Source organism: Eptesicus fuscus, chromosome 7 (assembly GCF_027574615.1).
Source record: "Eptesicus fuscus isolate TK198812 chromosome 7, DD_ASM_mEF_20220401, whole genome shotgun sequence".
NCBI classification, from domain to species: domain Eukaryota; kingdom Metazoa; phylum Chordata; class Mammalia; order Chiroptera; family Vespertilionidae; genus Eptesicus; species Eptesicus fuscus.
The window spans coordinates 2,986,887-3,058,975 of NC_072479.1; the positions used below are offsets into that span (position 1 = coordinate 2,986,887).

Below are 72,089 nucleotides of genomic sequence, written 5' to 3' on the forward strand. Positions count from 1 at the left end.
CCTTAGGAAGTAGAAACCATTGATATAAAAATAAGGTTTACTAGAAGATAGAAACTAGAAATAAAAGATACAGTATCTACACTAATAAAAGAGAAATATGCAAATTGACCGTACCTTCATGATGCCCACCAGCCCATCAGTAGTGAGTATGCAAATCAACCCAACAAAGATGGCTGGTTAATTTGCATGCTCAGGTGCCGAGCGGTCAAGGGCAGGACGCTTGCGTCATCGCCCCAGCAGCTCTGGGCCTCTGGGCAGCATGGGAAGGAGGAAAGGTGGCTCCAGGCCGAAACAAACACAGAAAGGCAGCTCCGGCCTGAGCGAAGGCAGTGCCGGCAGCCAGGGGAAGGAAGGCCCATTCTTGCACAAATCTTTGTGCATCGGGCCTCTAGTATAAGGATAAATATTCATTTTCTGAAAGGAATTTAAAATATGTGATAGCAATTACATTGCTGATTTTAAGTCACAGTATTCACAGCCTCAAAGGTATAGGTGAGACCCAAGGTTGGAGGACTTGACAGCATTAAGGAAACGTGCCCAGGATGTACCTTTTTCACAGGAAAAGTTTACATTGTTCTCAGAGCTTCCTTCAAGCCTTTAATTGTCAAAAAACTTTGGGATTTGTTATGGAAAATTATCTAAAAAAATGCAGAATCCATTTTCCCTTCAAAGTAATTATCCCTTAACTTTCTCCAGGTAGGGCCATAGACAGGGTGATGGCAAGGAGGGGATAGAACCAATGTTGTTGGGAAAGAAGGATGCTAACCAGGAACTGGATAAGAAAGAGGAAAACTAATTATAGGATGTCTTTGGTCTCCAGCTTAGGTGCCTTTGTGGACAAATAACGATCCCATTAATCAAGATGGAAAATATTAAGGAGAGCAGCAAACATAAAGGAAAAGTTTATAAGTGGAGTTGAGACATCACTGAGTTGTGCAGGAAGCAATTAGAAAGAAATCTGGAGGTCAAACATCCACAGTTGTCGTGTTTTTAATTACTTAAATGGAAACCCTTTAAATTTAAAACAGTCTCTTTCAAATGGGAGAAAATCTGCTATCTCAAGTTTAATTATTTGTGTTTCTGTGTATTTATGGGTATATGTATGTGTGTATGGATAGATAGGCAGACAGATAGATGATAGGTAGATGATAGATAGATGACTGATAGATTTGTAGACTGATAGAAGACAGATGATAGATGATAGATAGATAGATAGATAGATAGATAGATAGATAGATAGATAGGATAGATAATGGATAGATAGATAAGTAGATTGATAATGTGTAGGTAGGTAAGTAGATAATGATCCATAGGCAGATTGATCGATGATAGATGATAGGTAGATAATAAGTAGGTAAATAGATTATAGGTATATAGACAGAGACAAATGGATAGATAGATAGGTGATAAATACATTGATAGGTAGATAATAGACAGACTGATAGAAGATGGGTAGATAGGTGATAGATGATAGATGATGATGATAGATGGATGATAGATAGATAGATAGATAGATAGATAGATAGATAGATAGATAGATAATAGATAGGCAGACTGATAGATGATAGATGATAGATAATTGATAGATAGATAAATAAATAATAGATGATAGATAAGAGATAGATGATAATAGATGATAGATAGATAGATGACAGACAGATAGATAGATAGATAGATAGATAGGTAGATAGATAAATAGATAGATAGATAGATGATAGATAGATAGGTAGACAGTTAGATTATAGAACAGTGTAGTAGCTATTATCTTTATAATCAGCATTTCTGTCATCCATCTTAACACAAATTCTTTCTGGAATTCTATTTATAGTATAACATTAACATTTCTCCCAAATTTTCAATTAGGGAAGAAACTGACAACTGGTGGGAAATTAATGATTATGAAATTTTACTTCTGCCTGGTCCTGTGCTAGGCACTTATTCATGAGCTATCTCATTAGTCTCTATGGATGACCCTGAAAAATAGGCATATAAACCCCATTTTCCCAAGCAAAGAAACCAAAGATCAGAGGGTCTCACAACTGGTGAGTTAGAGAGCCAGGGTGAAAGCCCAGATCTTTATTCCTGATTGCAGGAGGGTTCCTTAGCTAATCCACAACTTCGTCAGAGGATAACACATTACATCATTAAACAATTTTAAACCACAACTTTTACTACAGGGAATTTATTAAAACTTCTCTAAGCTTATATCATCTTACTCTTCTCAGTTTTAAACAAAATTATCTATACTTTCTTCCATGGACAGCATCAAAGAAGAGGACAACTGAAGAGACTGTGGGCATGTCCCATCATCAGCTCACCTGAGTTGGGTGGAAAGAAGATAATTTCCTAAAGAGAAGATGGGTGATGGAAGCTTTAAAGAAGCTTCCTCCATGGACTGGCCACACCTGATCTCTATAGTGATCACAGTAATAAAAAACTACCCCACACCAAAAAATTGGTTCCTCAGTGTGACCCCTGAAGGGACCTAAGAAGAGGTACATGTGTAAAAGATGGATGCCAAGGAACCAAAAATAGCTTGTTCCCTGAGACTGGGAGGATGGAATCCCTTCCTTTGACAGGAGAGTTGGGGTCTTTGCTCACCAGTGATGACAGTGTCCCACAGCCACCCAGGAGAGGGAAAAAATGCTTTAGGCACATGTGCCATATAAACAAAGACAGATGCAATAAAGCTGGTGACCATCTGAGAAAGGTAGGTTCCAGGGAGGCTAATATGGTTTATTCAATGGCAAATTAAACCTCTCAGGTCAAGGGAAGATGGAGTGGCTTCACTGTGATACCCCATAGCAGAGAAGTTCTCCATATCCAGAACACACTCCCAGTGACCTCACTCATCCCCCGTACTCTCTAACCCACCAATCACCAGTCCCCACCATAGAAGCCCTAGGGGCACCTGGTTCATGCCCCTTCTGCACCTCTACATTCAGTCAGGCACTTCTGAGTTTTCTTAATATGTATTTCTCAATTCCCCAACCCATTCTCACACCCACTGCTCTGGTCACACTCTCACCTTTCCTAGAATACCACAGCATTTCCCCACTGGTCTTCCTGGCTAGGGTCTCTACCATCTCAGAATTCTGCTTTTGATGCTGTGGACAGAGCAGTCCATCTAAAGGACAAATTCAGACAGATCTCTCTCTCTCTTTCTGCTTTAGCCCTCTTCACATGTCTATTCTAAAAAGTCAGTGCTTTTCGCCACTGCATAACAGTGGAGCTTATCATGCTGCTCATGGCAACCAGGCAACACATGGGGTTCCAGCACTCTGAAGACTCACTCAATGATACTGTCAAGTAAGACTGACAGCATCACAGTTCAGCCAGAGCCAGAGGAGAATGCCATCAAACACCATGTACCGGTCACCTCCCTCAGCCCAGTAACACTGTCATCACTCAGAAACAAGTTTGCTGAACAAACAGGGACCCCATGAAGCATTTATTACATGCAAATTTGCCTTTATTAGTTTGTGGCCTTTTTTTCTAAAAACATAAGTCATTAATCCCCAAGGTGTAATTGTGGGTCTATCTCCATCGATGTCACTGGAGGGATTGTAAACATGCAGATTCCTAACTCCCAGGAACCTCATTGACCTAATATCACTAGGCACAAGCCTAGAAATCTCTGCTTTTATAAGTTTTTCTACTTTTTTTAACACACACCAAAAGTTTGGCATTTGCTATCTACATATAATTGAGACTTAGTGGAAGTGGACAGCATTCAAAAGCTTTGAATTTCAGTAGCCTGCTGCTCATCAAAGGTGTGTCTGCCCCATAAGCAGGGTTTGCTGTCCCTACACTCTTCTCCCAACAATGTAACCAAAAATGCAGGTTCAGCTGCCTGCTGCAACCTGATTGTGTATAGTAATAATTATCCTCTTTAAAACTCTGGACCCTTGTAATTTTACAAGGGTAAGTGGATGGAGATATCATCTGTAGTTTTTTCCTGCTGTCAAAGGGCATAGTCTTATCTATCCCTGGGTCCAGAGATTCTTGCTATCTACTAAAGAAAGAATGGGATCAAGAATAGAGGGAAGCCTTTACACGAGGAAGGAGGTGGCATACGTGGTGTCTAGAAGATGGCACTGCTAAACAAGCGAAGTTGATAAACTGCTTCATATTTTAAGAGGTGGTGTTGCAGATGGGCTTTCAAACTGAGACCTATTATGTAGCCAAGCAATCAAGTATTAAGTGAGGGCTTTGTCTAGTAGTACAGGGAGGATTGTAGTGGAATCAGAAACTGGAGAGACTAGCAAATCCCAAGGATCTAATCCAGAGCAGGGCTTTGGTGCCACACCCAACAGTGGGATAAGTTTGCCAGGAAATCACTGTCTGGAAAATGCAGACAAAAGTGTTTTCAGTCCAAGCATGGGCATAAAGTATAGTAATTGTCAAAAATAATCCTATATAATAAAAGCATAGGTGGCATCATGCCCTCACACAATGCCCTCACGTGATGTCATCACAAGATGGCTGCCACAAGATGGCCACCACAAGATGCCTGCCAAAAGATGGCCACTGCAAGATGGCCGCTACAAGATGGCCAGCAGGAGAGGGCAGTTGGGGGCGACCAGACCAGCAGGGGAGGGCAGTTGGGGGTGATCGGGCTGGGAGGGGAGGGCACTTAGGGGCAACCAGGTTTGCAGGGGAGGGCAGTTTTGGGCGATCGGGCTGGCAGGGGAGGGCAGTTGGGGGCGATCAGGCTGGCAGGCAGGCAAGCAGTTAGGAGCCAGCAGTCCTGGATTGTAAAAGGGATGTCTGATTGCCGTTTTAGGCCTGATCCCACCCACAGGGATTGGGCCTAAACTGGCAGTCAGACATCCCCCAAGGGGTCCCAGATTGGAGAGGGTGCAGGCCAGGCTAAGGGACATCCCCCCCCCCCAATACACAAATTTCATGCACCGGGCCTCTAGTCCTATCTAATGAAGAGTGAATATGCTAATTGACCCTCACGCCATCGCAAAGATGGCAGCACCCACAGCCAATAAGGAGGGAATATGCTAATTGACTGCCCTGCCCTCAAAGATGGTGGCACCCACAGCCACAAGATAGCAGAGCCCAGACCCCTCAGCCCCCTAGCCACCCAGGGCCAGGCCGAGGCACAGGAAAGCCTTGAATGGCAGCTGCCCTGCCACCCAGGTCTGCCTGAGTCTCAGGTAACCAGAGCCAGCCGAGGCTTGTGCTGCCAGCAGTGGCAGCAGCAAAGGAGTGATGGGGCACCACCTTCCCCTGACCGCCGGGTCGCCTCCTGCCCCTGAGGGCTCCCAGAATGTGAGAGGGGGCAGGCCGGGCTGAGGGACCCCCCCTTCCAGTGCATGAATTTTCATACACCAGGCCTCTAGTAATAAAATAAAAAGCAACATTGTCACTTAGCTTTGGGAGACACTGACCCTTTCCAAAATAGGAATTTTAAATCTTTTTCAGGAGTGCAAGTCCAGCTTTCCCTTGCAGTATTAATAGCAGCAGTGAGATTTGAGGCCTCCTCTGATGGTGCCTGCTTTATTTGTGTGTGATGGATTCAGGCTTGATTCCTGTGAACTTTAAAGAAGAGTGTGTTGTCAGCCGGATATCCTAGGGAACCTGTCCATTGATCAGCTAACTGCTCTTCATGACCTTGAGTAAAACCATTTTCTATCCCTGGGCACTATGGTTAACAAAGTATAAGGGATGGGCACCATAGGATGAATGTCCTGGATAACATCATTTATAGCCCTAAGGTCCTGTACAAATAGATATTCATCAGAGTGAAGCTCTTTGACTAGCAAAATAGGGGTGTTATTGGGAGAGTGGCAAGACTGAATTAATCCTGATTTTAAGAATTTCTGTAATACTGGTTGAATTCCCTCTATAACTTCTTTTTTAAGGGGGCGGGGGGGGGGAGGTATTGTTTCTTCCATGGGATCTGCTCCCTTGTTTTAAGTTAATTTTTATGAGTTGGATGTTAACCAGCCTACCTGGTATTCTGTCAGCCCAAACAGCTCTGTCGACTGCTCATGGTTCTCAGGTGGGAAGAATTCACCTCCAGATCCTTCCAGGCAAATCAAGAGCACCTGGAGTAGGAGAGCATGCTGCAGCGGGACTCCTAAACATAATTGCTACTTCTCAGGGGAAATGTTATTTGTGCATTCCATTTAAAAAGCAAATCTTGGCCCAACAATGGAATGGGGCAGTCTGGCCTGTAGAGAAAACTATTCATAAGTTTCTGACCCTCCCAAGCTGGCATTCTAGAGGTTGAAGGAATGTCTGTTTTTGTAATTGTCTGGTCACTCCAGTAACCGTCACCACAGCTGAAATTTCCTTGGATAGTGTTGTAGTTAGCACTGAGTATGTAGCTCTGTATCTATGAGGAAGTCAATTAGCTTATTCCCCACTGTCAATTGTACCTGGGGCTCCTGTGGGGAAATAGTAATAGGTCAGGAGATGTCTAAGGGAGCCCCTAGGCCTCCTCATTCATCATCAAATTCATCATACCCTTCTAATGTTTCTCAAGGAAGGTTTCTTGAAACCTTCAAAAATTTTTATTTTTGAGTTCTAGGCAGTCCTTTCTCCAATGGCCTTCCTCTTCGCAATGGGCATATTGATATTAAAGACCTAGTGGGTCTTTCCCTTTTCCTTTCAGGTTTCGCCTCTCCTTCTGGTTTCTCTGAACTGTGTCTAGGAAAATGGCGGCCTGCTTTAATTTTCTTGTTTCCCAGGCATGGTAAACTTTAAAGGCTATGTCCACCACCTGGGAGGGATTCTTTCTCAATACCTGGTCTAAATGTTGGAACTTGCTTGTAGCCCAGTAAAAGTCATTTTAGCATCCAGACGTCTGGTGCTGTGGGTCAGCATCAGTGTGTTTTTGCTAGGCCTGATAGACCTTTCTACAAATTCAGAAGGAGATGTGTCATTTTAAGGTGGCCCAGGAGCGGCCCAGGGGCGGCCCAGAAGAGCCGGCAGTGGCCCGAGGAGCTAAGGACCGAGTGGAGAGCCATGCTGCGCGGGGCCGGAGGGCGGGGAAGGGGGGCGCGCACAGCTGCAGCCACTGCAACCGCCGCCCAGTGGGGCTGGAGGGGTGGGAGCTGCCGCCGCCGCCTCCTGGGTGGGTGCCCTTCACCGTGGACGCCAGCAGCCCTGGACGAGGGTTTCATCACCGTAAATGGTTTTGAACCAATGAAGCTGGATTCCCTTAAAGAGACGGACAGCCCATCGTGTGAACTGTAAAGTTCGTGGACAGATTTATTTCGGGTTCATAGTGGCCTCCCGCCAGTCCCCCTAAGTTCTTAGAGGACCGCTTTGCCTTTTGAATCAGAGTTGCAAAGTTCGATCAAGAAAGACCCTCGTGGATAAGCACGAAGTCAGCGCCAGCGATTGGACAGACTTTGTGAAGCGTGGGTCGCCAGCCTCCTGCCCATTTCCCGTATCAGAGGTTTCGGTCGCACCTGCATCGTGAACAGTAGCAGCAGCACATTCTGAAATTTGCCACAGCACACCCTCAGGTACCGGCCCCAGAGCATGAACGGACCCTGCACCCTGGGGGCGCCGTGGAGATGCCCCTCCTGCAGGACCTGGCCACCGTGGCCTTCTGTGACGATCAGTCCACGCATGAGACCCACTAGAAGGTGCTGCAGGAAGCCGCGGGCGCCATGACCCTCACCCTCACCCTCACCCGGGAGCACCGGAGAAGTTCGGGCCCTGCGTGTGATCGTGCGGACAGGGAGCGGCTACGACCACGGCGCCACCACGGCGGCCAGCCAGCTGGGGCTCGCCCTGTGCAAACCCAGTCAGCTGCCGTGGGGCAGACGGCCCCGCCCTCTGCCATCCTCAATGCACCGGAGGAGCACTGGCTGTACCAGGCGCTGCCGGAAGGCACGCGGGTGCAGAGCTGGAGCGGACCCGGCATCCGCGGGGACACCTGGGCCTCATGGGCTTTGGTCGCACGGGGCAGGCGGTCGCCGTGGAGCCAAGGCCTTTGGCTTCCGCGTCATCTGCTATGACCCCTACTTGCAGGACGGGATCGAGCGGTCCCTGGGCGCGCAGAAGGTCCACACCCTGCAGGACCTGGACCTGCTGTATCAGAGCGACTGCGTGTCCCTGCACTGCCACCTCCAGGAGCACAGCCACCACCTCCTCAGGGACTCCACCATCGAGCAGACGAAGCAAGGGGCCTTCCGGGCGAACGCGGCCGCGGCGGGCTGGTGGGCGGGAAGGCCTTGGCCCAGGCCCTCAAGGAAGGCAGGATACGAGGAGTAGCCTTCCGTGTGGACGAGTAGGAGCCTTTCAGCTTTGCTCAGGGGCCCTTGGAAGGTGCGCCGAATCTCATCTGCACGCCCCACACGGCCTGGTACCGTGAACAGGCCTCACTGGAGATGCGGAAGGCTGCCGCCACCGACCTCCACCGCGCCATCACAGGTCGCATCCCAGAAAGCTTAAGGAACTGTGTGAACAAGGAATTCTTTTTTTACAACGGCTCCTTGGTCAGTAATAGACCAGCAAGCAATTCATCCAGAGCTCAATGGTGCCACTGACAGATACCCGCCGGGCATCGTGGGCGTGGCCCCGGGGGGCTTCCTGCTGCCATGGAAGGGATCATCCCCGGAGGCATCCCCATGAGGCACAACCTGCCCACAGTGGCACACCCTTCCCAAGCACTGTCTCCCAACCAGCCCACAAAACAGGGGGACAATCGAGAGCACCCCAATGAGCAATAGCAGAGGATGACAAAGGTCAGAGAAACCTGGGACCAAGAGACAGTGGACAACAGTTGAACTAAGAGGAAAGGAATCTGACCATCTTTGTAACTGATTCTGGGCATACACACCATTGACATCAGTGTTAAAACTACAAGAGCTTTGGCAGTCTGTCAAATTACAGCAGGAAGGTTAGGGAGAGGTGGGGAAGATAAGAGATCAATCAAAGGACTTGTATGCATGCATATAAACATAACCAATGAACGCAAAACCCTGGGGGGTGAGGACATATATGGGAGTGGGGTGGGGGTGGGGGAATGGTAAGATATGTACACATATAATAGCTTAATAAAAAAAAAATTGGAAAAAAAAACTACAAGAGCTTTGGGACCAAGAGCTAGAAGCCGAGACATGGGAAAACAGAAGATGCCTTCTACTCTCGGAGGGAGGCCCGGAAAGACTAGGACGTGATTAATTAACTACCAACTTCTGTTATTGTGTGTTAAGTTCTTCATCTGTGCATCAAATCACAAAGAATAGATCTTTTTCAAACAGCCCTTGGGGCACAGCAGGTCCTGAACACCTGGCTATATAGAATGTTGCATCAAGAGTTCCAAACATCAAAATAAAAAATATTAAGAGGCAATCCCAGTCCTATGACTCTCATCCCTTCGGTCCTCGGGGCTGGTCACCTCTTTGCTAATAGGAAGATTGCATTACTATGAAACCAGGAGAAACTGTTTGCCTGGGTCAGACAGCTCGCTGCAAGCACTGATGGAAGACAGTCACTTCTGGACAAAAGTCTCCCGCCGGAACTGCATACTGAGCAGGCGAGTGGTTGTGAGTTAAGTCATACCCTATAATGATGCCAAAAATAAAATAAAAAAGTATTAAGTTTCACAAGCTGTTTGTACTCAAATATATTTTCTCAGTTCAGATCCTCAGCTATTTTATTGAGTGGAAAGTCTTGAACTGAAAGGGTTCAAGAAGAATACTGTTGCATTTCCTTATGTCTCAGGAAACACTTTTTATGGTAACTTGCCAGATTGTCTATGAACAAACCCACTTTTTTAGACATTGATAAAATCTTCACATGATATTTTATACAAGAACACCTCAGGTGTGTTATTAGATGTGACTGATTTTAACAAATCCTATTAGATTTGTATCAACTAGTTACATGTTATATTCATAGTCTTTTGTGAATCATTGCCTTTTTGTTTAAAAGATGGCCTATTTTGAGCCGTTGTATAGCTACATTCCTGTTTTTGTGACAAAAACTGTCCCAAACAGAAAAATAATGGCTATCAGAAGAGTTTTGGTTTTAGTGTGAGTTACTGTTAACCATATTTGTTTATTTTAAATGTGGACATTTAGCATTCTGTGCAGTTTTCAATAAAAAGTAATAAAACTTTCTGTTCTGAAAAAAAAAATAAAAATTCAGAAAGATCCTCGTTTGAGTTCTGTTGAACAGCACAGGTCATGTTCAGGCTCCTTTGTTAGGCACCTTTTTGAACCCTTCCAACATGCACCTTTGGTAATGTTCTAGGGCCGTGGTCGGCAAACTGCGGCTCACGAGCCACATGCAGCTCTTTGGCCCCTTGAGTGTGGCTCTTCCACAAGATACCATGGCCTGGGCGAGTCTATTTTGAAGAAATGGCGTAGAAGAAGTTTAAGTTTAAAAAATGTGACTCTCAAAAGAAATTTCAACCGTTGTACTGTTGATGAGTTTGCCGACCACTGTTCTAGGGAGACTAAGCCTTTGCCTCTAGGTCCTAGTTGGGCTCTATCAAGGGAATCACTCAGCCTGGGTTTGGGGTACCCTTGGGATTCTCTTGATGTAGGTGATGAGCCTCCTCATTAGTCTTACCTATAACTAGCCAAATTGGGTGCCCTGCTAGGTCTTCAATGGGGAGACCATCCCTTCATCATCCAAATGTGGGTATATTGCCCTTTCTTAGGGTATAGAGCAACACAGGTGGTGGCGGGGGGAATCTTCCTGCTGATAATCCTGGGTCCCCCAGGTTCAAGGCACTAAAGAAACTCACCTTCGCATGTTCCTTTTCTTCCTGTGTCTTACTCTCAAGGAGGGGTTTTTAAGCCAATTTCTTTCTCTGCATTATTAGGTTGTTCCCTTTCTTTGGCGACTCCTTATTGTGCAAAAACATAAATGCCTGGATATGAGGGATTCTGTCCCATTCTTCGAACCATTGGCAAAACAATTCTAAATACATAATGGTGTAGTAATTTAGGGAACCCTTTAGGGACCATTTTTCCCTGGAGTCTAAAGTATAGATAGGCCAAGCAGTGTTATAATAGAAAACCAGTTTCTTCTTAGTGATTGGATCATAGTTGTACATGGACCAATCTGCTAAACTTCAGCCCAGTGGGCTCCCATCAGGAGTCAAAACAGAACAACCTCTGGTGGCATGAAAGTACAAACCCAGACTCCAGACAGAGTGGAAGCATATAAACAAAACTTGGATCCATAATTCCATTACTTCAAATGAGCACTCACAAGCAAGTCCTAGCATCTTATCTCCTGCCAACCGGTACTTCAAGTGGTTCTGGTCAGACCTAAATGGCATGAAGCTCAAATGGCATGAAGCCTATGTGGCACAAATTCTAAGCAGCAGGCATAGAGGACCCCCAGTGTGCATGCTGGTTGGACCTACCCAGTTTTGGAATCTGCCTGCTGCCCAGAAACCTATTCCTTTCACCAGCCAAGCTGTCAAGCAGCTGATGCCTTGAGAAGGAGTGCAGGGAAATTCCCAGAGAACTGCTCTCAGCAGTTGCTAAGAAGAACCACAGTCCTGTTCCACAGGCAGCTGGGACCCCAGCCCAGGCCCTCTGGGACTTACCAAGTTCCATGCTATCCTGGCAGAGTCACCAAAAACTATAATGAAATTGCAATGAAAGCCAAACTCGTAAGACAGGTGCTGGTGAAAAAGGAGAGGCTTATTCAGGTGCCACAACCTGGGAGAATAGTGGACTCCCATCTCAAAGACTATCCGCTCTTCCTGTTCAAGCCTGCAGTTATTATACCGATGAGAGAGGAGGACTTTTTTCTATCCCGTTATCTTGCAAGCTTTTGGCTCGCTGGGCCCTATCCATTCATCTGTCTAGCTTTTGGCATGCTCAGTGTTAAGAACTTCCCCCTGCACCATCTTGGCCAATGGGGGGAAATCCCTGGGACTCCCTTAATGCCTATGGTAACAGTGTTGTATTACTATAGTAGTCAGTCAATATGTATCAGTATGAGTAGATGAGTGGATAAACAAGCTGTGGTACATTTACACAATGAAAAACTACTCAGCTGCTTAAAAAAAGAAGATGAAGAAGAAGTAGGAAACCTTACCTTTTGCAACAGCTTAGGTAGACCAGGAGAGTATTATGCTGAGTGAAATAAGCCAGTCAGAGAGAGACAAGTACCATATGACTTCACTTATATGTGTAATCTAAAGAACAAAATAAACTAACAAACAAGATAGAAACACTCATAGATACAGAGAACAGGCTGACAGCTGTTAGAGGGGAGGGGGTTTGGGGAGTGAGATGAAAGGGATTAAGCAAAGAAGAAAAAAACTCATACACACAAACAGTATGGTGATTACCAGAGGGAAAGAGGATGGGAAGCTAAAAGAGGATGAAGGGGGGATAAATGGTGATGGAAGGAGACCTGACTTGGGGTGGTGAACATATGATACAATACACAAATAATGTATTATGGAATTGTATACCTGAAACCTATATAATTCTATTAACCAATGTCACATCAATAAATTAAATAATGATATTAGCTCTCCTGCTAAGATATTTTTAGCATAAAGTTAGTCTAAAGAGGAAGGGTCAATAGAACCTACACCAGTGATGGGCAACCTTTTGAGCTTGGTGTGTCAAACTTCACCAAAAAACTGAGCATAACTCGGGTAGTGTGTCACTTTGAGGAAAAAACATTATTTCGCAAATGTTTCATCCTCAGGAGCAGCAAATGTTTCATCCTCAGCATGCGGCCGCCTCAGCGGTGCGTATCATAGGTTCGCCATCACTGACCTACACTTTTATTTAATCATCCAATCAATATTTGTTTAAAAACCTATGGTGCTCCAAGCACCATCTAGAAGTCCCTTCCTCAGCAAAGTTTAACAAACTAGAAGGAAGTCAGAGATGTAACTTAGAGTGCAGCCAAAGGCAACTCCAATCAATAGAGGTAAGGTTGCTATGGGAACCTTAGCAGGACCACTATCCCTAGGCCTGGGCATCTGGGAAGGCTCCGTGGAAGAGTGATGTAGAGGCTGTGTTCTGTGAGACAAGTCAGGGATAGTCTGGTATAAAGAACAGAAGACATGTGCTCACAAAGGAGAGACAGCCCGTGCAAAGGTCCAGAGAGGAAGGAGGGAATGGTGCATAGAGAAAATTGAGTGGCCAGACCAGATAATGTGAGGGGAGGGAGGTGAGAGATAGGGGTGGGGGCATGTACTCAGAGCATATCTCAACAGCCCTCCTAGCACACAGAGCTTACAGAGCTCTATATCTGCTCCTCACCCACAAGGGATAACTCAAAATGAAGTCCTATGTGGCACCAGGGACAGAAAACTGTTACCTCTCCCAGCTTCCGTGTACAATCAATCACTGAATAACTTGCAACCAAGCTGGCTTACAAGGTGCCGGGGCCTGGTCCTTTTGCATTTGGTGTTCTATTGTTCCAGAAAGACATTCTTCTCTCCCCTCATCCCATCTTCCCATCAGCCTTATGGAGCCCATATTCTCAGGCTGTAAAGCTTGTAAGACATGCTCTGCTCCAGGGGACTCTCTTCTTCAGCTGACAAACACTTTTCAGAGAAGCATTTCCTGGACATGACAGTTTGGGGGGTTCATCTGCCTGTCTGTGGAGTCAGTGCTCCTGAAATGCTCAGGCTGTGGATGGAATTCCTGCCTCATGCCCCATTCAGTTCAGGGCTCTGGAACACAAGAAACACACTATCCTGTTTGCATAGGTATGTGAGGAAAGATTCCCAGCCCATCTTTGTCTCACCGCTGCAGGAGGACATCCAAAGATAGACAAATAGTCTCTTCCTAACTTTCAGTTGGTCTAGTCTCTTCTTGTCCAGGAGTAAAACTTGGCTCATCCTGTCCTGCCATGATTCTGGCTGGCTCCTCCATCCCGCTGGAGGCTTGAAGGATTAGGAGATACAGTAAGGTCTTACTCTGGCTGTTGAGTTCACTGAGTCGGCACGCACTGTAGCAGAGGTTTGCACAGAAACTTGATGCCCAGAGCCAATAAAGTCTGTGCCATGAAAAGCAAGTCAAAGCACAATGGCATCAAGCAAAGCAGACACAGATTTTCAGCCTGACCTCAGAACCAGCAAGGAAGCAAGTAAGGGAGTTATTTCCACAGGCCCCCATGGTCCTCCTGCTGCTTCCACCGCTGCCACTGCTAGAAAAACACATTCCGGCATCTGGCATCCGAGTCCTGCAGTTGAGAAGTGTAGACCTGTCTGGCCTTCAGGGCCTCACAGCCCAGAGGACAGAGAAAAGAGCATGGACAGAGAATGCCAGCTGCTGGGGCCATCAGAGCATCTGCTGTGGGCCAATTCCCTTGTGCCACAATAGCTGGGTTTAGGAAATGCCAACCTTGTATTTTGAGAAACACAAGTTCCCCAAAATATAAGGGAACTCTGAAAAGCCATGAAAAGGGCCTGAGATTAATACAGATTCAAACCAAATTTCAGAACCACCCCCAGCCAGAGGCTGCACTCAGATGTGCCTCTCTGCCCTATATTCCTGACAACAGGACATTTTCACAGTCATAGAACCCTGCTTCCTTGAGGGACAGGCAGCCTGTTGCTTCCCTCTGAGCCTGTCACCTGGTCTATAGCTGGAGCTGCTGGATTCTCCCGTGAATAACTCACATGGCTGCAGAAGGAGGAGTGCAAAATGAAGGGGACGAGAGTCAGTCAGGCAGATGAAACCCCCCAAACTGTCATGTCCAAGAAATGCTTCTCCGCAAAGTGTCAACTGGAGGAGAGAACATCACTGTTGCATGAATTGCAGCACTGAAATTTTTCAGTTGTTACAAATATGTTTCTTAGCCTCTCATATTTAAGCTCAGATTAAGCCAAGACATTATCAATGTTAAAACATTGCCAAATTGTCAAATGCAGAAAAGATATTTCCTTTAAGGTTCTTTAAATAAAAAAAAAAACTGGATTGTCACCTTAAATTCAAGCATCCTCAGGAAAAAAAAAAAAAAAAGAAGGAAAGAAAGCCACTATTTTCATGTGACATTGTCCAAAGTTCTGCTGTGTTAGACAACAGCAAAGTGGCAATAGACATTTACGCTTTTGTCCAAGATGAGCTCAGTATGTATATTTTTAAATAAGAGGTGGATTAACAACAGGTCCACACAGAAGAGTCAGAGTATGCAGGGAAGGACCAGGCAAATACCTCCAAAGGTCCTTAAGTAGACACAGGGCCAATTGAGAGTCACCTCTTCACATCATGCACTTGCCATCATTTTGGAATTATTGACCTGGAGTCAAGATTTTGGCACTCTAAGGAAGCAAATTAAAATATAGCAAGTCATGAGTTATTATTGTCTGACCTGAGCAAGGATGGAGAATCCCATACAAATAGCATTTCCTTCCTGGAGACCATATTTTTAATGAATGAAGTCACTTCTGCCTCCCCTGCTTATACTGAGGTCCAAGACAATGAAAATCCTCAAAGAAGAGGGAAGAGAGATTGATCTAACATCCACTTAAGACTTCTTGGGATAATTTTTTTTTTTTTTTTTTTTGCCTTTTCACTTTTTCTTTTTTTCAAATTCAGAGATAGTGGATGGGGTACAGAGCAGCTCAGAAAAACAGACCCTGGCCTAGGAGTAGGGTCCTGATGGGGCAGGGAGGAATCTGCTGGGACAGCACAATTGAAAACATCAAGTTCTGCCTGAACCCCAGGAGGCCCTGGGTGAGGTCTCTGCATTCCTAACAGAACCCTGGTCAAGGGCGCTGGGAGACATGGATTCAGGTAGCCTCAGCAGCCTTTGTCCAGGAGTGTCCTTGACTCTACCTCCTGCAAGCACACTGAAATGCTGCTTCCTCCCAGAGTTGTGTTCTATCTCTGTCAGTCTGCACTGCAGAGGGTGTTGAAGCTGGCAGATAAATATTGTTCTCTCTGCAAAGAGCTCTGTAGTTGGGAGTGTGCCCAGTGTGGCCAGGGAGAGGCATCTAGACTTCTCACTTTGTAAAAATTAGAATGATTCAGGGGAAAAGGAGGAAAAATGCATATTCATGCAAGATAAAGATTTAGAACCAAGCAAGGAAGTTATCATCCACAAAGTCACTATAATGTAGCCACATTCCATGCCTAAATCAAGCCATAAATTTAACAGCATGTATTTACAAAGGAATGAAAGTCCACATATCACAATTTCAAAAACAATTCTGCAAACCTAAAAGTGGGTTAATTTGACTGCCTGACATTCCTTTGACCATTTTCCTACTTGTGAAATTGAATTCTCGTCCTCCCCAGGGCATGGATGTGGAGGCTTTATAAACGCATTAACAAAGTATGCGAAACAGGTGAGGAACATGCCATTCTCTTTAGGGAGGTCAAGCTGTCCGTGGGCTGAATGGCCTAACAAGTCATGCCTGCTGCATTCTGTCACAGGGCAGCACATACTAATGTTACACAGTGTGTGGAGTCATGCAATTCAACACCAGAGCACAAGGCACTGCAGACAGAGTGTTTAGGGTTAACTTGAAAAGCCCTCATTCCAGTTTGCATAACTTCTCAAGAAATGCAACACCAACTTCACTTTTTTAAGGGGTGATGGGAACAAAATCTATTTCCTAGTTTTTTCCTGTGGGTATTATTTATGGGTCTGCTTTTGGGTCAAACATTTTGTTACCCTAAAAAAGTAGAAGGGTGAATGTTTTACACATTCTCTTTTAATTTTTTACATGCAGGAAAATAAGTTGATTTGACACAAGTTCCAAAAGCTTCTAATCCCATTGTATTGAGGTGTTGCTCAGGCTGAATTGCACAAATGCCGGCGCCATCCTGAGAGCACCCATAGGAGCCAGCAGCACTTCCCAACACATCTCAGAGAAGAATGGAACTAACCAGAAGAGGATTCCATTGCTTCCTGAGTGAACCAAACCATCCCAAGGTCCAGGATGTAGTTCAAATCACACTGCTTTTTGCAAGCCTCTGAGTCTCCTTACAGTGGAAATGGCGGTACTTGAATACCTCCATGTTGATTCACCCACTTCCTTTCTTTCCTAAAATTTACAGAAGGTAGAAGACCAGCATCCTGTATCTTCTCAAACAGAAAAGAGGCTACTAGAAAACACACAATAAAACACACACACACACACAAAAAAGAAAACTAAGTTACCAGTCATTTGTGGTAAGGATTAGTATCTGCTACTCCCCAACAGGATATGAAAGAATGAACAAATGAATAAGGTTTGGTTGGGAGACCTCTGTAGAGGACAAGGTCAATTTGTCTAAAATAAAGGGTGAAGCACCAGAAATGCAAAGAGGTGGGGGTGGAGGCAAGGGGGAAAGAAGCAATCAGTGGGAGGAACAAGAAGACAAGTCTGTACTTTCCTCCTTGCAAAGGAGGGCTGCAGTGACACTAGCATGGGTCCCTGCCCAGCCTCAGGAAGCACATTTTTGGCTAAGTTGCAATTAAAGAAAGTGTTGGAGGGAGGTGTGATTTAGCAAAAATGACTGGTCCTAAGTACACAGAGGCATCTAACAAATGGAATTTGATTAAAAGTGTAAATTTGAGCCAGAGAAAAGAATAAGCCAAGTGTTGACAGTAATGAAAGTGTCTTCAGGGGACTCTAGTGCTGAACCCGGTTCTTCCCTCAGGTTCCTGCATGTGCGTGCCCCTCTCCTGCTCCAATATCTTCTTAATATTATAAAAGATTCAGCAGAGTGATACTGTCTGGCCACTCAGGAATAGATCCCTGGAAGAACAGTGACAGGGTCCCCACTCACTCTTTCTGTAGAATTTATTAGGTGCTTACTTTATGTCAAAGAGAAATCAAACAACAACCAAAGTATATTCTCAGGCTTTTGCTCTCAGGAACTCACAATGTCATCAAGTTTACTCAAGGAGATAATTTATTTTAGATCTTGACTCACTGTAGCTACACCCACAGGAGGATGACATTTAAATTAGAATGTCATTTTATACACTTACAATAGAGGATGCATATTTCTAGTAACCATAATACTTCAGAACCTGGCTGCTCTAAGGGTGGTCCATGGGTCCACAGCTTTGGCAGCACCTGGAAACTTATTAGAAAATCAGACACTCAAGACCTACCTACAAAATAGAAAGAGCATTTTAACAAGATCCCCAGGTGGTACTTATGCACAAAGACTTTTGAGAAACATGGTCTAGAAGCATGATTCTCAAGTGTTCACATGCCTCAGAATCACCTAGAGGGATTGTTAAACCAGATTGTTGGGTTCCAGCCCCAAAGTTTCTGATCGGGTGGGTCTGGGAAAGGCCCAACAAGTTGCATTTTGCACAAGCTTCCAGGGACCACACCTTGAGAACTACTGGTCTAGACCACCCTCTGTAGCACCACAGCACCATGCAGCCTGACCTTATTCTGTGGCTGAAGATGAAAATTAATCTAAAGCACTGGCCCTCCCACTGGAGCTATATCAGAGTCTAAGAGGGTTTTTTGTTGTTGTTAATCCTCACCCGAGGATATTTTTCCATGGATTTTTAGGGAGAGTGGGAGAGGGAAAGACAGAGAGAAACATCTATATGAGAGAAACACATTGATCAGTTGCCTCCTGCACAAGCTCCAACCAGGGTGCAGGCCGGGGAGGAGCCTGCAAATGAGGTATGTGCCCTTGACCAGAATTGAACCCGGGGCCTTTTGGTCTGCAGGTCAATATTCTATCCACTGAGCCAAACTGGCTAGGGCTCCAAGAGGGTTTTTTAAGACACAGGCTACTGGGTCCAACACCTGGGTCCTATGTATGCACCATGTAGGACAATGGGATGGACATACACCTCATCACATCAGAATGACATTTAGAAATACCAGACAAAAAGAAAATTTTCTTTAAAAAATATAGGGAGTTGATTGAATTTCTGAATATTTTTCTTAAGGTTTCTTAAGAATTAGATGACAAGAAGATAGTACACTAATAATTTCAAAGTGTCAGAGTAAACCATCATTTAAATGTACAGACAGACTTGTTTGAGTAACTCTATAATGAGCTTACCATCTTTTACTTAACAAGTATATACATTTTATATTTCCACTTTTACTCAACATTCTTGGTATGATAAAAGCCTATTACCTCATCATTCTACATAGTTTATATAAAGTACATTGTAGGGACAAAATGGCAACCAGCAAGAAGGTAGGGAAGGAGAGTGTGTGAGAGAGTGAGGAAGCAATAGAGGAGTGTGTGGACATGTGTGGTGTGTGTGAGAGAGCTAGGGACAGTTAGATCCTGCAGGTCGTCCAAGGGGCTGCCAAACTGGGCAGTCTTAGACGTTGAAACCCTTCTGCTACCGAAAATACTCTGGGGAGGACACCGCCGGCACAGAGTCCACACCATCTTGAAGAACAGAACTGCTTGAGACTAGGATCCTAGACTTGCCACTACCCAATCTGGTCTCATTCACAAACTGGACCCTAAGGCCACTTGGGTCAAAGACCTGTGACCACAGCTGCAGACCCACAGATACCAAGACCTCAGGTATCCCAGCCACAAATTTCTGTGAGTCACAGAGCCAATCCCCCTCCCCGCCAGCCTGTGGCAGTGGCATAGGAACTGCCAGAACCTCCTGCCCATGCACAGCAGTGGCGGCTCTACCTCAATTTGAGCCTGGGTACGTAGACACAGGAAGTTTGATTTTTGCAACCAGACCCCACGCCCACACAGGGAGGCTGCACTGTATTTGAGCCTCAGTTTGCAAACTCAGAGAGTTTGTTTCCCGCGACCAGACACCATACCCACACAGGAAGGCTGTGCTGAATTTGAGCTTGGGAGCATGGACAAGTTTGTTTCAAGCAGTGTACACCTGCATGACCAGACCCCGTGCCCACATAGGGAGGGTGCGCTGAATTTGAGCCTGGGTGCACAAACTTGGGGAGTTTGTTTCCTGCAACCAGACCCCACACCCACACAGGGCAGCAGTGCCACCTGAATTTGATTCATGGAAAGCACACATGGAAGGCTGTTTTCTGCAGAGTAGGAGTGGACCTCCTGCCAACAGAGTGCAACAGTGCAACCCAGTGCCCCAAGCAGACCAGGGACCCTGATTCTCCACGCGAGCGGCAGCACTGAGCACCAGTGACTTGACTCAATTTCTCATCGTGCACGCCTGGGATCCCTGATTCCCAGTGCATTCACACTAACAGCTAGTGACTTCAATTATTGACACATGTGCACACAGGGATCCTGATTCTCGGCACGAGGTGGCACCAAGCAACAAAGACTCTGATATTCGATTCGCGGTGTGGGCACAGGGGGTCTCTGACTCCTGACACAGGCTAGGGGACTCTGATTTTTGGTACATGCCAGTGGGATCTCTGTTTCAGCGTGGCACAGGTGGGGTCCCTGATTCAAGGTGCGCACACAAGGCCACACTAAGCGCTGGTGACTCTGATCCTGGGCGAGCGTGGGTCCAACCAGCCCACAGCAGCCACACATCTTGGTGCAGGAGCTCTTCAGTGACACTTGGAGGGTGAGAAGCTCCCACTGCACACAGCTCAGGCCCCCGCAACTCAACATTTGAACCTTCTGGTGATAGTTAGAATGCGGAGACAACTAAACAATCCCCAGAGGAATGAAAAGGAGGAATCACCAAGAAAGGAAATAAGTGAAACTGAGGCATGCAACATGACAGAAAAAGAATTCACAGAAATGGTCATACAGTTCATACACCCGATGGACGATAAAATCAACAACCTATGCAAAAATCAGGAAGAAATCAAAAGTGATATAGCTACAATAAAAAACACCATGGAAGGTTTTAACAGTAGACTAGAAGATTTAGAGGACCAAATTAGGGAGTTAGAAGATAAGGTCCAGAAAAAGCCCAATCTGAACAGCAACTAGAGAAAAAAAAATTAAAAAATAGGAGGAGAGCCTAAGGGAGCTTTGGGACAATGCAAAATGAAGTAACATAAGTTTAATATGGCTGCCAGAGGGAAAAGAAGAGCAGCAAGGATTAGAAAATCTATTTGAATAAATAATGATAGAAAACTTCCCTGATATGGGGAAGAAAAAAGTTACACAAGTACAGAGAGTCCCAACCAAGATGAACTATATCCAACAAGACTATCAATCAAAATCAAAGGGGAAATCAGGAGCTTTGCAGACAAAAAAAGGCCAAGGGAGTTTATCACTACCAATCCAGCAATGCAAGAAATGCTAAAGGGAATGCTGTAAAAAGAAGAAATAGAAAGGGAGGAAGGAACACAGGCATAAAATACAGAAATGGCTACAAACAAGTACCTATCAATAATAACATTGTACCTAAATGGATTAAATGCTCCAATCAAAAGACATCCAGTGAATGAATGGATAAGAAAACATGACCTATATACATGCTGTCTACAGGATACCCATTTGAGCCTCGGTTTGCAAACTTGGAGAGTTTGTTTCCCATGACCAGACACCACACCCACACAGGAAGGGACTTACACAGACTGAAAGTGAAGGGATGGAAAAATATCTATTAGGCAAATGGAAATGAAAAAAAAAGCTGTGGTAGCAATACTTATATCTGACAAAATAGACATCAAAATGGAGACCATAACAAGAGACAAAGAGAGGTCACTTCTTAATTCTAAAGGGATTGATACAACAAGATATAGCTCTGGTTAATATATAATGCAGGAGCACCCAAACACATAAAAAGACATCTGGAAGATACCGGGGTGAGATTGACAGCAATACAATCATAGTAGAAGACTTTAATACCCCATTAACATCATTGGATAAATCATATAGACAAAAAATTAGCAAAGAAACATCAATCCTAAATGACTCAATAGATCAGATAGACTTAATCAACATCTTTAGAACATTATCCCCCAAAACTACAGAATATACATTCTTCTCAAGTGCACCTGAGACATTTTCAAAGATAGTTCACATATTGGGACACAGGCAAAGTCTCTTCAAATTCAAGAGGATTGAAATCATATCAAGCATCTTTTCAGATCACAATGGCATAAAGTTATAAATCAACTACAGTAAAAACAATCACAAAAATTCAAACACTTGGAGTTGAATAGCATACTATTAAACAATGAGTGTGTTACCAAAGACATCAAAGAAGAAATAAAAAACATCCTGGAAACAAAGGACAATGAAAACACAACAATCCAAAAACTTTGGGACACAATGAAAGCAGTCCTGAGAGGAAAGTTCATAGTATTAAAAGCCAACCTCAAAAAACAAGAAAAACTGATAATAAACCATCTAACTCTGCAACTTTAAGAATTAGAAAGAGAGCAACAAGAAAAGTCCAGAGTGAGCAGAAGGAAGGAAATAATAAAAATCAGAGCAGAAATAAATAACATAGAGACCAAAAAAAAAAAAAAAAAAAAAAAAACACATAAAAACTAATACAAAAGATCAATGAAACCAAGAGCTGGTTCTTTGAAAGGATAAACAAGACTGAAGAACCTCTAGCCAGACACACCAAGAAGCAAAGAGAGAGGACCCAAATAAACAATATCAGAAATGAAAAAGGTGAAAAAACAACAGACCCCACAGAAATACGAATAAGCAGAAAAAAATACTATGAGCAACTCTACTCCAACAAACTGGTCAACCTAGAAGAAATGGGCATAGTTCCAAAAAAATATATGACCTTCCAAAACTCAACCAGGAGGAATCTAAAAATCTGAATAGGCTGATAACTATGGAGTAAATTGAAGCAATAATCAAAAATCTTCCAGCAAACAAAACCCCTGGACCAGACTGCTTCACAGGGGAGTTTTATCAAACATTCAAAGAAGAAATAAAACCTATCTTCCTCAGAATATTCCAAAAAATTCAAGAGGAAGGAGCACTTCCAAGCTCTTTTTTCGAAGCCAGCATTACCTTAATCCCAAAACCAAATAAAGACAATACAAAGAAAGAGAAATACAGGCCAATAACCCTCATGAACATAGATGCCAAAATCCTCAAAAAATTTCTAGCCAATTGAATCCAGCATTACATTAGAAAGATCATACACCATGACCAAGTGGGATTTATTCTGGGGATGCAAAGATGGTACAACATTCATAAATAAATAAATGTGATACACCATATAAACAAACTGAGAGACAAAAACCATATAATCATATCCATTGATGCAGAAAAAGCATTTGACAAATCCAGCACCCTTTCTTGATAAAAACTCTCAGCAAGGTGGGAATAGAAGAAACATACCTCAACATAATAAAAGCCATATATGACAAACCCACAGCCAACAGCATACTCAATGTGCAAAAACTAAAACCATTTCCACTAAGAACAGGAAAAAGATAGTGATGCTCACTCTCACCACTCCTGTTTGACATAGTACTAGAAGTATGAGCCATTGTGATCAGACAAGAATAAGAAATAAAAGGCATCCAAACTGGAAAAGAAGAAGTAAAACTGTCCTTATTTGCAGATGACATAATATTGTACATGGAAAACCCCAAAGACTCCATCAAAAAATGATTACACGTAATAAATGATTTCGGCAATGTAGCAGGATACAAAATTAACACCCAGAAGTCTATGGCTTTTATATACACCAATAATGAACTCACAGAAAGAGAAATTTAAAAAGAAATTCCATTTACCATTGCAACAAAAAAAATTAAGATACCTAGGAATAAACTTAACCAAGGAGATAAAGGACCTGCACTCAGAAAATTTCAGAACGCTGGAAAAAGAGATAGAGGAAGACATGAACAAATGTAAGAATATACCATGTTCATGATTGGTAGAATCAACATAATTAAAATGTCCATAATACCCCAAACAATTTATAAATTCAATGTAATCCCCATTAAAATACCAACGGCATGCTTCAAAGACCTAGAACAAATTCTACAAAAATTCATCTGGAATAAAAAACGATCCCGAATAGCACTAGTAATCTTGAGAAAGAAGAACAATGTTGGACGGATCACAATACCAGATATCAAGCTATACTACAAAGCATTGTTCTCAAAACTGCTTAGTACTGGAACAAGAACAGATACATAGACCAGTGGAACAGAACAGAGAACCCAGAAATTGACACAACCCATTATGCTCAATTAATATTTGACAAAGGAGGCAAGAGCATACAATGGAGACAAGACAGTCTCTTCAATAAATGGTGTTGGGAAAACTGGACAGATACTTGCAAAAAAAAAAAAAAAATGAAACTAGACCACCAACTTACACCATACACAAAAATAAACTCAAAATGGATAAAGCCCCGCTGCGCCTGTGTGTGGCGCCGGGGGTCAGGCTGCGGCGCCAGAGCAGTTGCTTGCGCATAACTGGGGCCTATGGCTCTCTGCTGGCGACCCTTTTAACCGCGAGCAACACGGCGGCACGCTCTGTCGGGGTCGGGTTTTCCAGGGGTTTTGACCGACCCAGCCTTTGAGCTGAGGTTGAAATGCCCTAAGGAGACGTTGGGGATCCTGTAGGTTCTGCTACCAAGTGCCCCCCCCACATTTCCTGTGCTTGCCCTGTAAGTCCCGGCTCTCCACCAGCGAGACAGACATGCCCCTTAAGTTAACCGCGGTGTTCGTGGCGGTAGAGAAAGGGGCTGTGGCCTTGAGCAGTTTGCGGGCGTGGTGTATTCCATAGGAACCGGCTTCGGTCTTGATGTGTTAAGAACTTAATCTGGCTAAAGTTAAAAAAAAAAATGGATAAAGGACTTAAACCTAAGATGGGAAACCATAAAAATCTTAGAAGAAGCCATAGGCAGCAAAATTTCAGACATCTGTCGTAGCAATATATTTAACGATACAGATCCTAGAGCAATGGAAACTAAGAAGAAAATAAACAAATGGGACTACATCAAAATAAAAAGCTTCTGCACAGCAAAAGAAACCATCAGCAAAACATCAAGAAAGCCCACTTCATGGGAGAACATATTTGCCAATGTTATCTCCGATAAGGTTTAATCTCCAACATTTACTGGGACTCATGCAATTTAACAAAAGGAAGATAACCCAATCAAAAAATGGGCAAAGGACCTAAATAGACACTTTTCAAAAGAGGACATTCAGAAAGCCAAGAGACATATGAAAACATGCTCAAAGTCACGAATCATCCGAGAGATGCAAATCAAAACACCAATGAGATACCACCTCACACCTGTCAGAATGGCTATAGTCAACAAATCAACAAAGGACAAGTGCTGGCAAGGATGCTGAGAAAAAAACAAAACAAAAAAACCCTCCTTCACTGCTGGTGGGAATGCAGACTGGTGCAGCCATTGCAGAAAAACAGTGTGGCGTTTCCTCAAAAAATTACAAATGGAACTGCCATTTGACCTACTTCTATAAATATATCCCAAGAAATCAGAAACACCAATCAGAAAGGATATATGCACCCCTATGTTCATAGCAGCACAATTTACAATAGCTAAGATTTGGAAACAGCCTAAATGCCCATCAGAAGATGAGTGGATTAGAAAAATGTGGTACATCTACACAATGGAATACTATGCTGCTATAAAAAAAAGGAATTCTTACCATTTGCAACAGCATGGATGGAGCTGGAGCGCATTATGCTAAGTGAAATAAGCTAGTCAGTGAAAAAAAAGTACCACATGATCTCACTCATTTATGGATAGTAAAAAACATTATAAACTGATGAACAAAAATAGATACAGAGGCAGAGAAGCATTGAACAGACTGTCAAACTACAACGTGAAAGCTGGGGAGGATTGGTGGAGCAGTGCTAGTAAGAGATCAACCAAAGGACTTGTATGCATGCATATAAGCATAACCAATGGATGCAAAACACTGGGAGGGGGGTGAGGGCATGTGCAGGGAGTAGGGGAGGCTGGGGGAAGGTGAATTGCGGAAAAAAGGAGACATATGTACTACTATTTGTAATACTTTAAACAAAATAAAAAGAATAAAACTGTTGATTACATGAAAAAAACATAAAGTACATTATAATATTACTGGTCACAAACAGAGTAGAAATTTTTATTTTCCTTCTTCTTGCCCTTGACCTTTGGCCATGCTGACCACCTTCAATAATTTTCTTTAATTGTTGGGCCATTTGCCCAACAAGTACAATCATATTCTGGATTCATCATGCCCACAGCTCTGTGCTTTGGGTAAAGACTTAAGGAGAAAGGTGGCATGATGGGTTTTTGAAAATATCATTAAAAATTTTTAATAACAATAAGGGGTGGAGATGTCTAAAAATAAAAAAATGTCAATGAAAGTCAGGGAAGGTAACCCCTTCTTTGAAACAATTTTCTGTAGCTCCAAGAATAGCTTACAAGCAGGTCAAATTGAGGGAGAATTTAGTAAAGAGGTAGCAGACCCAAGAGGGGCATGTCTGCTCCCTTCCACCATTGGAGGACTTGGCAAGGTGGCTGTAAATGGTACCAACTGGAGGTCCTGGTTTCTGTACATGTTTACAGGGTGCACCTAGTGACAACATACCTTTCCCATTGCCATTCTCTTTTGAAAATAGGCTTGTCTCCATTCCTCCCTTGTACTGAATGTTACAGGTACACTTCCAATAGGTGTTTCAGATAGCACCAAAATGTCATTGTAGCTGAAAACAATTCAGGAATTTCTTTGGGACACATCTTGTGAATGGCCTATATAAACAGGCATAGGCACAGAAAGTCCCATGTCAGTCAAGTTCCCACCTGATTTTCAAATGAATTTTCCCACCCATGCTTCTTGGAAGTTATTCCTTTTCACTGGCCCATGACACACACCTCTCAAAAAGCTTGCACAATCATAGAACATAGGACAGCATTCCCTCACTCTTTCCTGCCCCTCAACAACCATGATTATGAAGCATTTTCTCTCTTTCCTTCCATACCTTTACAGATCAATTGGGACAGATCTTTTTAAATGTGACTCTGCAATTTCTTTATTCTTTATTGTTGAAAGTATTACAAATGTCCCTTTTCCCCCCCATTGACTTCTCCCAGTCCGCCTCCACTCTCCAGCACAGGCCTTCACTGCCCTATTGTCTGTATCCATCAGTTGTGCTTATATGCATGCATAGAACTCCTTTGGTTGATTTCTAACCGCCCTCACACCCCGCCTGACTCCCACTATACCCTGCACTCCTTCTGAGGTTTGAAGGTCTGTTCGATGCTTCTATATCTCTGGATCTATTTTTGTTCATCAGTTTATGATGCTCATTATATTCCACAAATGAGTAAGATCATGTGATACTTATCTTTCTCTGACTGGATTATTTCACTTAGCATAATATTTTCCAAGTCCATCCGTGCTGTTGCAAATGGTAAGAGTTCTTTCTTTTTTTACAGCAGTTGTATCATTCCATTATATAGATGTACCACAGTTTTCTAATCCACTCATCTGCTGGTGGGCACTTAGGCTGTTTCCAAATCTTAGCTATGGTAAATTGTGCTGCTATGAACATAGGGGTGCATATATCCTTTCTGATTGGTGTTTCTGATTTCTTGGGATATATTTGGAGAAGTGGGATTATTGGGTCAAACGGATTTCCATTTTTATTTTTTTGAGGAAACTCCCTACTGTTTCCAAAGTGGCTATACCAGTCTGCATTCCCGCAGTGCAAGAGGTTTCCTTTTTCTCCACAGCATTTGTCTTTTGTTGATTTATTAAGCATAGCCATTCTGACAGGTGTGAGATGGTACCTCATTGTTATTTTGATTTGCATCTCTCAGATGATTAGTGACTTTGAGCATTTTTTCATATGTCTCTTGGACTTCTGTATGTCCACTTTTGAAAAGTGTCTATTTTAGACCTTTGCCCATTTTTTTATTGAATTGTTTAAGTTCCTTTTGTTAAGATGTATGAGTACTCTCTAAATTTTGGAGATTAAACCCTTATCAGAGATAACATAGGCAAATATGTTCTCCCATGCACTGGGTTTCTTATTGTTTTGTTGATGGTTTCTTTTGCTGTGCAAAAGCTTTTTATTTTGATGTAGTCCCATTTGTTTATTTTCTCCTTAGTTTCCATTGTACTAGGAGCTGTATCGGTAAAGATATTGCTACAAGATATGCCTGACATTTTCCTGCCTATGTATTCTTCTATGATTTTTATGGTTTCCCATATTATGTTTAGGTCTTTTATCCATTTTGAGTTTATTTTTGTATATGGTGTAAGTTGGTGGTCCAGTTTCATTGGTTTGCATGTATCTATACAATTATCCAACACCATTTATTGAAGAGACTGTCTTGACTCCATTGTGTGCTCTTGCCTCCCTTGTCAAATATGAATTGAACATAATGGCGTGGGTCGATTTCTGGGTTCTTTGTTCTGTTCCATTGGTCTATATGTCTGTTCTTGTGTCAGTGCCAGCCAATTTTGAGAACAGTGGCTTTGGAGTATAGCTTAATATCTGATATTGTAGTCCCACCAAATTTGTTCTTTCTTAGTATTGCTGTGGCTATTTGGGGTATTCCAGATGAATTTTTGGCAAGTTTGTTCTAGGTCTTTGAAATATGCCATTGGTATTTAATGGGGATTGCATTGAATCTATAGATTTCTTTGGGTAGTATGGACATTTTGATGATATCGATTGTACCAATCTATGAACACGATATATTCTTCCACTTGTTTACATCTTCCTCTGTTTCTTTTTCCAAGGTCCTGTAGTTTTCCAAGTAGAGTTCTTTTACCTCCTTAGTTACATTTATTCCTAGATATCTTAATATTTTTATTGCAATGGTAAATGGGATGGGGTTTTTTCTCTTTCTGTGAGTTCATTATTGGTGTATAAAAAAAGCCATAGATTTCTAGGTGTTAATTTTATATTCTGCTAAGTTGCTGAATTCATTTACTAAATCTAGTAGTTTTTTAATGGAGTCTTTACTATGTACAATATCATGTCATCTGCAAATAATTAGTTTTACTTCTTCTTTTCCAATTTAGATGCCCTTTAGTTCTTCCTCTTATCTAATTGATATGGCTAGCACTTCCAATACTATGTCAAACAAGAGTGGTGAAAGTGGGCATCCCTGTCTTATTCCTGTTCTTAGGGGAAATGGTTTTAGTATTTGCCCATTGAGTAAGATGTTTGCTGTAGTTTTTTCATGGAAGGCTTTTATTATGTTGAGATATAATCATCTATTGCCACTTTGCTGAGAGTTTTTATCAAAAAAAGGGTGATGGCTTTTGTTAAATGCTTTTTCTGCATCAATTGATATAATCATGTGATTTTTGTCTTTCCATTAGTTTATGTGATGTATCACGTTTATTGATTTGTAGATATTGTACCAACCTTGCATCCCCGGAACAAGTCCCACTTGGTTATATTGTATGATCTTTTTAATGTATTGCTGGCTGTGATTTGCTAATATTTTATTCCTCAATTTTAGCATCTATGTTGATCAGGGATATTGGCCTTTAATTCTCTTTCTTTGTAGTGTATTTATCTGGTTTTTGAATTAGGGTAATGCTGGCTTCATAGAAAGACCTTGAAAGTGTTCCTTCCTCTTGAATTTTTTGGAATAGTCTGAGAAGGGTAAGTTTTAGTTCTTCTTTGAATGTTTGGTAAAACTACCCTGTGAAGCCATCCCGACCAGAGCTTTTGTTTGCTGGAAGTTTTTTTTATTTTTTATTTTTTTTATTACTGCTTCAATTTCATCAGTCATTATTTGGACTATTCAAGGTTTTTATTATTATTATTATTCCTGACTGGGATCAGCCCTAAATGGGCAGTCGGATATCCCTCTCACAATCCAGGACTGCTGTCACAAATGGGCAGTCGGGCATCCCTCTCACAATCCAGGACTGCTGGTTCCCAATTGCTCACCTGCCTGCCTGCCTGATTGCCCCTAACTGCTTCTGCCTGCCAGCCTGATCACCCCCTAACCACTCCCCTGCCGGCCTAGTCACCCCTAACTGCCCTCCCATGCCATCCTGGTTGCCCCTAACTGCCCTCCCTTGCAGGCCTGATTGCCCACAACTGCCGTCCCCTGCAGGCCTGATTGCCCACAACTGCCCTCCCCTGAAGGCCTGGTCCCCCCAATTGCCCTCCCCTGCAGGCCTGGTACTCTCCAACTGCCCTCCCCTGCAGGCTTGGTCCCTCCTAACTACGCTTCCCTGCAGGCCTTGTCCCCCCCAATTGCCCTCCTCTGCCAGCCCGGTCACCCCCAAATGCCCTCCCTTGCAGGCTTGGTCCCTCCCAACTGCCCTCCCTTGCAGGCCTGGTCACCCCCAACTGTCCTCCTCTGCCAGCCCGGTCACCGCTAATTGCCCTCCCTAACAGGCCTGATTGCCCCCAACTGCCCTCCCTTGCAGGCCTGGTCCCCCACAACTGCCCTCCCCTGCTGGCCATCCTGTGGCAGCCATCTTTGACCACATGGGGGCGGCCATTTTGTGTGTTGGAGTGATGGTCAATTTGCATATTACCTTTTTATTAGATAGGGTAGAAACTTCTTTGTTGCCATTTTAATTCTTTATTCTGTGTTTCTCCTCTTTCTATTCCTTCTTCTTCTACTTGTCCCTTTAGGATTTCTTGCATTGCTGATTTGGTGGTAATATACTCCCTTTGGCTGTTTTTGTCTGCAAAGATCCTGATTTCCCCTTCAATTTTGAATGATAGCCTTGCTGGATAGAGTATTCTTGGTTTCAGTCCCTTACTTTTCATTAATTTGTATACTCTATTCCATTCTTTTTTGCTGGATGTTTTTCTATTGAGAAATCATTTGATAGTCTAATGATAGATCCCTTGTACATAACCTTCTATCTCTCTCTTGCAGCCCTTAAGATTCTTTCTTTTTCATTAACATTTGACATTGTTATTATGATGTATCATGATGTTGGTTTTCTGGGGTTCCTCTTGTTTGAGACTCTCTGTGCTTGGGTAAGTTTTTTCTTTCCCAAATCAGAGAAGTTTTCTGTCATTATTTCTTCAAATAGATATTCTTTTTTTTTTAAATCGTAAGAATTGGGGGGGGGGGGGAGACTATATTTTTTATTTGTTTTATTATTATTACTAGAGGCCTGGTGCACAAAATTCATGCATGGGGGGGTCCCTCAGCCCGGCCTGTACCCTCTCCCAATCTGGGACCCCTTGGGGGATGTCTGAATCCCTGCCAGATTGGGCTTAAAATGTCAGTTGGACATCCCTCTCGCAATCCGGGACCGTTGGCTCCTAACTGCTTGCCTTCCTGCCTGCCTGATCGCCCCTAACCACTCTACCTTCTGGCCTGGTTGGCCCCTAACTGCCCCCCTGCCGGCTTGGTCACCCCCTAACTGCCCCCCTACCAGCCTGGTTGCTCCCTAACTGCACCTCTGCCGGCCTGCCTGATTGCCCCTAACCACTCTATCTGCCTGCCTGATCGCCCCCTAACTGGTCCCCTGCCAGCCTAGTCATCCTCTAACTGCCCCCTGCCAGCCTGGTCGCCCCCTAACTGCCCTTCTGTTGGCCTGGTAGCCCCTGAACTGTTCCCCTGCCAGCCTGGTCGCCCCTAACTGTCTGGAATGAAGTTGGACTTCTGGAAAATGTCCAGTTGACCCGGTCTAATTAGCATATTACCCTTTTATTAGTATAGATTGTTTAAAGTATTACAAATAGTAATACATATAACTCCTTTTCCCCCATGAACCTCCCTTTGGCATCCCCCACCCCATGGACATGCCCTCACCCCCCTAGTATCTGTTTCCATTGCTTATGCTTATATGAATGCATAAAAGCCCTTTGATTGATCACTTACCCTCACCCACCACTGTCCCCTGACTTACCACTGCATTTTGACAGTCTATTCAATGCTTCTTTGTCTCTGTATCTATTTTTGTTCATCAGTTTATGATGCTCATTATATTCCACAAATGAGTGAGATCATGTGATACTTTTCTTTCTCTCACTGGCTTATTTTCCTTAGCATAATGCTCTCCAGTTCCATCCATGCTATTGCAAATGTAAGAGTTCCTTCTTTTTTTACAGCAGCGTAGTATTCCATTGTGTAGATGTACCACTGTTTTATAATCCACTCATCTGCTGATGGGCACTTAGGCTGTTTCCAAATCTTAGCTACTGTAAATAGTGCTGCTATGAACATTTGGGTACATATATCCTTTCTGATTTGTGTTTCTTATTTCTTGGGGTATATTCCTAGAAGTGGGATTACTGGGAAAAATGGAAGTTCCATTTTTTATTTTTTGAGGAAACTCCACACTGTTTTCCACAGTGGCTGTAGCAGTCTACATTCCCAACAGCAGTGTAAGAGGGTTTCTTTTTCTCCACATCCTAGCCAGCACTTGTCGTTTGTTGATTTGTTGATGATAGCCATTCTGATAGGTGTGAGATGGTATCTCATTGTTGTTTTGATTTGCATCTCTCGGATGATTAGTGACTTTGAGCATGTTTTCCTATCTCTCTTAGCCTTCTCTATGTCCACTTTCAAAAAGTGTTTATTTAGGTCCTTTACCCATTTTTTAGTTGGATTGTTTATCTTCCTTTTGTTAAGTTGTATGAATTCCCTATAAAATTTGGAGATTAAATGCTTAAGGGAGATAACATTGGCAAATATGCTCTCCCATGCAGTAGACATTCTTGTTGTTTTGTTGATGGTTTCTTTTGCTGTGTATAAGTTTTTTATTTTGATGTAGACCCATTTGTTTATTTTCTCCTTAGTTTCCATTGCCCTAGGAGCTGTATTGGCAAAGATATTGCTATAACAAATGTCTGTTATTTTGTTGCCTATGGAGTCTTCTAAGATTTTTATGGTTTCCCATCTTACGTTTAAGTCCTTCATCCACTTTTAGTTTATTTTTCTGTATGGTATAAGTTGGTGGTCTAATTTTATTTTTTTACGTGTATCTGACCAATTTTCCCAACACCATTTATTGAAGAGACTGTCTTGACACCATTTTATGCTCTTGCCTCCTTTGTTAAATATTAATTGAGCATAATGGCTTGGGTCAATTTCTAGGTTCTCTGTTCTGTTCCACTGGTCTGTATGTCTGTTCTTGTGCCAGTACCAGGCAGTTTTGAGAACAGTGGCTTTGGAGTATAGCTTGATATCTTGTATTGTGATCCTTTCAAATTTGTTCTTCTTTCTCAAGATTGCTGCAGCTATTCGAGGACTTTTTTTATTCCAGATGAATATTCAGAGAGTTTGTTCTATCTCTCTGAAGTATGCCATTTGGTATTTTAATGGGGATTGCATTGAATTTATAGATTGCTTAGGGTAGTAAGGAATTTATAGATTGCTTAGGGTAGTAAGGACAATTTATTGATATTGAGTCTACCAATTCATGAACATGATATAATCTTCCATTTGTTTATGTCTTTCTCTATCTCTTTTTTCAGCATACTGTAATTCTCTGAGAACAAGTCCTTTACCTTTCTGGTTAAATATATTACTATATATCTCAATTTTTGTTGCAATGTTAAATGGGATTTTTTTTAGTTTCTCTTTCTGTGAGTTCATTATTGATGTACAAAAAAGCCATAGGTTTCTGGGTGCTAATTTTGTATCCTGCTACATTGCCAAATTCATTTATTAATTCTATTAGTTTTTTGACAGAGTCTTGAAAGTTTTCTATGTACAATATTATGTCATCTGCGAATAATGACAATTTTACTTCATCTTTTCCAATTTGGATGCCTTTTATTTCTCCTTCTTGTCTGATTGCTATGGCTAGCACTTGCAGTACTCTGTCAAATAGGAGTGGTGAGAATAGGCATTCTTCTCTTTTTCCTGTTCTTAGTGGGAATGTTTTTAGTTTTTGCCCATTGAGTGTGATGTTGGCTGTGGGTTTGTCATATATGGCTTTTATTATGTTGATATATCATCCTTCTATTCCCACCTTGCTGAGAATTTTTGTCAAGGAAGGGTGTTGGATATTTTCAAATGCTTTTTCTGCATCAATGGATATGATTATATGGTTTTTATCTCTCAATTTATTTATGTGATGCATCATATTTATTTTTTTATTTTTATTTTTTAAAATATATTTTATTGATTTTTTACAGAGAGGAAGGGAGAGAGATAGAGAGCTAGAAACATCGATGAGAGAGAAACATCGACCAGCTGCCTCCTGCACACCCGCTACTGGGGATGTGCCCACAACCAATGTACATGCCCTTGACCGGAATCGAACCTTGGACCTTTCAGTCCACAGACCGACGCTCTATCCACTGAGCCAAACCGGTTTCGGCCATCATATTTATTGATTTGTGGATATTGTAGCATCCTTGCATCCCCAGAATAAATCCCACTTGGTCATGATGTAAGATCATTCTAATATAATGCTGGATCTGATTTGCTAGAATATTGGCATCTATGTTCATGAAGAATATTGACCTATAATTCTCTTTCTTTGTATTGTGTTTTTTGTGTTTTTTTTTTCTGGTTTGGGGGTTAGAGTAATGCTGGATTCATAGAAAGAACTTGGAAGTGTTCCTTCCTCTTGAATTTTTTGGAATTGTCTGGGGAGGAGAGGTTTTAGTTCTTCTTTGAATATTTGATAAAACTCCCCTATGAAGGCTTATGGTACAGAGCTTTTGTTTTTTGGAAGTTTTGTTGTTTTTTTTATTACTGCTTCAATTTCCTCCATAGTTACTTGTTTATTTATATTTTTTATTCTTCCTGATTGTGTTTTTGAAGATCAAATTTTTCTAGGAATATATTCATTTCTTCTAGGTTGACCAGTTGTTGGCATAGAGTTGCTCATAGTATATTTTTTATGATTCTTTGTAGTTCTGTGGGGTCTATTGTTATTTTGCCCCTTTCATTTCTGATTTTGTTCATTTGGGTCCTCTCTCTTTGGTTCTTGGTGAGCCTGGCTAGAAGTTCATCAATCTTGTTTATCCTTTCAAAGAATGAGCTCTTGGTTTCATTGACCTTTTGTATTTTTTTTTTTGTCTCTATGTTATTTATGTGCACTCTGATCTTTATTATTTTGTTCCTTCTGCCCACTCTAGGATTTTCTTGTTTTTCTCTTTCTAATTCTTCAAACTGCAGCATTAGATGGTTTATTACCAGTTTTTCTTGAGTAATAGCCTGTTTTTTAGCCTCCAAGTCTTTGAATTTTTTGTGATTGTTTTTATTGTAGTTTATTTTTAATATTATGCCATTGTTATATGAGAAGATGCTTGATAGGATTTCAATATTATTGAATTTGAGAGACTTTGCCTATGTCCCAATATGTGGTCTATCTTTGAAAATGCCCCATGTGCACTTGAGAAGAATGTATATTCTGTACCTTAGGGGTGAAATGTTCTGAAGATGTCCATTAAGTCCATCTGATCTAGTCAGTCATTTATGATTGCTGTGTCTTTGCTGAGTTTTTGTCTAGAAGACATATCCTTTGATGTTAATGGGGTATTAAAGTCTCATACTATTATTGTATTGCTGTCAATCTCTCCCCTGATATCTTCCAGAATTTTTTTTTTTTTATGTATTTGGGTGCTTAAAGATATTTTTCCATCTCTTCACTTTCAGTCTATGTGAGTCCCTTGTTCTGAGGTAGGTCTCTTGTAGACAGCATATATATGGGTCACGATTTTTTATCCATACAGTTACTCAATGACTTTTGATTGGAGCATTTAGTCCATTTAGGTACAATGTTATTATTGATAGGTATTTGTTTGTAGCCATTTATATTCTTTATGCTTGTGTTCCTTCCTCCCTTTCTATTTCTTCTTTTTACAACCGTCCCTTTAGCATTTCTTGCCTTGCTGGCTTGGTAGGATAAAGTTCCTTAGCCTTTTTTTGTCTGCAAAGCTCCTGATTTCCCTTTCATTTTTTATTGATAGCCTTGCTTCATAAAGTATTCTTGGATTCAGTCCCTTGCTTTCCATCACTTTTTATGTTTCATTCCATTCCCTTCTGGCCTGATGTGTTTCTGTTAGTAAATCATTTGATAATCTGATGGGAGATCCTTTTAGGTAACTTTCTGTCTCTCTCTTGCAGCCTTACGATTCTCTCTTTGTCAATAACGTTTGACATTGTGATTACCACATGTCTTGGTGTGGGTCTTTTGTGGTTCATTTTGTTTGTGACTCTCTGTGCTTGTGTGACTTTTTTCTTTCTCAAATTAGGGAAGTTTTTTGTCATTATTTCTTCAAATAGGTTCTCTAATCCTTGCTGCTCTTCTTGTCTTTTTGGCAACCCTATTATACATATATAACTTTGTTTCATGTTGTCACAAAACTCATTTAGGCTCTCCTCCTACTTATTAATTTTTTTTCTCAAATTGCTGTTCAGATTGGACTTTTTTCTCTATTTTATCTTCTAACTCACTAATTCAGTCCTCTGCTTCTCCTAGTCTACTGTTGAAAACTGCCATCATGTTTTTTATTGTAGCTATATCATCTTTTATTTCCTTCTGATTCTTGCATAGGTTGTTGATTTTCTCACCCATCCAGTTTATGAACTGGATGACCATTACTCTGAATTATTTTCTGACATATTTCATGCCTTCATTTCATTTAGTTCCTTTCTTTGCAATGCCTCCTTTTCTTTCCTTAGGTGATTGTTTCGTAGTCTCTCCATTTTTGTGATCACCAAAACGTCCGCGTTCTGAGTTGCTGGGGCCAAGCCATGCGTGTGGGAGCATCGCACAACCTGAGTGTCACTGAAGAGCTCAGGCACTGAAACATGTGGCTGTGTTGGGTCAGCAGGAGCCATGCATGCCAAAAGTCGGCCCGCTCAAGAGTCAGCCTGCTCGAGGGTGGGTGGTGTGGCTGTTGGGGGTCAGCAACAGCTTCCCCCACCCAGATGTGCATCAGAGTCCCGATGTGTGTGCGCCGAGAATCAGAATCATGATCGCTCAGTTTGGCTGCCTTGTGTCAGCAGGGTACCTCTGCATTGAGAATCAGAGTCACCAGCCTGCTAGAGGCCTGGTTTGCATGGCTGCCCTGTGTCAGCGGGAGGCCTGCTCATGCACCATGGGTTGTGTGGGCCCTATGCCACTGTGGTGGGCCAGTGGGAGGGGGACCCGTTCTGTGACTCACAGGAATCTGTGGCTGTGATGGCTGGAGTCTCGGTGTCTGTGGGTCTGCACTTGTGGTAGCAGGTCTTTGTCCAGAGTGGCTGTAGTGTCCTGGTTTGTGTCTGAGGCCAGTCTGGGTGGTGGTGAGGCTTGGTTCCCAGTCACAGCATTTCTGCCCTTCAAGATGGCATGGTTTCTGTCTCAAAATATATTCTATTTCTTGCTCAGCTTCTACTTCTTCTGTCACCCCTATTATGCAGATGTTGCTTCATTTCATGTTGTCTCAAAGATCCCTTAATCTCTCCTCCTACTTTTTAATTTTTTTTTCCAGTTGCTATTCAGATTGGGTCTTTTTTCTACCCTGTCTTCTAACTCACTGATTCAGTCCTAAGCTTCTTCTAGACTAGTCCATTGTGTTCCTTATTGCAGCTATCATTCTTTATTTCCTCTTGATTCTTACACATGTTGAATCTCTTATCCAGACGTTTGAGCATCCTTATAACCATTGCTCTAAATTCTTTCTCTGAAAAATTGATTGCTTCCATTTCATTTATTTCCTTTTCTCATGATTCCTTCTTTTCTTTCCTTTGGGAATTGTTTCTTTATCTTCCTATTTTTCTCTCCCTTTTATTTGTTTCTATGTAATGTAAGTTGCTGTTTTTTCTGGCCCTGGGCAACCTTTTTTAGGTCCAAGAAGTTGAAGCCCCTAGTGATCTAATGGTTTTGGACTCCTTAGCCCAGAGGTTAGGTCTGCCTTGAGTCTCAGGCCTTTATTGTCTCTGCTCTGAGTTGTACTCTTTTCACCAATGGATCTTGTCCCTTAGTGTTCCACTATAGATGCTCTGATTCAACAGGGATGCACATGCACAGTTCCTCTGGTGTGTGATTCCCTGTGAGGATCCAGAGCCCTCTGGCATGTAATTCACTGCATTGTCCCTGGTGCCCACAGCAGGGTGGTATCCTATATCCATCTGACATTCACTTACAGTGAGGTCATCATGCCTGGGTGTGGGGCAATGTCAAGTGTCTCCAGTTTGCTTGCACCTTCAGCATGGCTCTGGGTCCTTGGCATGGTGCAGAGTGAAGTGTTTGTTGCTTGCACCTTCAGTGTGGTCCTGGGTACTGGACAGAGCACAGCATCAAGTGTCTCCAACTCACTTGCACCTTCAGCATGGTCCTCTCACTCTCTCCCACTGTCAGTGAGGTTCTGAATCCTGGGTGGGGCGGTAAGATCCTGGATCCTTGGAGGAAGGGAGGGGTGTGAGGTCTCTCTGGCTTTCACTGACAGGGTCTGGGAGCCCAAACATGGAGGTGCAGGATGGGAGATCTCTCTAGCATGTGCTCACTGCAAACATCTGGAAGCCATGGGGAGGTAGCAGGCCACTCACAGAAGGGTTGCTGTGGTGGTCCCTTGCAAGTTATGGCTGGCCAGTGGCTCACTGCTTGGGTCTGGGGTGGTATAGAAGGCCAGTCTGTGTGTCAGTGTGGCTGTGCTCCTGGCCTTTGCTGCTTCCCCTTTCAAGATGGCATGGGCTCTGCTGCCAGAGCTGCACCCACCTGGCCTGGGAGTACCTGTGGTGATAGCTTGTGCTCCCCATTCAGGACAGCCTGACCCACCAGCCCCTGAGACTCCTGCAAGATTTAACTCTCTCTTAGTCACCCCCACACACACACCACACATCCACACACGCCCCTCTTACTCTTTTACTCACTCACACTCTCCCTCACTGCTGCCCTGCTGGCCATCATGTTGGGATCTCCTCAAATTTTATATAACACAAAACAGAACACATTCCATTAGAAGGACTATCACAGGATTTCTAACTTTTTCTCTCTCTGCTCAGCAAGTGATGAGGTATTTCTTGTATTCTCAGTGATTGTAAGAAATAAGAGAAGCAAAGGCAAAGTCCTCCTGATTTTCCTAGAGAGGCTCCTTAGAGATAGCACTGTTGATCCATAAATTTATATAGATTCCAAAATGAGCAAATAAGTTACCCTATAGCATCAATGAATCCCACAAGTTCTTCAGATTTTTACTCTAGAAAATTTTAAGAATAAACAAGTTTTTCACTGAAAAGGTATCATTTGCTAAATAACAGCCTCATTAGCCCCAGAAATGTCCACAGAATATGATGTGAAAACCAAATTTGACTTTTGATTTCCCTTAAAGTATTGGTTTCTCAGAAAGTCCCTTGACACAGAGACTCCCATAAATGTGAACCCAAAGAGGCCTAAATCAAGACAAATCATAATTAAAATGGCAAAGGTAAAAGACAAAAAGATATTAAAAGAGGCAAGAGAAAGACAGTTACCTACTAGGTAACACAATTATAACACCACCAGATGATTTCTCAATAGAAATATTTAATGCCAAAAGAGATTGCCATGAAATATTCAAAGTGATGAAAAGTAAGGATCTAAAACTAAGACTACTTTACCCAGCAAGGCTCTAATTTAAATTGAAGGAGAGCCTTAGCTGGTTTAGATCAACGGATGGAGTGTTGGCCTGAGGACTGAAGGGTGCCGGGTTCAATTCCGGTCAAGGGCAGATGCCTTGGTTGCAGGCTTGATCTCTGGCCCCATTGAAGTGAGTGCAGGAGGCAACCAATAGATGTGTCATCAATGTTTCTCTCTCTCTCTCTCTCTCTCTCTCTCTCTCTCTCTCTCTCTCTTCCTTCCCTTCCACTCTCTCTAAAAATTAATGGGAAAATATCCTTGAGTGAGGATTAAAATATTATTTTTAAATAATAATTATAAATAAATAAAATTGAAGGAGGAATAAAGAGCTCCCAGACAAGGAAAAGTTAAAGAATATTATTACCATCAAACTAGTAATGCAAAAAATGTTAAAGGTTCTTCTTTAAGAAGAAGAAGGAGGTGGTGGGGGGGGAGGGAACATAGTTTTTTTTTTTAAATGGCAATAGATGCATACCTATCAATAATTATTTTTAGTATAAATGAATTAAATGCTCTAACCAAAAGAAATGGGGTAGATGAATGGATAAGAAAACAACCCCCATATATATGCTAAGAAGATACACACACACTAAAAGCAAAGGGAAAATGGAAAAAGAAAAATATTTTGTGAAAATGGAAAAAGAAAAATGAGCTGGATTAGCAATACTTATATCTGACAAAATAGACTTTAAAACAAAGGCTATAATAAGATAAAAAATAGAATACTACGTAATGATAAAGGGAGCAACCCAACAAGGAGATAGAGCCAACATAAAAGCACCTAAATATGTAAAGCAAATCTTGATTAACACAAAGAGAGAAAATGACAGTACTACAGTTACAGTAGGGGATTTTAACAACCCATTGACATCAATGGACACATTTTCCAGGCAGAAAATAAACAAGGAAATAATGGCCTTAAATGACACAGTAGATCAGATGGATTTAATTGATACTCTCAGAGCATTTCACCCCAAACCAGCATAATATACATTCTTTTCAATTGCACATGGAATATTTTCTAGGATAGACCACCTTTTAGAACACAAAACAATTCTCAATAAATTTAAGGAAATCTAAATTATATCAAGGATCTTCTCTGACAAATATGGTATGAAATTAGAAATAAATCACAAGACAAAAACTGAATAACACAAAGACATGCAGGCTAATTAACATGTCACCAAACAATGAATGGGTTAACAATAAGACCAAGGAACAAATATATATCACCCTCAAATAAACAATCTAACGTTATACTTAAAGAAACTTGAAAAAGAACAACAAGCAAAGCCCAAAATGAGTAGAAGGAATAAAATAATGAAGATCAGAGCAGAAATAAACAAAAGAAAGTCTAAAGAAATGATACAAAGGATCAGTGAAACCAAGTGCTGGTTCTTTGAAAAGATAAACAAAATTGACAAATCTTTAACCAGACTCATCAAGACAAAAAGAGAGAAGACCCAAATAAATAAAATAAAAAATGAAAGAGTAGAAGTAACAACTGATTTCACAGAAATACAAGGAATTGTAAAGAAATATCATGAACAAATTGGACAATCAGGACAAAATGCATAAATTCCTAGAAACATACAATCTTCCAAAACTGAATCAGGAAAAAAACATTGATGAGAGAGAAATATTAATTGGTTGCCTCAATCAACGAAAGTTCTGGACCAGATGGCCTCACAGGAGAATTTTATCAAACATTCAAAGAATAACTAATACCTATCCTTCTCAAATTATTTCAAAAAAATTCATAAGGAGAGAAGACTCCTGAGCTCATTTTAAGATCCCAGCATTATCCTAATTCCAAAACCAGATAAAGACACTAAAATCAAAGAAAATTATAGGCCAATATCCCTGATGAACAGTGTTGCTAAAATCCTCAACAAAATATTAGCAAACCAGATCTAGCAATACGTTAAAAAGATCACACACCATGATCAAGTGGGATTTATTCCAGGGATGCAACCTTGGTACATCAATAATCGGGATACACCACATAAACAAAATGAAGGATAAAAATCATATGAGCATATCAATAGATGTAGAAAAATCGTTAGATAAAATCCAGCACCCATTTATGATAAAAACTCTCAGCAAAGTGAAAATATAGAGAACATCTATGACAAATCCACAGCCAACATCATACTCAATGGACAAAAACTACAAATATTTTCCATAAGATTGGGAAAAAGTCAGGGATGTCCGCTTTCACCATTCTTATTCAACATAGTACTGGTAGTCTTAACCACAGCAATAAGACAAGAAGAAGATAAAAAAGGCATCCTAATTAGAAAGGAAGAAGTATAACTATCAATATTTGCAGATGACATGATACTGTATATAGTGAACCCTAAAGATTCCACTAAAAAAAACAAAAAAAAAAAAACTAGAACTGATAAATGGATTCATTTATAGTAGTAGGATACAAAATAAATATGCAGAAATCATTTTTGTTGCATTTCTACACCAATAATCAACTACCAGCAAGGGAAACTGAAAAAACAATCCCATTCACAATTTCTTCAAAATGAATAGAATACCTAGGAATAAATTTAACCAAGGATGTAAAGGAATTTAACCAAGGATGTAAAGGACCTGTATTCAAAAAATTATAAGACACTGAAGAAAGAAATTGAAGAAGATACAAATCATATGGAAGCATATACTGTGATCATGGATAGGAATAATTAACATCATTAAAATTTTCATACTAGCCCTGGCCCATGTGATTCACTGGCTGTATTTTTATGCCATGCACCAAAGGGTCATTGGTTCCATTTCCAGTCATGGCATGTACTTAGGTTGTGGGTTCAATCCCTGTACGAGTGTGTGTGTGAGGCAACCGATCAATGTTTTTCTCTCACATTGATGTTTCTCTCTTTTGCCCTCTACCTTACTCTCTTTCTCTCTCTTTGGAATCAAGGGGGAAAATGCCCATAGGTGAGGATTAAAATATAATAAAAATTAAAAATAAATAAGTAAAATGTCCATACTACTCAAAGCAATCTATAGATTCAACCCAATTTCTACCAAGATACCAATGGCACATTTCACAGAACTAGAACCAATATTCAAAAAAAATATATGGAACCACAAAATACCCCAAATAGCCACAGCAATCTTGAGAAAGAGAACATAGTTGGGCCCTGTTGGTGTGGCTAAGTTGGTTGGGTGCCATCCCATGCACCAGGTGGTCGCAGGTTCAATTCCAGGTCAGGGCACATGCCCATGCTGCAGGCTTGATAGGCTGCAGACTTGATCCCCAGGAGGGGGCATGCAGGAGGCAGCTGATCAATGTTTCTGTCTCATCAATATTTTTATCTCTTTCTCCCTCTCCCTTCCTCTCTCTGAAATCAAGTAAAATGTTTTGTTTTTAAATGAACACAGTTGGGGGAATCACACTACCTGATATCAAACTATACTACAATGCAATAGTAATCAAAACAGCATGGTACTAGCATAAAAACAGACATAGATCAATGGAATAATAGAAAGCCCAGAAGTAAACTCACACTTTTATGGTCAATTAATATTTGACAAAGGAGGCAAGAACATACAATGGGTAAAGATAGCCCATTCAATAACTGGTGTAGGGAAAATTGGATAGATACATGCAAAAAATAAATAAATGAAACCAGACCACCTTCTTACAACATACACAAGAATAAACACAAAATAGATTAAAGCTTTAAATGTTAGACTCAAAACCATAAAAATCCTAGCGGAAAACATAGGCAGTAACATCTTAGACATTTCTCATAGCAATATTTTTTCTGATATATCTTCTCAGGCAAGGGAAACAAAAGAAAAAAATAAACAAATGGTACTACATCAAACTGAAAAGTTTTTCACAGCAAAAGAAACCATTAACAAAATAACAAGACAACCCATGGAATTGGAGAACATGTTTGCCAATGATACGTCTGATAAGAGGTTAATATCCAAAATTTATAAAGAACTTATAAAACTCAACACCAAAAAACAAACAATCCAATTTAAAAATTGGCAAAGGACCTGAATAGATACTTCTCCAAAGAAGACATACAGATGGCCAATAGATATAGGAAAAGATGCTTAATGTCACGAATCATCAGAGAAATGCAAATTCAAACCAAATGAGATATCACCTGATGCCTGTCATAATGGCTATCATCAATAAATCAAATATGAACAAGTGTTTGTCAGGATGTGGAGAAAAGGGAACCCTCATCCACTGTTGATGGGAATGCAGATAGGTGCAGCCACTGTGAAAAGCAGCATGGAGTTACCTTAAAAATGTTTAAATGGAACTGCCAATAACCGAGCAATTCCACTTCTGGGAATATATTTGAAGAAACCCAGAACATAATTTGAAAAAATATATGCACCACTATATTCATTGCAGCATTATTATTTGCAATAGCCAAGATTTGGAAGCCACCCAAGTGACCATCAATAGATGAATGGACTGCTGACCGGTTTGGCTCAGTGGATAGAGCATCAGCTTGCGGACTCAAGGGTCTCAGGTTCCATTCCGGTCAATGGCATGTGCCTTGGTTGTGGGCACATACCCAGTAGGGAGTGTGCAGGAGGCAGCTGATCGATGTTTCTAACTCTCTATCCCTCTCCTTTCCTCTCTATAAAAAATCAATAAAATATATATTTTTAAAAAATAGATGAATGGATATTTTATCTACTGTAGTACATTTACAAAATGAATATGAGTTGACCATAAAAATAGAAGGAAATCTTACCCTTTGCAACAATACGAATGAACCTATAGAGTATTATGCTAAGAGAAATAAGCCAGATATATACCATATGCTTTCACTTATATGAGGAATCTAATAAACAAAATAGACTCACAAACAAAATAGAAACAGATTCATAGATTCAGAGAACAGACTGACAGCTGTCAGAGGGGAGAGGAAGGAGGGCTGGGTTGAAAAAGTGAATGGCTTAAGAAAAAAAAAACACCTCATAGACAACACTATGGTGATTACCAGAGGGAATCGGGGTAGATGGGAAGGTAGGCGAGGGTAAAAGAGGGATAAATGGTAATGGAATGAGACTTGACTTGGAGTGGTGAACACACAATCCAATATACATATGATATATTATAGAATTGTACCACTGAAACCTATATAATTTTATTAACCAATGTCACCCCAATAAATTCAATTTAAAAAAGAAGTCTCTTGAGTTTCTGACCAGCAGTATCACGAGTCTCAGGGTTACTTTCAACACCAAGTTCCCTAGTGAATGCCCACATAGCACATGGTCAACACTTGAGATCTTTCCAGGGCCAGATTCCTGTCCCAGCCATCTTTCATTTGGCCAGCTCTCTGTTTCCCATGAAAACACAAAACTGGCATATGTGACTGCAATTCCAAGCTTCTGTGAAAATCACAACACAGACTTAAAACGTTCAGGACCCCAGAACCTCTGCTCCAAGTCCCCAAGCCCCTCCTCGTGGATCACAGCCAGCCGCCTCTCCACAAGCTATATTTCTGAAACTTTTTCATAATCACAAGTATTGGCTCAAAGCCTCAGCCATTCTTTTCAAGCAGCCTTATAAATGAGCACCTGGCTGGTTGTCACAGATCTAGTGAAAGTACCAGTGCATCAAAGAGATGCTGTCCATTATTTACATCATGACTCTCCCTCTTTTCTTCACATAGGTTGGGGTTTGTGAAAACCAGGCCTCCCTGGTTTGTGAAAATGCAGGTCTCCCTCACCTTACACCCATGTTCTGCACAAGCTATGTGAAGCTTATGAGCAAATGTCTTCCATTTCTGGCCCTCGAAACTCACTGAATTCCAGCATTCAGTGCCTACTGCCATATTGAGGGAGAAAACAGTCATTCAGGATGAGGCCTTTGCATCTTGCAACCAAGGCAAAGAAGGTTTCTTCCTTGTTCTGATCTGGCATAACCTGCCATGGAGGGTTTGGCAAATAAAAAGATTACAAGTAGTAGAGGATTGAAGATGGCTACCGATGGGAAGGCAGACTGTAAGATAGTGTGTGAGTGAGGGAACGAAAGTAGAATGTATGGACGTACAGGGAGTGTCTATTTGTGGGTGAGGGACAGCTATCCTCCAAGGGACTGTTGGGGACTGCCGGAACAGGGCCCCCTGATCGGGCAGCCTCCACTGCTGCTGAAACCTCTTCTGGAGCAACCAGCTCTGCCGCGGAGACACACCATCTTGAAGGGGAGAGTGGCTGTTATCGGAAGCCTTTACATCCCATGACTCTACAACCACAACACCCAGGACCAGCTGCGAACCCAGGAACACCGGATCTCAAGCAGTGTGAGTATGCAGACTTGGACTAGCTCTGCACCTTCCCATGGAAAGGTCAGATTTCACCAAGGGAAAGGTGAGGTCTGTGATCCAGGCAGGAGAGAGAAACGAGCTCAGCAGGATTTAGAGGTTCAGGGGAAGACTGCGCCCCACAAAATCTGTAGCCATTGGGGCCAGTGTGATCCATGAATGTGGAAGGGGATCCACAGGGCTGCTGGAAGAAGGAAACTAAAAATCAACCTATAGTTGGACTGGGGACAAAAAGGCAGCTTGAAGTTTTAAGAGTGTGATGGCTGCTTAGTGCCAGGGGAAAAAAGACTTGCACAGAGACATTCAAAGAGTTGCACGAAGTGCCAGAGGGTAAAAGTCACAAGTTCATGCCCTTACTCTGGCTCTTTTTTCTCTTTAAATCCTTGCTTTTGATTATTAAGCCCAATACATAGGATTACCCAATTGGGGACACTCTCACAGACTGCAGGGGAAAGTTGTATTTGTAGAACCTGGGGATCAGAGTGGGGGGTAACGATCAAAGAACCAGCCCCGGGGCAGTCCATTCTCCCAAACCAGTATTAAGTGCGACAGGGAAAATAAAATCTAAATACTGGCTAGAGAGAACTTATAGCCCCAGAAGTCAATCCAGAAACACTGCCACCCAGGGGTTGAATCACAAATTGACTCTTGTGTAAACACAAATAAAAGCAGTCTAAGAAACAAATAAATACTGCCTGCTTGAAAATCAGCACTGTGGCTTACAACACAGAGGAGCATTGGAAAGCAGGGAATTTCAATACTGTCCTGACTACCTGAAAGGAAACAGGCGTGCCAAACAGAACAATAAAGGAAGTGAATGACCTTCACTAGTGCACATTTTTATTTTTTCATCTTTTACTTAAAAAACTAATGTTTTTCTTTTTTACTCACTTGATTTTACCTTTTTGATTATTATATTTTTATTTTTTTCACTTTTTTTTATTAAGGTGTTATATGTGTACATATCTTACCATTGCCCCCCCAACCCCATACACGCCCTCACCCCCCCAAGTTTTGTGTTATATTTTTGTTTTTAATCAGTGTTATTACTACTACTATTTTACCTTTTTTAAAGTGTCATTTATTTTCTCTTTTATTTTATTTTATTTTGAGATTAGTGTTCTACATTTTATTTTCATTTTTTCTTTAGCATCACTTTACTCTATCTCAACGTTACCTTTATGCCAACACTCTCTTCCTCACTTTTCCCCTTTTGTTGTCCTGCTTCTCTTACCCTACTCCTGCTTTAGATTTTCCTATTCCTTCTTTTTACCCCCTGTTAAAAATTCATTCTACTTACATATCTAATTTCCGATCCCCTGCTCCAAGTCCATACACACCTCTCTCTTCTCATTTTTCACTATCCAAACTTTTTCTCTCTTTCTTTTTTGTTTGTTTTTGTTGTTGTTATTGTTTCTTTGTTTTGATTTTTTATTCTATGATTTTTTTGTTTTATTTTGTTTTGTTTTGCCTTGCTTTCTCTTTGTCCTATTGTTGTTGTTTGCTTGGTTGTTAAGGTTGTTGTATTTTTTGCTTGTTTCTCTTTTTTTGTTTGTTTATTGTTTGTTTTTAGCTTCTGTTTCTCCTCTCCTCGCTTGTTATTAGTTGTTTGTAGTTTGCATTCATCTCTGGGTGTTTGTTGTTTGCATTTTTGGGGATTAGTTGTTGATTTATTGGAGTTTTCTCCCCATATAAATAGTCTCCACCGCCCTTTTTTTACTCTTTTTCTTTTCTCTCTTACTTTTTTTCCTTTTCTCAATATCATTTTTGCACTCTTTTCCTTCTTCTTTTTTCTTATCCCCTAATTCTCTTTTCTCTGGTGGACATCTTTATTTGGGGTTATTAGTATCATGAATACATTTGTGTTCAGTGCCTTGTGCATTGTGCCTAGTTGTGTTGTATTTTGTGCCTTTAAATCAATGCAGGAGAGAGAGAGTGACATAACCACATACCTGGTGAAAAGAGATCTTAGGAACACAAAGAAACAGCCTACATATGAAAGAAAAGCAGGCATCATCAGACAGGAAGTAAACCAAATGGAGGCAAGCAATATGTCAGAGCAAGAATTCAGAGAAATGGTCATAAAGTCACTGAAAAGAATGGAAGACAAATTCGACAATATGTGTAAGAACCAAGAGGAAATGAAGAAGAACCAAGAAGAAATGAAAAATGACATCGCTGCTATAAAAAAAAATCAATAGAAAGCATTAACAGTAGATTAGAAGAAGCAGAGGAATGCATCAGTGAGCTAGAAGACAAGGTAGGAAAAAATACCCAAGCAGAGCAACATCTAGGAAAAAAAACTTAAAAAACAGGAGGAGAGCCTAAGGGAACTTTGGGACAACACAAAACAAAACAACATCTGCATAAAAGGGGTGCCAGAAGGAGAGGAAACTGAGCAAGGAATAGAAAACCTGTTTGAAAAAATCATGACAGAAAACTTCCCTGATATAGGGAAGAAAAAACTCACACAAATCCAAGAAGCTCACAGAGTCCCAAACAAAATGAAACCCAAAAGACCAATGCCAAAGCACATTATAATTAAATTGGCAAACACCAACGACAAAGTAAGAATCTTAAAAGCAGCCAGAGAGAGACAGAAAGATACCTACAAAGGATCCCCCATCAGACTAGTGACTGATTTATCTACAGAAACACATCAGCCCACAAGGAAATGGAATTAAAAATACAAAGTCAATCCAAGAATAATGTACCCAGCAAGGCTATCAATTAAAATTGAGGGGGAAATCAGGAGCTTCACAGACAAAAAAATGACTAAGGAAATTTATTACCACCAAACCAGCAATACAAGAAATGATAAAGGGTCTGATGTAAAAAGAAGAAATAGGAAGTGAAAAGGAACACAGGCATGAAGAATAAAATGTCGACAAACAAGTACCTATCAATAATAACTTTAAATTTAAACAAATTAAATCCCACAATCAAAAGACATAGGGCAGCTGAGTGGATAAGAAAATATGACCCCTATATCTGCTGTCAACAAAAAAACAACTTCAGAAAAAAGGAATCACACAGACTGATGGTGAAGGTATGGAAAAGGTTTTTCAGGTGAATGAAAATGAAAAAAAAAAAAAAGGTGGAGTAGCAATACTCATATCTGACAAATGAGATCTCAAAGTGAAATACAAGAGATAAGGAAGGCCACTTCATAATACTAAAAGAAGCAATCCAACAAGAAGATATAACTCTGATAAACATATACACACCCAATACAGGGGCAACCAAATACATAAAAAAACTTCTGGATGATATCAAGGGAGAGATTGACAGCAATATAGTCATAGTATGGGACTTTAATACCCCACTATCACCATTGCACAAATCCTCTAAACAAAAAATCAGCAAAGAAACATCAATCCGAAATGACTCACTAGATCAGATGGAATTAATTGACATCCTCAGAACATTTCACCCGAAAAGCCTCAGAATATATGTTCTTCTCAAGTGCACATGGGTCATTTTCAGAGATAGACCATATATTGGGTCACAGGCAAAGTCTCTTCAAATTCAAGAAGATAGAAATCATATCAAGCATCTTCTCAGATCACAATGGCATAAAACTAGAAATCAATTACAAAAAAAAAATCAAACACCTGAAGGCTAAATAGCATGCTATTAAGCAATTACTGTGTTACCAGAGAGATCAAAGAAGAAATAAAAAAGCATCATGACAACAAACAACAATGAAAACACAACAATCCAAAATCTATGGGACACAGTGAAAGCAGTCTTGAAAGGGAAGTTTATAACTCTACAAGCCTACCTCAAAAAAAAAAACAAAACAAGAAACAATGGTAAAAACTTATCAAAACCTACAACTCAAAGAGTTAGAAAGAAAGCAATAAGAAAAGCAGAGTGTAAGCAGAAGGAAGGAAATAATAAAGATCAGAGTGGAGATAAGCGACATAGAGACCAAAAAACAATACAAAAGATCAAGAAAACCAAGAGCTGGTTCTTTGAAAGGATAAACAAGATTGATGAACCTCTAGCTAGGCTCACCAAGAAGCAAAGAGAGAGGACACAAATAAAGAAAATCAGAAATGAAAGAGGTGAAATAACAACCGATCCCACAGAAATACAAATTATTATGAAAAAATACTATGAACATCTCTATTCCAACAAAATGGACAACCTAGATGAAATGGACATATTCCTAGAAAAATAAAAGCTCTCAAAACTCAACCAAGAAAAAAAAAAAACTGAATAGGCCGATAACTACCGAAGAAATTAAAACAGAGATCAAAAATCTTCCAGCAAACAAAAGCCCTGGTCCATATGGCTTTATAGGGGAGTTCTACCAAGCATTCAAAGAAGTACTAAAGCCTATCCTCCTCAGACTATTCCAAAAAGTTCAAGAGGAAGGCACACTTCCAAGTTCTTTCTAAGAAGCCAGCATTACCCTAATCCCAAAACCAGATAAAGACACCACACACAAAAAAAGAACTACAGGCCAATATCCTTGATGAAGAGAGATGCTAAAATCCTCAACAAAATTCTAGCAAGTTGGATTCAGCAATACATTAGAAAGATCATACACCATGACCAATTGGGATTTATTCCAGGGATGCAAGTTTGTTATAATATTCACAAATCAATAAATGTGATACATCACATAAACCAACTGAGAGACAAAAATAACATAATCATATCAATGGATGCAGAAAAAGAATTTGACAAAATCCAACACCCTTTCTTGATAAAAATTCTCAGCAATGTGGGACTAGAGGGATCATATTTCAACATAATACAAGCCCTATTACAAACCTACAGCCAACATCATATTCAATGGGCAAAAACTAAACCCACTTCCCCTAAGAACAGGAACAAGACAAGGATGCCCACTTTCACCACTCCTGTTCGACATAGTACTAGAGGTACTAGCCATAGCGATCAGACAAGAAGTAGAAATAAAAGACATCCAAATTGGAAAAGAAGAAGTAAAACTGTCCTTATTCGCAGATGACATGATACTATACATAGAAAACCCCAAAGACTCTATAAAAAAAAAAACCAATAGTCCTAATAAATGAATTTGGCAATGTAGCAGGATACAAAATTAACTCCCAGAAATCTATGGCCTTTTTATACACTAATAATGAACTTACAGAAAGGGAAATTAAAAAAAACAATCCTATTTACCATTGCATCAAAAAAATTAAGATACCTAGGAATAAACTTAACTAAGGATGTAAAAGACTTGTACTCAGAAAACTATAGGACATTGAAAAAAGAGATAGAGGAAGATATAAACAAATGGAAGAACATACCATGTTCATGGATTGCTAGAAACATCATTAAAATGTCCATACTACCTAAAGCAATCTATAGATTCAATGCAATACCTATTAAAATACCAATGGCATATTTCAAAGATCTAGAACAAACACTCCAAAAATTTATCTGGAATAAAAAAAGACCCCAAATAGTCACAGCTATCCTGAAAAAGAAGAACAAACTTGGAGGGATCACAATACCAGACATCAAACTATATTACCAAGACACAGTTCTCAAAACTGCCTGGTACTGGCATAAGAATAGACATATAGATCAAGGGAATAGAAAGAGGACCTAAAAATTGACCCAAGCCATTATGCTCAATTAATATTTGAAAAAGGAGGCAGGGCCAAACAATGGAGCCAAAATAGCCTCTTTAATAAATGGTGCTGGGAAATTTGGTGAGATATATGCAAAAAAGTGAAACTAGATCACCAACATACACCATACACAAAAACAAACTTAAAATGGCTAAAGGACTTGAATGTAAGACAGGAAACCATAAAAATCCTAAAAGACTCCATAGGCAGCAAAATTGCAGACATATATCATAGCAATATCTTTACAGACACAGATCCTAGGGCAAGAGAGACTAATAATAAAATAAACACATGGGACTACATCAAAATAAAAAGCCTCTGCACAGCAAAAGAAATGATCAACAGAACAACAAGAAAGCCCACTGCATGGGAGCACATATTTGCCAATGTTATCTCTGATAAGGGTTTAATCTCCAACATTTACAGGGAACTCATACAACTTAACAAAAGGAAGATAAACAATCCAATCAAAAAATGGTCAAAGGTCCTAAATAGACACTTTTCGAAAGAGGACATTCAGAAAGCCAAGAGACCCATGAAAACATGCTCAAAGTCACGAATCATCCCAGAGATGCAAATCAAAACAACTATAAGGTATCATCTCACTCCAGTCAGAATGACTATCATTAACAAATCAACAAATGACAAGTGCTGGAGAGGATGCAGAGAAAAAGGAATCCTCCTTCACTGCTGGTGGGAATGCAGACTGGTGCAGCCATCGTGGAAAATAGTGTGGCGTTTCCTCAAAAAATTACAAATGGAACTGTCATTTGACCCAGTAATACCACTTCTATAAATATATCCCAAGAAAACAGAAACACCAATCAGAAAGGATATATGCACCCCTATGTTCATAGCAGCACAATTTACAATAGCTAAGATTTGGATACAGCCTAAATGCCCATCAGCAGATGAGAGGATTAGAAAACTGTAGTACATATACACAATGGTATACTACGTTGCTATAAAAAAGAAGGAATTCTTACCATTTGCAGCAGCAAGGATGGAACTGGAGATCATTATGCTAAGTGAAATAAGCCAAGCAGTGAAAGAAAAATACCACATGATCTCACTCATTTATGGATAATAAAGAACATTATTACCTGATGAATTAAAAGATAGATACAGAGGTAGAGTAGCATCAAACAGACTGTCAAATTACAGCAGGAAGGCTAGGGAGTGTGTTGGGGGGAGATAAGAGATCAACCAAAGGACTTGTATGCATGCATATAAGCATAACCAATTGGACGCAAGACACTGGGGGGGAGGGGGCGGGTAAGGGCATGTGCCGGGGGGTTAAGGGAGGCCAGGGAAAGATCAATGGGGGGAAAAAGGAGACATATGTACTACCATTTGTAATACTTTAAACAATGAAATAAAATTTTAAAAAAATAATAAAATAAGCAGCAAAAAAACAAACAAAAAGAATGCAAGACCCAGTTTAAAGAGAAAAAGAAAACGCACAAGGAGTAGGAAAATAACAGTCTGGAATGGTGAGAACAATATAAGAGAGAGTGGGAGGCTGTTGGGAAGGACATGTTTGGAGAGGTTGTATATTTGATGGCTAGGTCTTAACCACTGATATGAGCACTCACTCTCAGGTTAGCACCAGATGTCCAGCCTCTCTGTGCATGGGCTTGGTGCCCAGTGGTCACCCTCATGTCCCTGAATCCCCACAGACCATCCTGTAGTTTAATACAAGGGATAGGGCATGAAGAAGTCAGAATAGCCACTGTCCTTTTATTGCTCCTTTTATCAAAGTCCACCCTCACCCTGTACAGCCTGGGATGCCACACAGTATAGTGGGAACAAGACTCACAATGCTGGGATTGAGAGAAAATGGCAGCCGAATAGGCAGCAGTGTCGTGCACCTCCTCCTAGGGCCAGGCCAGAAAAGTAACTAAATCAGAGAATATCCACCATGAAGTAACAAATTAGACCCAGCCAAGGAGACAATTTTCAGTAAGGAAGGGCAGAGGATGCCTAGAAAACACAGCTTGCCAGCCATAACCCATGTCAAATCACCACTGTGCCTGGCAGTGAGTGGTGCAGTTCCTCCCAGCAGGCTCCCAGATGTCTGCAGGAAGCATGTGCACCAGAGTGAACTCCTGCCCCAGGCATCTTCACCATCCCACTGGGACCCAGCATCCTAGGATCCTGTTCCAGGATCCCACAGTGAGTGAAGCCTGTGCTCCACCCCTGCCCTGAACCCCAGAACTGTGCTGTTAGCCTGACCAGAGCCACTCAGCACGCACTCCACCCTCAGCCCTGGGAACTGATGTTGGGGCAATTCAGAGCAACCCAGAGCATGTCCAAGTCCAGGCCACAGGAGAGCTCTGATTGTGTGACCCAGAGCAATCTGGGCCCACTCCACCCTGGCCCTTGAAACAGTCCTACTGGGGCCATCCGGAGCAACCCAACACACACCTCACCTCAGGGCAACAGGGGAGCATGGACTGAGTGACCCAGGGCAACTTGCACAAGCTCCCCACAGAGGAGGGGGGAATTGGAGCAACCCATTGTGCTTCTCACTCCTGGCTACGTGAAAGTGGGAACTGTGTGACCCAGAGCAACCTGCGCCCACTCCACCCCAAGCCCAGGGTCTTGCTGCCAGGGCAACCTGTAGTAACCCAGCACATGCCCCACTCAGGCCACAGGGAGCTCTGACTGTGCAACCCAGAGCAAACTGCACCCACTTTTCCATGGCCTCTGGAAGAGTCCTGCAGGAGCTATCTGGAGCAACCAAGCACATTCCTCACTTCGGGCCACAGGAGAGAACTGCTGGGGTGACGTGGAGCAAGCCAGTGTGCCGAGCCAAGGGCCACAGGATTATGCTGCAAGTGCTCTGCCAGAGGGACATAGAGTGCCACCCTGTCATGGGTGCTGGGACCACACAGCAAATTGCATGCCAGAGGGCTCTGGGTTCTCACAGGGAATTGCACACCAGAGGAACTGTGCATGCGCTCCCACCACCACAAGAATCTGAAGCAGACAACTGAGGGATCAGATTCATGGAAGAAGGGGATACAACTCAGAACAGAGACAATAAAGACATAATACTCAAGGCAGACCCAGCCTCTGGGCTAATGATTTCCAGACCATTGTCCTGATAGGACCTTCAACCTTTCAAACCCCAAGCAAGGTGCCCAGGGCCAGAAAGAGACAGCAAAATGGGGAGACAAAGAAACAACCCCCAAGGAAAGAAATGGAGGAATTGCCAGAAAAGGGACTAAATAAAATGGAGGTATGCAATATATAAGAAAAAGAATTCAGAGTAAGGATCATAAAGTTCATAAATCAGATAGATGAGAAAATCAACATATGTAAGAATCAATAAGAAATAAAAACTGATATAGCTACCATAAAAAAACATAATGGAAGGTTTCAACAGTAGACTAGAAGAAGCAGAGGACTGAATTAGTGTGTTAGAAGATAGGGCAGAAAAACAATCTGAAAAACAATTGGAAAAAAAATTAGAAAGCAGGAGAGCCTAAGGGAGCTTTGCGACAACATGGAACAAAGAAACATACATATAATAGGAGTGCCAGAAGGACAACAAGAGGAGCAAGAATTAGAAAATGTATTTGAAGAAATAATTACAGAAAACTTCCCTGATTTGGGGAAGAAAAAAGTCAAACAAGCACAGAGAGTAACAAACAAAATAAATCCAAAAAGACCCACACCAAGACACGTGATAAGTACAATGGCAAACATTAACAACAAAGAGAGAATCTTAAAGGCTGCAAGAGAGACAGAGAGTTACCTACAAAAGATCTCCCATTAGGTTATCAAATGATTTCTCAACAGAAACACATCAGGCCAGAAGGGAATGAAAAGCAAGGGACTGAATCCAAGAATACTATAACCAACAAGGCTATCATTCAAAATTTCAAGGGGAAATCAGAGGCTTCACAGATAAAAACAGGCTAAGGGAGTGTATTACCACCAAGCCAGCAAGGCAAGAAATGCTAAAGGAACTGTTGTAAAAAGAAGGAATAGAAAGGGATGAAGGAACACAGGCATAAAGAATATAAATGGCTACAAGCAAGTACCTATCAATAATAACATTATACGTAAATGGACTAAATGCTCCAATCAAAAGACATAGAGTGGCTGAATGGATAAGAAAACATGACCTATATATACTGAGTAGTCAGATTATGATCTCTGAACGCATAATAATCTGGCCACTAAGTGTATATCCTATATAATAAAAGGCTAATATGCAAATTGTCCCCACGACCTGGAGTTCGACCATCAGGCAGGCCAACCAACCTCCCATGTCCCCTCCCCCTGGCCAGGCTGGCCGGACCCCATCCATGCACAAATTCATGCACCAGGCCTCTAATACACACACACACACACACACACACACACTGAGTGGCCAGATTAATATGCATTCAGAGATCATAATAATCTGTCCACAGTGTATATGCTGTCTACAAGAGACCCACCTCAGAACAAGGGACTCACACAGACTGAAAGGGAAGGGATAAGACATATTTTTCAGGCAAATGGAAATAAAAAAAAAAAAAAAAGCTGGGTAGCAATACCTATATCTGAAAAAAATAGACCTCAAAGTGAAGGCCATATCAAGAGATAAGGAAGGTCACTTCATAATACTAAAGGGATCAATACAACAAGAGAATATCAACCTGGTAAACATATATGAGCCCAATGCAGGAACGCACAAATATATACAAAAAATTCTGGAAGATATCAAGGAAGACATCCACAGCAATACAATCATAGTAGGGGGTTTCAATATCCTATTGACATCATTGGACAAATCCTCTAGACAAAAAATAAGCAAAGAAACATCTATCATAAATGACTCACTAGATGTGATGGACTTAATCGACATCTTCAGAACATTTCACCCTAAAGCTACAGAATACAAATTCTTCTCAAGTGCAAATGGGGCATTTTCAAAGGTAGACCACATATTGGCACACAGGCAAAGTCTCTTCAAATTCAAGAAGGTTGAAATCATATCAAGCTTCTTCTCCGATAACAATAGCATATTAGAAATACACTATCATTGAAACAATCAAAAAAATTCTGATACTTGGAGGCTAAATAGCATGTTATTAAACAACTAGAGGCCCGGTGCATGAAATTTGTGCACCCTCTCCAATCTGGGACCCCTCAAGGGATGTCCGACTGCCCGTTTAGGCCCAATCCTGGATCGGGCCTAAACGGGCAGTCGGACATCCCTCTCACAATCCAGGATTGCTGGCTCCCAACTGCTCACCTGCCTGCCTTCCTGAGTGCCCCTAACTGCTTCTGCCTGCCAGCCTGATCACCCCCTAACCACTCCCCTGCCAGACTGATTGATGCCTAACTGCTCCCCTGCCAGCCTGTTTGCCCCTAATTGCCCTCCCCTGCAGGCCTGGTCACCCCCAACTGCTCTCCCCTGCAGACCTGGGTCCCCCCAACTGCCCTTCCCTGCAGGCCCAGTCGCCCCCAAATTCCCTCCTCTTCCAGCCTGGTCACCCCTAACTGCCCTCCCTGCAGGCTTGATTGCCCCAAACTGCCCTCCCTTGCAGGCCTGGTCCCTCCCAACTCCCCTCCCCTGCTGGCCATCTTGTGGTAGCCATCTTGTGTCCACATGGGGGCAGGATCTTTGACCATATGCGGGCAGCCATCTTGTGTGTTGGAGTGATGGTCAATCTGCATATTACTCTTTTATTAGATAGGATATAGGCCTGGTCCATGGGTGGGGGCCAGCTAGTTTGCCCTGAAGGGTGTCCCAGATCAGGGTGGGGGTTCCCTAGGGGTGTGGGGCTGCCTGGGTGAGAGGCCTGTGGTGGTTTGCAGGCCTACCATGCCCCCCGGTGACCCAAGTGGAGGCCCTTTTATCTGGGATTTATTTATCTTCTACAATTTAAACTTTGTAGCCTGGAGCATAGCCAAGCCTTCTGCTCCCTCTGTGGTGGCAGCCATTTCTGTTTGGATTTATTTATCTTCTATAATTGAAACTTTGTAGCCTTAAGTGGAGGCCAAGCCAGGCCAGGGTGTGCAGAAAGCTTGGCTTTCTCCATCGCCAGGGAAACCCAAGCCTCCCTCCTGCTCTCTCTGTGGCCGCAGCCATCTTCGTTGGGTTAATTTGCATACTCGCTTCTGATTAGCTGGTGGGTGTAGCTTGTGGAGGTATGGTCAATTTGCATATTACTATTTTATTAGATAGGATGGTTGTGTTACCAAGGAGATTAAAGAAGAGATAAAAAAAACTCCTGGAAACAAATGACAATGAAAACACAACAATCCAAAACATATGGGACACAGTGAAAGCAGGTCTGAGAGGGAAGTTCATAGCATCACAGGCTGACCTGAAAAATAAAAAATAAAAACCAAGAAAAGATGATAATAAATTATCTAACTCTACAACTTAAAGAAGTAGAAAGGGAGAAACAAGAAAAGCCCTGAGCGAGCAGAAGGAAGGAAATATAACAATCAAAGTGGAAATAAATGACATACACAAAAACAACAAAAAACAATACAAAAGATCAATGAAACGAAGAGCTGGTTCTTCAAAAGGCTAAACAAGATTGATGAACCTTTAGCCAGGCTCACTAAGAAACAGAGAGAGAGGAGCCAGAATCAGAAATGAAAGAGGGGAAATAATAAGTGACCCCACAGAAATGCAAAAGATTGTAAGAAAAATACTATGAATAACTCTATTCCAACAAACTAGAAGAAATGAACATATTCATAGAAAAATATGACCTTCCAAAACTCAATCAGGAAGAATAAAAAAAAAAAAAAAACGAATAAGCTCAGAAATATGGAGAAAATTATAGCAGTAAACAAAAAACTTCCATCAAACAAATGTGCTGGACCCGACCGCTTCACATGGGAGTTTTACCAAATATTCAAAGAAGTACTCAAACCTACCCTCCTCAGAATATTCCAAATAAATTAAAGGAACACTTCCAAGCTCTTTCTATAAAGCCAGCCTTACCCTAATCCCGAAACCAGATAAAGACACTACAAAGAAAGAGAACTACAAACCAATATTCCTGATGAACATAGATGTTAAAATCTTCAACAAAATTCTAGCAAATCGGATTCAGCATTGCACTAGAAAGATCATACACCATGACCAAGTGGGATTTATTCAGGGGATGCAAGGATGCTACAATATCCCCAAATCAATAAATGTGATACATCACATAAACAAATTGAGAGATAAAAATCACATAATCATGTCAATTGATGCAGAAAAAGCATTTTACAAAATTGAACACCCTTTCTTGATAATTACTCTCAGGAAAATGGGTATAGAGAGATCATACTTCAACATAATAAAAGCCATATATGACAAAACTACAGCCAACAACATACTCAACAGGCAAAAACTATAACCATTTCCTCTAAGAACAGTAACAAGACAGGGATGCCCACTCTCACTACTCCTGTTCAACATAGTATTGGTAGTGCTTGCCATAGCAATCAGACAAGAAGAAGAAATAAAAGGCATCCAAATTGAAAAAGAATAAGTAAATCTGTCATTATTTGCAGATGACATGATATTGTACATAGGAAACGCTGGAAATTCCATCAAAAATATTCTAGACTTAATAAATGAATTTGGCCATGTAGCAAGATAAAAAAAATAGCACTCAGAAATCTGTGGCTTTTTTTATATACCAATAATGAACTCACAGAAAGAAAGAAACAAACAAACAAAAAACAATCTCACCATTGCACCAAAAAAATTAAGATACCTAGGAATAAACTTAACTGAGGAGGTAAAAGCCTTGTACTCAGAAAACAATAGGACATTGGAAAAATAGATAGAGGAAGACATAAGCAAATGGAAGAATATACTGTGTTTATGGATTGGTAGAATCAACATCATGAAAATGTCCATATTACCCAAAGGAATTTATAGATTCAATGCAATCCCCATTAAAATACCAATGGCATATTTCACAGACCTAGAACAAACTCTCCAAAAATGCATATGGAATAAAAAAAGACCACAGCAATCCTAAGAAATAAGAACAAAGTTGGAGAGATCATAACATGAGATATCTAGCTATATTACAAAGCCACAGTTCTCAAAATTGCCTGATACTTGCACAAGAACAGACATATAGACCAATGGAACAGAACAGAGAACCCAGAAATCAACCCAAGCCATTATGTTCAATTAATATTTGACAAAGAGGCAAGAGCATACAATGGAATAAAGACAGTCTCTTCAATAAATGGTTTTGGGAAAATTTGACAGATACTAGCAAAAAAATGAAACTAGACCACCAACTTACACCATTAACAAAAATAAACTCAAAATGGATAAAGGACTTAAATGTAAGAAGGGAAACCATAAAAATCTTAGAAGAATCCAATAGGCAGCAAAATGTCAGACATATGCCACAGCAATATCTTTACCCATACAGATCCTAGGGCAATGGACACTAGGGAGAAAATAAACAAAGGTGACTACATCAAAATAAAAGCTTCTGCACAGTAAAAGAAACCATCAACAAAACAATGAGAGCCACTGGATGGGAGAACATATTTGCCAATGTTATATCCAATAGGGGTCTAATCTCCAAAATTTATAGGGAACTCATACATCTTAACAAAAGGAAGATAAACAATCCAATTTAAAAATGGGCAAACAACCTGAAAGTGGACATACAGAAGGCCAGGAGACATATGAAAACATGCTCAAAGTCACTAATCTGAGAGATGCAAATCAAAATGACAATAAGGTACCATCCTACATCTGTCAGAATGGCTATCATCAACAAATCCACAAACTACAAGTGCTGGTGAGGATGTGGAGAAAAAGGAACCCTCATGCACTGCTGGTGGGAATGCAAACTAGTGTAGCCACTGTGAAAAACAGTATGGAAGTTCCTCAAAATTTTTTAAATGGAACCCCCATTCAATCTAGTATTCCCACTTCTAGGAATATATCCCAAGAAATCAGAAACACCAATCAGAAAGGAAATATGCACTCCTGTGTTCATAGTTGCACACTTTATAATAGGTAAGAAGTGGAAACAGCCTAAGTGCCCATCAGCAGATGAGTGGATTATAAAACAGTCGTACATCTACACAATGGAATACTACACTTCTGTAAAAAGAAAGAACTTTTACCATTCGCAACAGCATGGATGGTCACGGAGAGCATTATACTAAGCGAAATAAGCCTGTCAGAGAAAGATAAATATCACATGACCTCACTCATTTGTGGAATATAATGAACATAAACTGATGAACAAAAATAGACCCAGAGCAAAGTAAAGTAATGAATCCAAGAATACTCTATCCAGCAAGATGATCAATCAAAATTGGAGGGTAAATAATGAGCTTCACAGACAAAAAAAACAAAACAAAACAACAACAAAAAGAAAAACCACAACTAAAGGACTTTATCACTACCAAGCCAGCAATGCAATAAATTATAAAGGGAATGCTGTAAAAATAAGAAATAGAAAGGGAGGAAGGAATACAGGCATAAAGCCTAGAAATGGCTACAAACAAGTTCCTATCAATAATAGCATTAAACATAAATAGATTAAATGCTCCAATCAAAAGACATCGAGTGACTGAATGGATAAGAAAACATGACCCATATAAATGCTGTCTACAGGAGACCCACCTCAGAACAAGGGACTCACACAGACTGAAAAGGAAGGAATGGAAAAATATCTATCATGTAAATGGAAATGAAAAAAAAAATGTGGTAGCAATACTTTTACCTGACAAAATAGACCTCAAATGAAGTCCATAATAAGAGACAAGGAAGGCCACTTCATAATTCTAAAGGGATTGATACAATAAGAGGATATAACTCTGGTAAACATATATTCACCCAATGCAGTAGCACCCAAATACATTAAAAAAAAAACTTCTGGAAGATATCAAGGTAGAGTTTGACAGCAATACAATCATAGTAGAAGACTTCACTTTAATACCCCATTAACATCACTGGATAAATCCTCTAGATAAAAAATTAGCAAAGAAACAGCAATCCTAAATGACTCACTAGATCAAATGGACTTAATCGACATCTTTAGAACATTCCACCCTAAAACTACAGAATATACATTATTCTCAAATGCACATGAGGCATTTTCAAAGATAGACCACATAATAAGACACAGGCAAAGTGTCTCCAAATTCAAGAAGATAGAAATCATATCAAGCATCTTCTTAGATCACAATGGCATAAAATTAGAAATTAATTACAATAAAAAAATCACAAAAATTCAAACATACTATTAACCTTTTGCACTCAGATGTCGAGTGTGACTCGACACGGTTAGCATTAGAATAAAGAATCGAGAAAAAAGCAAGCGAGTGCAAAGGGTTAAGCAATGAGTGTGTTACCAAAGAGATCAAAGAAGAAATAAAAAACATCCTGGAAACAAATGACAATGAAAACACAACAATCCAAAATCTATGGGACTCAGTGAAAGCAGTACTGAGAGGGAAGTTCATAGCATTACAGGCCTGCCTCAAAAAAAAAAAAAAAAATTAGTAATATTAATAAACCATCTAACTCTGCAAATTGAAAAATTAGAAAGAGAGCAACAAGAAAAGCCCAGAGTGAGCAGAAGGAAGGAAATAATAAAGATCAGAGCAGAAATAAATGACATAGAGACAAAAGAAAACAATACAAAAGATCAATAAAACCAAGAGCTGGTTCTTCGAAAGGATAAATAAGATTGATGAACCTCTAGCCCGGCTCACCAAAAAACAAAGCGAGAGGACCCAAATAAACAAAATCAGACAGGAAAGAGGCAAAATATTAACAGACCGCACAGAAATATGAAGAATCATAAAAAAATACTATGAGCCACCCTAACCAGTTTGGCTAAGGAGATAGAGTATCGGCCTGTGGATTGAGGGGTCCCTGGTTCAATTCCGGTCAAGGACATGTACGTTGGTTGCGGGCACATCCCCAGAAGGGGGTGTGCAGGAGACAGCTGATCAATGTTTCTCTCTCATTGATGTTTCTGACTCTCTGTCCCTCTCCCTTCCTCACTGTGAAAAATCAATAAAATATACTTTAAAAAAATACTATGAGCCACTCTATTTCAAAAAACTGGTCAACCTAGAAGAAATGGACATATTCCTAGAAAAATATGACCTTCCAAAATGCAATAAGGAAGAATAAAACAATTTGAGTAGGCTGATAACTATGGAAGAAATTGAAGCAGTAAACAAAAAAAAACTTCCAACAAACAAAAGCCCTGGACCAGACTGCTTCACAGGGAAGTTTTATCAAAAATTCAAAGAAGAAATAAAACCTATCTTCCTCAGAATATTCCAAAAAATTCAAGAGGAAGGAATACTTCCAAGATCTTTCTATGAAGATAGCATTACCCTAATCCCAAAACCAGATAAAGACAGTACAAAGAAAGAGTATTACAGGCCAATATCCCTCATGAACCTAGATGCCAAAATTCTCAACAAAATTTTAGCAAATCGAATCTAGCATTGCATTAGAAAGATCATACACCATGACCAAGAGGGATTTATTCCAGGGATGCAAGAAAGGTACAATATTCGCAAATCAATAAACATGATACACCACATAAACAAACTGAGAGATTTAAAAAAACATATAATCATATCCATTGTTGCAGAAATCCAACACCCTTTTTTGGTAAAAACTCTCAATAAGGTGGGAATAGAAGGATCATATTTCAACATAATAAAAGCCATATATGATAAACCCATGGCCAAGGTCATACTCAATGGGCAAAAACTAAAACCATTTCTCCTAAGAACAGGAACAAGACAGGGATGCCCACTCTCACCACTCCTGTTCCACATAGTACTGGAAATACTAGCCATTGAGATCAGACAAGAAGTAGAAATAAAAGGCATCAAAATTGGAAAAGAAGGAGTAAAACTGTCCTTATTCACAGATAACATGATATTGTACATAGAAAACCCCAAAGACTCCATCAAAAAACTACTAGACTTAATAAATGAATTCAACAATGTAGCAGAATACAAAATTAACACCTAAAAGTCTATGGCTTTTCTATACACCAATAATGAATTCACATAAAGAGAAATTTAGAAAGCAATCCCATTTACCATTGCAACAAAAAAATTAAGATACCTAGGAATAAATTTAACCCAGGAGATTAAGGACCTGTACTCAGAAAATGTTAGGACACTGAAAAAAGAGATAGAGAAAGACATGAACAAATGTAAGAATATACCATGTTCATGGATTGGTAGAATCAATATCATTAAAATGACCATACTACCCAAAGCAGTCTATAAATTCAATGCAATTCCCATTAACATACCAACAGCATACTTCAAAGACCTAGAACAAACTCTCCAAAAATTCATCTGGAATAAAAAGACCCTAAATAGCTGCAGTAATCTTGAGAAAGAAGGACAATGTTGGAGGGATCACAAAACTGCCTGTTTCTGGCACAAGAACAGATATATAGACCAATGGAACAGAACAGAGAACCCAGAAATTGACACATACTCAACCATTACTCAATTAATAGTTGACAAAGGAGACAAGAGCATACAATGGAGTCAAGACAGTCTCTTCAATAAATAGTGTTGGGAAAATTGGACTGATACTTGCAAAAAAGTGAAACTAGACCACCAACTTACACCATATACAAATCAACAAATGACAAGTGCTGAGGAGGATGTGGAGAAAAAGGAATCCTCCTTCACTGCTGGTGGGAATGCAGACTGGTGCAGCCACTGTGGAAAACAGTATGCTATTCCCTCAAAAGATTAAAAATGGAACTGCCATTTGACCCAGTAATACCACTTCTAGGAATATATCCCAAGAAAACAGAAACACCAATCTGAAAGGATATATGCACCCCTATGTTCATAGCAGCACAATTCACCATAGCTAAGATTTGGAAACAGCCTAAATGCTCATCAGCAGATGAGTGGATTATAAAACAGTGGTACATCTACATAATGGAATACTACGTTGCTGTAAAAAAGAAGGAATGCTTAACCATTTGCCACAGCATGGATGGAACTGGAGAGCATTATGTTAAGTGAAATAAGCCAGTCAGTGAAAGATAAAAACCACATGATCTAACTCATTTGTGGAATATAAGGAATATTAAAAACTGATTAACAAAAGTAAATCAGATGCAAAGAAGCATCAAACAGACTGTCAAACTACAGTGGGAAGGCAGGGGCCATATGGGGAAGGTGCTAAGAGATCAACCAAAGGACTTGTATGCATGCATATAAGCATAACCAATGGATGCAAGACACTGGAGCAGGGGCGGGTGAGGGCATGTGCCAGGGTGAGGTCAATGGGGGAAAAAAAGGAGACATATGTACTACTATTTGTAATACTTTAAACAATAAGATAATTTTTTTTTAAAATAGACCCAGAGACAGAGAAGCATCAAACAGACCATCAAACTCAGAGGGAGGGCAGGGAAGGGAGAGGGGGTAAGATATCAACCAAAGGACTTGTATGCATTCATATAAGCATAACCAATGGACAGAGACACTAGGGCAGTGAGGACATGTGCTTGGGCGGGGTGTGGGGAGAAAGTTCAATGAGGGTAAAGGGAGACATATGTAATACTATATGTAATACTTTAAGCAATAAAGAATTAAAAAAATAAAAAGACTCACAGTGCTGGGCCAGCCCTTCCACTAGCACATTCTTAAAAAGAGGCAGCTACTACCTGGTGTCCAGCTTTCTCTGTGATTACCCGGACCCAAATCCACAACCAGAGGCTCATCATCCTGGTGTTCCAATAGCAGGGAACATCCTCCCTTCTCTAAGCATTTTCCAGAAGCACTGAGCTGGCAGCTCACTCACCTCACCCATTCACTAACCCTGCCCATGGCCCTCCACACCAGCACTGACACTCAGACTTTTCACCACCCCTCTGCACACCTCATGCTATCAGGAATCCTGAGACCAGATGCTCTATGGTCCCTCAGCACAACATCTGGTAATTCTTGACATTTTTTATTTTAAAACTTATTATTGTAAGATGTTCTCTGATAAATTAACCTCCATATAAATGTTTTCCTGAATTGTGAAGGGAGGCTTCCTCTTTCTCCATATTTTTTAAAAACATATTTTTATTGATTTCAGAGAGGAAGAGAGAGGGAGAGAGAGACAGAAACATCAATGATGATAGAAAAATATCACTGAATGTCTGCTTCCTGCATACCCCACATTGGGGATTGAGCCTACTACCTGGGCATGTGTCTGGGCTGAGAATTGCATCATGACCTCCTGGTTCATAGGTCAACGCTCAATGTGCAACACCAATTGGGCCTCCTCTTCCTCCATATTCCTACTAGGGAGATCCTGAATTGGGCTTTTTCCACTTTACTCAGCCCTCGGCTTTGTCATGTAGAAAGTCAGTATTGACTGAGGCTAATGAGGGAGGGCAGGTGACCAAGCCAACACCTGTGCCCCAAGCCAGAAAATCCAGGAGCCCACTGTCTCCTGAAGGCTAATGATCAAATTCCTACTTATTTCCTGTGATTATAAGACCTGGACCAAACCTTCGGAAGTTTGGCCATATGAGGCAGAGGGTTCATCCCGCACCAACCAGTTGCTAAGGCTTCCTGGGGATGCATGTCACTCACACACACTTGGGCAGAGTTAAATTATATCAACAGAGGAATGTCTGTGAGGACAAATGTTCCAGCCTCTCACCCAAGGGCAGGGATGCTTGACCCTGTTCATGCTTCTCCATCCTCCCTCCCAGGGTCATTCTCTAAACCACATCCCCCTTCTCCTCAGGCCAGGTTCTGAGGAGCAGGTCCCTACAGTTCCTGATGTCACCTCAGAACCAGCAGAACGTAGAGATCTGGACACCTGAGACACAACCCCATACTCTCTACCAGCTGCAGAGGACACAGGTGAGTCAGGTGCCTGTCCTTATTCCATGAACAGACCACCTCTGGTGGGAGAGCTATGAGGGACTCACCATAAGCCAAGAAGAAACAGCAGGAGAAAGGCTTCCAGTACAAGCTGTTTTCTAGTGAAGATAATAATGCTAAAATGTCATCAGCCAAACACAGAAAAGAGAAGGTGGGGATATAGGGAAAAAATAATAAATATGTATGTACAGCTACTCTGAGGTAATTCTATGAGATCACAAGTTAGGGCTGACCCCTCCTTCCTATACCTACTGTGCTTGCAAACCTCTTAGTTTTACTAGTAGCATCACCAGGAGCTTCTCTAGCCATCAAACATCAAACAACTATCCATAGAGCCCAAAAGGCTCTACACCCTGCTTGGGGTGGGAGTGGTACTGAAGATATTATTATGAACATTTTCCAACAACATAATAAAAATAAATGGCAGTGTTTCAGACTGACAGATAATATAAGAAACAATGCAGGTTTGTGTCCATATGTGTGTGTGCATGTGTGGGCATATGTGTGATCTTATGTGTATGTGTGTATTGTTTGGTGTAAGTATGCATGTGTGTACACACATGTGTGCCTATGGCTGCATGTATGTGTGTGGTTTGTGCCTTTGTGTGCACATGTGTGGTGCATGTGTCCTTGTGTGTGCATGTGTGTGGTGTATGCATTTGTTGTATTGTGTGCATCTATGAATGTGTGTATGCCTCTGTGCACACACAGTAAATGTTCCTGCCCTCACATCCACACTTACCTGACCCTTAGGGAAACCCACAGGCACCTGCAAGGGACATGGCACTTGCCAAGCCACCAGGCCAGCACACAGCTCAGCAACAAGCCCTCATGGTAAAGTCATTTGTTGCAGATAGTCTGTGTCTTTAATGGAAATGGTGAAAGGGCCTGGAGGTGGGCAGCCTAGGGTGTATCCTGGTCAGGAAATCTCATCAGGTTGCTTCAAGATTTCCTCAGCCTTCAGTCCAAAACACTGATTCACAACCATATGAAAATCAAATCCACAAAGTTGATGGGTCTGTTTTGAATTTTTATGTAATTGGAAAAATGAAATAAATTCCTTAAAATTTGATTCTAATTTGCCCTAGGCCTTTATGAGTTATGTAGCTAATGAACCAAGATAACACTTATTTCATTCTTCCCTTAAATCTGACTCTCTCTCTCTCTCTCTCTCTCTCTCTCTATCTCTATATATATATATATATATATATATATATATATATATCCTACATCTCAACATGTCTTTCTATACATATATACACATAAATATCCTCTATTTGTGAATAAAGATGATTGGTAGATATTAGTACTTTCCAGGATTGCTGTCCTTTTAATTTAGATTATTTGTTTACTTTTTTTATCAAATAAAGATGAGAAGAAATAAAAACTATTTAGCTGGCCATCTAAAACAGACTGGAAAATGCTCTGGAGATTTATACAGTGATTAAAAATGATTACAGTTTTGTGCTTTATCTAGAACATTAGGGAATTTGGGGTTTCATTTAGAGTAAAAGCCAACAATTTAAAAAAAAATAGAAGTATTTTTCTTAGGGAAAACTCATAATTTGACAACTACTGGCTATGAATTCATGTCTGGGAACAAAGAAACAAACCTTAAACACAAGAAAGAAAAGAAGGAAGGAATCTTCAAACTTCTTTGAAGCATAAGAGGGAGAAATGTGCCTCCTCAGGAAGAACGCTCCTGCTGGGCCCTCCAGCCATGTTTCAGCCTCACAGTTGGGTTACACATTCAGATAATATCTGAGCACAAAGGCTAAATTGAATCAAATGCTCTATATAGGTTCAAAATTTACTGGAGAAGAACTATATTGCACTCATTGCTTTTTAGGTTTTAACTTAAGGCAAGATGCATGGTCCGAAGCGCAGGGCTGTGGTCAACATTCACACTATTTAATGCCCTTTCATCCCATTAGTATCTTGCTCTAGGTGGTCCACAATGTTTCCTTCATCAAATTCTTTCCACAGTTTGTTCTGAATTCATGGGACTTTTTTCTTCAAACTTTGGACCAAGACTAGAAATTTTAGCAAGAAAACTGTAAGCCTTTGGTATGGCAACTCAAGCCTAGGAATCTGGGAGTACAATGATACACAGCACCAGATTCCTTTTTACCTCTGTCAGATTACTCATTTTCAATTTGTAACAGATAATTTATAGTTAGGACATAATGCTTGCTAGACCATGGTCATTGAAAACATATGTCAGTCCTGTTGTGGCATTAGATACAATCACAAGTCATTCATTCCCCATTTCAAAGACCAAAACAGTAGCTTACATTTTTAATACATAACCAATTGTTTAAAAACATCTGGAGAGCTATACCTTTCTGCATTTCTAGACAGATTCTTTCTTTAAAGGCAAATAGAAAAATCTTATGAGGTATCTTTCTTTCTTACAAATTCAATACACTCCCCTCCACCAGTGGAATTCTTTTGACTGTGTTACTCACTGTTTCCATATTATTCAAGCCCAGAGACACATCAGGAGCATATTGCCATTGCAAATAAAAATGGTCCTGCCTCAGATCGCCTATTAAATTACACACTCTCCTCTTCTTCACCATAAAGCCTCATCCAAATACACACACACAGAGAGACTGAGAACAGAAACCAGCTCCATGTCAGCTTGCAGCCTTGTTCATCCTCTCGTAAGGAACCAGTGACTCTGCCACAGAGTTCTCCCAAAGAGACCACAAGTGTGCAATAACCTACATCTCAACATGTCTTTCAGTGTGTATATAAATTTTAAAAGAAATCCATCCATACATTTGCAATCACTCTTAAGTTTCAGCTTTCTACAATTGACTCTCTTTAGACAAAAAAACCTGTACTGACTCAAAGCTGACTTCCAGTGACACGATTCTCCTAGATTATGTTCAGCCTTTTCCAATTTAAGAATAAAAATCAGTCATCAGAGCATGGTGGTAACATTATGAGTCGAGGAATTACAGCAAGGGCTTTAATGACCTAGAAAATTCTTTGGATTCCTATTTTCAAAAAGTTGGCTTTCAAAAGTGCTTTCTACACTTCAATTTGGGAGCCAGTGCTGCAGGCAGACAGCACATTTCTTCCCATCAATCTTCACATTTTCAGTACTACTCTCCAATAAGAGAGCACTTCTCCAGCACCCACAGGTGCAGCATAGCCTTCCTGGATTTCCCTCTCATGCAAGCTGAACTACCACCACCACCACCATAAGGAGAAGATTCTCAGCTACTGTGTAAATTTGTGTTTGTTTCCAAAACACTCATATCAAGGCAGAACAATAATTACTTTTAAGATCTCAGCATCCTTCTCCAAAGTTGACAGTACTGATGTGTTCATGAGAAGATGACACTGAGAAGTCCAATGAGCCAGGAAGAGTATTACCAGCTAATGCAGACCCTTTGGCTAATACTGAAAACACCATCTTGCAAAAACTAATGATAAGATTGCATTGGATTCCCCAGGAAGCTTCTTTCAATAACACCAATAAAGACAAGAGCTAGAATTTGGGAAGGGTTGGTGTGGGAGCTATTTTTAGGAGCAGCTTGAGCACCATAAAGGCTGGATTCAAAGGCAACATCTGGTCCCTGTCCTGACTGAGAACGAGGGACCGAAGTCAGTTCATTTGAGGTCAGAGCGCCTGCACTCTGAACCTTCTGGCTCAAGATCACTTATACTAACCAGTGGATGATAAAATAATGGTTTAGGCACTGTGCTGTACACCTAAAACATATATTGAAAAGTAAAAAAATATATTTACCATATTTTTTTAAAAAGAAGGCATTCTCTCCAATCACTTGAGATGATTGTGACTTAGGGACAATCTAAACTTATAAAGTCCAATCAACTAAATAAATTAACACATTGTTTTATTCTGTATTCACCCAATTGCACCTGCCTTCATCCACTTTCCTTCTGTTCCTCCAGTAGGACTTCCAACTTCTCCATCTCCATGGTGGCCGAGTTCAACCCTGGGGAGTCTCAGACACTAGAAATAATTGCTGTGCGCTAATTCCCGTCTGCTTCCACTTCGTTCCTCTTCTCCTAGTCTCAGAAAATTACAGATTTTGTTCCAAAAATGCATTTTTCCCAGAAGGCTGCGTCACTCTGACTCTAAGCCTCACACAGCTAAATAGATAAGTAAACACACACACACACACACACACACACACACACACACACACGCGCGCGCGCGCGTGTAGGGAATGTGGGCAGACAGGAACTGAGAGCCCACTGAGTAATCAGAACCTTGAGTCCATTCTCTCCAACAGGACTGAATCAGGCTGAAGGAAATGGGTAATGGGAAGTCACCCACAGAATGTGATCAATTTTCGTAATAAGCTTTAAATGGATTATCTGCCTGGGTCGTGTTAATGGGTTGCATCTGTCCTGTTTTTCATGCTGGCAGAAAGAGCAGGTTTTATTTTTAATAACAAATTACTACATGACATCAGAGTTTCTCACTGCTGCAGTCTTTAGGAAATTGTACTCCATATGATGGCAATGGTCATTTTTTTGCCATATTAAAATCTGAAAACTATGACAATTAGAATCTTTCAGTGTTTCATTGTCTCTGCTGATTGTTTTCAGCTCACAGATCTCAGCTGAACCTCTTCACATTTTCCCTTGCCCAGAAACACATCTGCACTTTTTATTATTGACTTACCAGGCAAATTTGGCACACAGTTCACTTACATATGCTGATTCAGTCTTATTGAAGGCAGGTGCACACTTTCATATACATGAGCATGGGGACACCCTTCCAGCCCATAAAAGAATACTGGGCATGTTCTCAGGTGGAATATCTGTGCTCTTTTATTCATAAACCTGAAAATCTGAGGCATTTTTATTGCTTTTAGATATTACAATGAACAAATTAGAATAAGTAGAAATATTATCCAACCCTACAACAGCACCATATTAAAATTGTTTGAGCTAAAACCTGGCCTCTATTCATTGACTGAAAGGGATCCAAGAATTTAACCCTACTCTTCTCTTAGCACTTTTGTGTTAATGTTGTATAAATAAAGTCATACAATACCATGGGGACAGGTAAATGCAATCCCATATTTTCATCAAAGTGAGACACCTGCAGAGCCCCTTCAGTTGTCAAGGGGAGTGAAGCAGCTGTAACAAACATATTGTTGTTTCTATTAGACTGAGCAATGAACAAGCCATTAATGTGAAGACCTCACTCAGTGAGCTCAAAAGTGCCTGCGTCATCCTGGTGACTGATCCTGGATGTTATTAGATGTGGCTCTCAGGTGAAAGACTAGGACAGCTGCAGATTATGGTAACTGATATGTATAGGTCAGGGTATAAACGCCTCCTAAGTCGGTTTGCTCTGTCCCTGCAACAGCCAAATGAGCAAAGAAACGGGGTAGAGAAAGGTTGAGAACTTCTGTCTGTGCTCCTAACACTCCATACACATCTTTAGTACAGAGTAGCTCACACTGTGAATGTTGTCTTTTTCACTTGCTCATATGGGCTTACTTGCATCTGTATACAAAGTGGCTAGCCCTCACAGGCATGTAGTAAGCACTCAAAAAGGTGTCATGAGTATATGAATGAAGAAGGAACCCATGGTTGAATGGATTAATGATAAATGTGAAACATTTTCAGGAAATAGTAGACCATGAAAGGATTTTGAGGAACTGTCTAGTCAAAAACTTCATCTTACAGAGCAAGGTCATCAGGAATTAATTGAGGAACCCAAGAGTGCACAGCAGGTAAGGAACAGAATATAGGCTGTTTTGCTCACATCCTTGTGCTCCATACACATTTGAAGTCACCAATTTTACAACGCAATTCATTATTCAACATATCTTTAATACTGTCTATGCATATTACACCTGGACTGAGTATGCAGAACAAGGGACTGGAGCCTTGAAATCCTGTGAGTAGAGTTATGACATGAACAAGGTGGAGCAGACAACCCTGAGGAGACAGCTGATGTGAGGCAACATTATATCAACATAAATGGGAGCC

General features: G+C 40.9%; 1 long non-coding RNA gene and 2 pseudogenes across 1 annotated transcript; 2 read left to right on the plus strand and 1 right to left on the minus strand.

The window, feature by feature from the left end:
- Window positions 1-5,471: 5,471 nt before the first annotated feature.
- LOC114229093 (uncharacterized) lies at window positions 5,472-7,516 on the minus strand. The gene is made up of 3 exons (XR_003615180.2): window positions 7,434-7,516; window positions 5,967-6,062; window positions 5,472-5,550 (listed from the first exon to the last, which is right to left on the minus strand). It is a non-coding gene; the product is annotated as an uncharacterized LOC114229093 (long non-coding RNA).
- Window positions 7,517-7,526: 10 nt separating this feature from the next.
- LOC103302849 (C-terminal-binding protein 2-like) lies at window positions 7,527-8,702 on the plus strand (annotated as a pseudogene).
- A 15,439-nt stretch (window positions 8,703-24,141) lies between these two features.
- On the plus strand, window positions 24,142-24,265 carry LOC129149923 (small nucleolar RNA SNORA76; annotated as a pseudogene).
- The last annotated feature ends 47,824 nt before the right edge of the window (window positions 24,266-72,089 follow it).